General features: G+C 37.1%; 1 protein-coding gene and 1 long non-coding RNA gene across 4 annotated transcripts; one reads left to right on the top strand and one right to left on the bottom strand.

The window, feature by feature from the left end:
• Positions 1–28,821: 28,821 nt before the first annotated feature.
• Positions 28,822–34,845, bottom strand: LOC311089365. The gene is made up of 2 exons (XR_014607677.1): positions 34,511–34,845; positions 28,822–29,278 (listed from the first exon to the last, which is right to left on the bottom strand). It is a non-coding gene; the product is annotated as an uncharacterized lncRNA (long non-coding RNA).
• Positions 33,744–43,209, top strand: nr2f2 (nuclear receptor subfamily 2, group F, member 2). 3 transcript variants are annotated; one of them, XM_084124008.1, is made up of 3 exons: positions 33,744–34,109; positions 38,855–39,382; positions 41,241–43,209. In XM_084124008.1, the coding sequence occupies exons 1-3, from the start codon at positions 34,070–34,072 to the stop codon at positions 41,513–41,515; spliced, it is 843 nt and encodes a 280-aa protein (XP_083980134.1). In that variant the 5' UTR covers positions 33,744–34,069; the 3' UTR covers positions 41,516–43,209. The 3 variants fall into 3 exon arrangements, with proteins under 3 accessions (XP_083980134.1, XP_083980132.1, XP_083980133.1); XM_084124006.1 differs by lacking the exon at positions 33,744–34,109 and adding an exon at positions 36,576–37,846 and having other exon boundaries at positions 38,837–39,382; XM_084124007.1 differs by lacking the exon at positions 33,744–34,109 and adding an exon at positions 36,607–37,846.
• The last annotated feature ends 28,880 nt before the right edge of the window (positions 43,210–72,089 follow it).

The raw sequence follows: 72,089 nt of genomic DNA, 5'->3' as shown, positions 1-72,089 counted from the left end.
ATGGTTTTATTCAAGTCATATTATTTAATCTGAATAATTCAAAATGACAAAGTAGGTTACATCAACCTTATTGCTTAGATCAAGTAGAAATAGAGGTAAAAATTGCTGGTTACCTGGGTACTCTTGAATATAACATTGTTCAATTTTGTAAAAAGTAAGAAATTGTTACATTGTATCATTTCTATGGAATTTTTTGTTGTTGTTATTTTTCCTCTCCGTTTGTTAAATTATATATATATATATATATATATATATTTTTTTTTTTTTTTTTTTTGTCCAAAGCAGAAGCGTATACTTGGCTTGGCTGACATTATTATTATTATTATTATAATTTTATTGTAAGTGCTTTTTCAGTGTTTGAAATTTTTTAAAGGCACAGTTCACCCAAAAATGAAAAGTGTCATCATTAACTCATCCTCATGTCATTTCATACTTGTATGACATTCTTTCTTCTTTGGATCACAAAATAAGATATTTTGTCCACAAAATAAAGGTCAAAGTGTTCCAGTGGTGAGTGGTCCTCTACGTTCTTCAAAATATATATTGTGTGTGTGTTCTGCTGAGGACAAAAATGCACACAGGTTTGGAAGAATCCTGAAATCTCAAAAACTGCTTGCCAAACTCACAATCAAAGGACATTTTTCAAATCAGTAGCAAAATCTGACATGAACTGTACCATAAATGTTGTTTCTTGTCCTCAAACAGTTTTAAAAAAAAGCTTATTTTTCAGGCTAGACTAGCCAATGGGCATGTGCAGTCCTAAACGTGAGTCTCAGGTTTCTATGAGAACTGGAGATTCTAACAGCAGCTGCAGTGACTAAATGGCTTTACCAATCTGCGATTGGCTCTTTTATTTAGAAGACCCGATTTATTACACCATATTGCTCGTTGCAGTTTCTCCCATTTATAAGTTATAGGAGCACACCATCTTTGTATATTTAACATTTCACACTCTAGAACTACAACACCCATCATGCTTTATGCATACCCCTACACTGCACGCCCACCCTAAGTATACCACCTTTTCTCTCAGAATGGGGAAGGGAGAGGTATTTGTCAATAAAAAAGTAAAAAAATTGTGTTTTACTTATTTGAAACGATGCTATAATGTAATTGAATGCATAATGCATTACATGTTACTTAATACACAATTTGAATGTGCCATGCCCACACTGTTTAGATATTTCAATTCTTCTGTTTTTCTTGCGAACAGTGTTTTAGACACTGGTCATCCAGTGGTAAGCCAGGTCAGTAGGGATTTGTGCTGTGCGTGGCTGAAGCGTGCTTGCTCTGTCTCTCTGCCATTAGAACAGAGGGATAAAGTGATCAGCGCTTGTGTCACAGAGAGGGGGAGGAATGAGCATGGATGAATGGATAAACACAATTCTTTGGGTCAAGCTTGTGCTTATTGAGTGCAAGGCCTCAGCACGTGTGTCATCGAGACACTGGGATTACAGCTGCTGTGTTCTGAACTTTGCATTGCTGCAAACTGGATAATCCATCCGTGGACAGTTTGTTAACCGCAAGAGCCACTTTCTGGGTTCATCAGTGTTGGGAGCAGATTAGCGCTGGGTAGTGGATCTCATATGCCCTGGTCAGAGGCCATCCCTGAAGGGCTTAAGGGATTACGGCACAATGAATTTTCTCTCACACACTCATTCCAATCCCGGCTGATATTTAGTCAAACTAAGGCTTGGCTGGATGAAATATCGGAACCGCCCACAAAGCGTTATTTTGCAATTAACGAAGTGTTTCATGTCTCGAGCTGTAAAGATTGCTGTCAAGGCACTCATCCACAAACACAACAGTCTAGATCTCACTTTAAAAAAATGACGTTATTAAGGTTTTTCAGGCCTGCAGTGTGAACAAAATCCTAGATATCTCCTTCCAGCCGTCAGAGTCCCAGGACTGAGACTGATCTCCAGTGAGCGCAGTTGTCCAGTTGTACTCGGCCCGCTTTGATTACCTCCAGTAGCTTCCTCATTGCAAACGTATATGGTTGCGGGGTTTGGGGTCGTAGGCTAAGTCCCAGTTTAAAGACACCACAGGCCCGCTGCATCAACAGACAGGCCATTTGAGCGCAGGGCCTAGGATGAGATGTAATTTCCCATCTGCTTTATGGGCAGTTCTGATCCCTGGGCTCTTGTCAGCGAAGCCCTCAGTAAAGATATCATCAGTAATATAAGGAGGACTCTGGCAATACTCAGGGCCTTAAAAGGCACTTTTCTTTTGCTGGCTGCCTTGAATGGCTTAAGGAAAGGGAGAGCACAGGTCATGAGTAAACGGTTTGCAAACACTATATCGGATTGCAGACATTAAGTGGCTTAAAAGAGAGCTCAAACATTCAATTACAAATATGTGACTTCCGTCTGAAGTGCCTAAATTATTATCCTGAAATGCAGAGAAACAGTGCCTGACGTTCAGGTGATAATAAAATTCATCTTTTAGACAGATGAACCTCTTTAGTGCTCATCACCTTTTCAAACACTTCGACAGGAGTCCGTACTGAACATTCAAAACATGGAGCTCTGCATGCACTATAAACGTCTGTCGAGAATATATAGTCATTGTTTGAATCAAATCCATTTAAAAAACACCAAATCAAGTCCTAAGGCAGTAGTCGATGAAAATCCCTAGATTTGCAAAGCCTGTGCACCCTCTAATACTTTTTGAAAGGTTTACGAGTTGGAATATTTGGAAAGAGCTCCTGCGATTGTCGTCTGTATCCGTAGCTCGCTTTTGTGCAGGACTTTTTTTTTGTTTCGCTCATTAGGACCCAGCAGAACTTTGGCATGTATAATGACTTATAAGCACCATGTTAAGTGAAGTATGTACTAAACAGCATGGGTTCTTGCCTGGTGTGTAGTTGTGGGAGCTCTAATATGAAACATTAACTTGGCTCAACCGCAGCATCACAACACATGTTATTGTTTGTTGCCAAACGGCTCTTTAATTGAGAACAACAGTAAATCTGAGGTAGAGTAATTGGCAGACTAGTTGGGAACATGTGTTCGCATCCCATGATGTTGAAGTTTGCATGGTTAGTTTTGTTATTGCTGCTGATGCTTTTTGCGGTCAGAGTATTTCAATTCATTTGACAACTGCTGGAAGAAAAAGCCTCGATTCATGAATCCAAAGGAACAATCTGAATGAGTCTACAGCCATAATTTATTTTTATATTTTTCAGTTGCTCATAGTTTATTGGCTCATTATTGGGTAGTGATTGCTGCTTGACTCGCATTCGGAAAGTCGAGCGCACATGGTCGTTTTGGTTTAGCAGTTGTGTTTGCTTTCCTGGACCCAGGCCTCTTCCTGAGAGCCCTGACCAAGACAGATAAAACGGGGAACTGTCATAAGATTATTCCACAATGAGTAAATATGAGTTGTATTTGCACAGGTGACTTCATTTTCTGGCTTTCAGACGTCTTCCTGGAATTTGCCTCCATCCCGTTTCAGTTCATCTCATCTCACAAATCAGAGCCATGCATCCCTTTTCCTGCCTCTCTCACATTACATTTCCGCTGATTTTGGCCACTATCTCTTTTTCGCTTGTTTTCCTAAACCACCGACACTCCCCCTCCCTTCTCACTCTTGCGATGTTTCATTATTAGTTCTTCATAATCTCTTCTCCTTGGCCCTGATCTTGATCTTGTCCTCATTGGTTTCCCTATGTTTTTTTTTTTTTAACTCGCTGGTTTCATGGCTTTCATCCCTGCAACATCTCAAGGAGTTTATATTCCTCCTCCATATTCTCCAAAGAAAGTCATCTCTCTCTCTCTCTCTCTCTCTCTCTCTCTCTCTCTCTCTCTCTCTCTCTCTCTCTCTCTCTCTCTCTCTCCCTTCAGCCTTACTAGCCATTCTGCTTAGGAAACCCAGCTGTTTCCCTCTGTCCTCTGTCTCTTTCTCACTCTCCCTCTCGCTTTCTGGCTAGGTTTCAAATGGGAGGATTGCACTTAGAGCAATAAAAAATACTTTTGAGCTAGATGACTCTTTGTGTGAGTTGCATACCCAGATGTGTCTCCTCAGCCGTGATACATTTCTTGTGTAAAACATTCTCATTAGTTACTCAACACTCCTCATTCCAGGCCGACAAGGATTTCCTGATGACAGTTTCCCCGCCTGCCTACCCTCCAGCGAACCTACTACCATTCTCTTAGTCTTGATTTCTCCTCTCTCTCTCTCTTTGACTCTGACTTTCTGTCCCCTGCACCCCAACCATTGCGGCCCATCACACGACAGAAATTGAAGTTTGCTTTGGTCCACCGTATGCACGCAGCCAAGTCAATTTGGTTGGGAGCCTTAACGATAGAATTAGACTGTAATCCCCTTTAAGCTTCACTATGCTCTTGACATCATGGAAAGAGGTCTGCAAAGCCAATGTCATCATTTGATGTTGCTTAACTGTTTCGCTGACACTTTGGATACCAACTATATGATTTGCGCACAGTGAGGAGCAGAACGGGCAGAGCCTTTACTTTTCCATGCTCCATGAAAGGAAGAAAGTGGTGTAGCATCTGAATGGTTGAATTATGTTGCCTATTTTAGCTCATTATGTATTTAGCATTCATTTCAGTAAATATGCTTTTCAAATCACGACGCTTAAATATGAGCATGCAGGTCGAATGAATTATTTTATTTTTTTCTTGTTTTCCAGTAAAGCAGCACTCTATAAGATATTGTTTTATAAAATACTTGTTTTTAAAGATTGTGTATTTTGTTTTACTTCACTTACTTCACTTTTTTTTCACTTGTTTACTTTATAACCTGCCAGTGCATTAAGAAAACATCATATTAAAGATGTATTCTTTAATCTACGTCTTGCAGTAAATAAATCCTGTTTCAAGAAGTAGATATTCAATTTTTGAAGTTTACACAGCACATCTAAATAGCCCGTTGTACAGAATGTGTAAAAATCCCAAATAGTATTGAATCTGCACATCTGCATCTTGATCTTGCCCTTTGTCACACATTCTGCTCTTTTAATCCACTGTTCTAATGAATAATTTGTACCTGTTTAAACCTTAAACATTGATGTCTCTCAGTAAATATTGCATACTTTTTGTAATAAATCATAAATCACATGTTTTTCTATTATATGAAGGGGTAATGTTAGGGCTGTCCGCAGTACGTTTTGCAGTGCACAACTGCAAATTGTCCATATTTTTAATCCAAACTGTTTCTTCTTCTTCCTGAAGTCAAGGTATCAGCGAAACAATCCGATGACACCACTCAACTCCCGAAAGGGTATCCTGTCCTTCCATATGACATTGAACAAGTCCAGGACAAAGGTACGATACATCACAGATGGCCTGCCAACTATAAACTATGATCACATGACCCAATCCACCCCCACCTCAAATATTGTGTGTGTGTCCTCTGAACTTTGACAATCAGTTTAAAGTGTGGGCTGTTTTTGTTAGCGCGAGATAAGTCCAGTAAATTTCATCCACCACAAATCGCCACCCGTTGTAATACCCTGAAAGGCTCTGAGAAATGTGGTCCATTTCTGTGCAACAAATTTGGTTTTTCGTGTACTCCAGGGTTCACCAATCTCGGTCCTGGAGGGCCGCTGTCCCTGCAGAGTTTAGCTCCAACCAGCTCCAACACACCTGTTTGAAAGTTTCTAGTATGCCTAGTGAGACCTTGATTAGCTGGTTCAGGTGTGTTTAATTGGGGTTGGAGCTAAACTCTGCAGGACAGCGGCCCTCCAGGACCGAGATTGGTGAACCCTGGTGTACTCCATGACTCCATTGGATGTATTATTTATTAAATTACTTTATTTAGGAACTTCTTTAACATTTAAAATATGCCTTGAAAATGACAGCACCTCTTCGTTTTCTGTGCAATTCAGGTCACATGTTACATAACAATGAACAAATGAGCGAACCCCTCTGGATCTGCGTGTGAATGGTATCCACGTCTGACAGTGCGCTGGACTCTGCATAGAGGTCTCCGTACCCCACCGCCAGTGCAAGCTCCATTTCAGGAATGCAAATGCCTCTGGCTCTGACAGCCTGTGATTTATCTCCTCATCTATCCTTGCACACATCTGCCTTTGCCCTTGTGTCTGCCTGTTGCTCATTCCACCATCCCTTTCTCCCTCCCTCCCTCCCTCTCCCAGGAGGCCAGGGACTCCCCTGCCTGCCCTCGGAGTCGGCCCGGGGCAGCGTTACAGCCGTCGCTGACCCCGCCACACACCACTCCTCACCCGCCGTCCTGCCAGGGTCAGACGGGGGCAGTGGCGGGATAAGAGGTCCCTTCTCCCGGAGGAGAGCGGCTATGAACTGCCACAGCTCCGGTGTGAGTCTGCGAGCCACTGCAACCGCTAAGTGCTTTACAGTACAGCATGAAAACACAAGTGACCTAATAACCACACTCGCTCTCTGTCAACAAGGATTACGCTCTGCCTGGAGTAAGAGGAGGCTGCTGGCAGGCAGGCAGCGCTGTGTGTGTGTGCGTGTGTGTGGACAAACAGAGATGCAGGTTAGTTCTCCTCCTGACAGAGCTGCATGAGAGCATCACACGAGCTGCAGCAGGGCCGTCGAGCCTCCCAACGGAACGGTCTCAAAACTCCCCCGTCTAAAAGCTTTAAACAACTGCTTACAATTCCACAGCGTCTGCGCTTCTCCACTCTCAACAGGCAGTGCGAGCAAGGACGTCTGCGGGCTCTCCACTGTTTGTCTCATCTTCGTGGCCTCTGGCCCCACACGCAAACACACACACACACGCGTACGCGCGCATCTCGAAAACCGAGCCCCCCTACATCTCTCGCGCCACCCCACCCTGATTTCTCATTTACTAGTCCACACTTGTGCACAGGCTGCTGAGAAATGGACGCCTGGTGTGAGGTCAGGTGTGATTCATCACGCTGCGTCTGGGCGAAGAGTTGACATTCGTAAAGGCACTCGCTCTGCTGCCATTGTAATTGAGTCTCCTTGTCTTTTCTAGGACACCAGCAAATATAACTATGTCAGGACGCCTCACAGCTATATATTACCCAGCTCAGTGAGAGAGACAAAGGGCGAGTTATCATTTGGGCAGCAGCTAAAGAGAGGGAGGTAGACACATCTGGACAGCAAGGTGGGGTTTTCAGGGCTGGGGTCTGGGGCGGTGCTTTTATAAGAGGGGTCGGTGCGCCAAATCAACCTCAAATGTTACTTTGGGAACATTTTGAACAATGCATTTTTAGAAAGGCATATATCGGTCAACAAGTTGTTAAAATACATGTATTGTAAAAAAATGTTTTATGAATATATATATATATATATATATATATATATATATATATATATATATATATATATATGTGTGTGTTTTTTCAAATGTTATAAAACAAACATTCACAATTTTATTTTATTTATACATATTTATATTTATTGATATAAATAATGAAATTATAAATAATAGATGCACTAAAAGTTTTTTTTTTTTTCAATCAATTCCACATTGTTACAAACAAATATGTCAAATAAATACTGTTCTTTTGAGCTTTCTATTCTTCAAAGAATCCTGGAAAAAAAGTGTATCAAGGTTACCACAAAAATATTAAGCTGCACAAATGTTTTCAAGATTGATGATAATCAGAAATGTTTCTTGAGCAGCAAATCTGCATATTAGAATGATTTCTAAACACTGGAGTAATGAGGGTGAAAATTCAGCTTTGCCATCACAAGAATAAATTACATTTCAAAATATATTAAAATAGATAACATTTCACAATATTACTGTTTTTACTGTATTTCTGATCAAATAAATGCTGCCTCGATGAGCATAAGGTAAATATTAAAATACTTACCTACCCCAAACTTTTTCAACAATAGTATGAAAAAGAAACAAATGCAACAAAAACAAATACTTTTACTGTTGACATACAGAAAGACTATAGAGCCATACAAATTAATATGTATAATACTGATCAGATACTTTGGCCTTGAGAAAAAAAAAAAGTTTAGTTCATTGAAGACAAGAATTCCAAGGCACTCGAATGTTAGTGAAAAAAGTTAAAAAGCCTTTATTTCATTCCTGGCTTATTTTAAAAATTGGTGAGAAGTACACCTACGCGTTGCGGCTACATGCCTTCATCAAAAGTTTAGTTCATATTTTTTAGGAGAACAATCTGAGATGACTGAAAGGTTCCCATTTCATCTCATGTCAAATGTTTACATTTATGCATTTTATCCAAAGCATCTTACATTGCTTTCAAGTTTTACATTTGATCAGTTCATGCATCACATGTAAATCAAACCCATAACATCGGCATTACTGGTGTCTAGAAATGACCATGTTTTTAATGAGATCTCATTTGCGTTTTTTTTCTTCTTTCCTGTGTAAAACCATCAGTTATTATCTTTCTCTCATGGTATTTACATTTGTGCAGAATTTTTTCCTATTCAGCAGTTGACCCTCAGCTTGAATTTAAAAATACATTTTGTGCTGTTTTCACAAGCTTTCACTTGTCTTTTCTCTGCAAAAAATAAAAAAAATAAAAGTCTTGCTAGGTCAAGACCACAGCTTGGTCATGAGGTAGAAAAAAAGTAAGAAAGAAATCAGGCCTGTGTTGACATTCATGGGGCAAAGGGCCTGCGCACATTTGCAGAGGTCATCGGAAAGTAAACACCTATTAATGGTTACCTGCTTGACGAACAGATAAGCAGGTCAAGGTAATGATTAAGCCACAGCTTGCTGGGTTACAGGCCATGTGTGCACAAAAGCATGCTGGGCGATTGCAGGTCTGCGTTGGTGATAAAACACAAATATTAATCGTTATAGGACAACAGCCTTTGAGCTGTGATGTATCAGAGCATCGAGACACACACACACACACCTGTGAGAGCAGTGAAAAACACACTTGTCAACAGCCATTAGCACATTCATGCAGGTACTGTACTGTGGGTGGCTTGTTGACTGTACAGCGCAGGTTAGAGCGAGAGAGAAAGGAGAAAGGAGGAGGTGGGGGAGGGGGGGAGAGAGAGATATAGAGAAAGAACGAAAGAAAGAAAAGGGAAGAAAAAAAAAAAAACGCTCAAGTTCACAAGGTCATTTCCAGCCCAGGGATAAAGTAAACTGAGCGAAACTGCACAAGCTGCAACTTATCAGCCTGCCTGCATGCCAGAGCTTTCTCCTCTGTGTGTGTGTGTGTGTGTGTGTGTGTGTGTGTGTGTGTGTGTGTGTGTGTGTGTGTGTGTGTGTGTGTGTGTGTGTGTGTGTGTGTGTGTGTGTGTGTGTGTGTGTGTGTGCATTTCACAAAACAAAACAGAAGAAGATGATCGCTTTTGGTTCAAGTACTTGTATCTTCCTCCGCTCAAAAACTGTAATCATAAACTTTCTCATGATTCATGCTATTCACAGAAATCTCAAAAAAAAAAGAAAAGAAAAACTCGCTGCTGTCGTGGATATTCAAAAAAATTAATTAGAAAGTACACTCTTTGAACCTCTCTGTTTGGAATAAATATTAAAAACGTGACCGTGAAGGAAACAAATATTCACTTTATAGTTTTTAAATAAATTGTTATCTTGGTTTGGTGCATTCATCAAATTGTATGAGCTGGTCAAACATTTCCAGTGTATAGTGTTATCTTAATGAACAAAATCTTTGACTTAATGAAAGTGGATATTCAAGGCTACTTCAAGGCTTTTCGCTCAGTGGCAGGACACAGACAATTCTTTTTCTTTCACACCAAGAATTTCTTATTACTATTTTTTTTTTTTTGGTGGTCTGTTAGTGGGGTAAATCATAAGCATCATGAAAATGTGTTTTCATATAAATAAATTAATAGTTAAAATATGTTGAGTTCTTGCGTTGGTGTAACAGAGATATTTACACTCGAATCCTCCCTGTAAACACACCCCCTCCAAAAAAAGTCGTTTGACCTTTTTCCATCAATTACTTTGAGATGTGGGTGTGAGTTGTGGACGTGCAGAAATTCCAGACATAATCAAAGTAACAGCTTATAACACTGCCATTTCAACTAGAGCTTTTAATTTAGCAAAAAGTGCACTACTCCACTGCAATACGAAATCCTCAAGAGCTTAATTCAAAATATTTCTATAAATGGGTGGAATTTAATTGTTTGTTTACCCCCACTCCTTTCTGGAGGTCATTTATTGCTTTTAATTGGCCTCCTGTAATGTACTGTCACCACAATTTCTGTTAAAGCCGGGTTTTCTCAAGAGTGCTTTAAGTAAATCTCTGCTATTTGGTATCTATCGCTGTGCTAATTCCAAAGGTCAGGGGTAACCGCAGCAACTCCGGTCGTATTAATTAAGAAATGAGAGGATTTCACTGGTCATCATCCCTCAAGTGGCATATTATAATAGAAACCTCCCTTAAAACGATAGTAAAAACATACTTCGGCTGAAGTAAGGAAATATAAATGCCAGAAACCCTTGCATAAATAACTGGGAGTGGGAGAGCTGTCTATCTCACCCCGGAAAAAATGGCTGCTTAAAAAAACGGAGAGAAGGGAAGGGTCATCTGGTTTCCATTAGAAAGATAAAATGGTTCACTTGGAGCTTTTTACCAGCCTCTTTGTTTCTGGGAGGCGTCCATGCTTCTCTCTCCATCATCAGCCAGTTGACACAACATTAAAGGCTTCAAACGGCCAAGTCGGGCCCCTTAATCAAAAACTAATTGTAATAGATATTGGAGGAGTGCTAACACTCTGACCGCTCGGGCTGGTATCAGTGGGCCAAAGCTTGAGATACCATTAAACACAACACAGACCTGATAGCTGCCACAGGGTAGAAAGAAAAACCAGAAGCAGAGGGGGAAAGCCATGCTAAGTGCTACATGTGCTGTGAAACTACACTCCTTAAGATAGCTTCACCACTGTCCTGTCAAGCTGTGTTAGTTAGCAACAAAAAAGGAATTTCAAAACAAAACATGAAAGTGGTCCCATCGAGGCAGTCGGGAACAAGGCTGAAAGGCCAGGAGAAAATGTCAGTTTGGGCAAAACACCCGACCGGCCTTAGAGTCTTATCAGTCTCAGGAGAATCGCTGCCTCCAAAATATTTCTAGAGGATTCTCTGGAGGACGCACCCATGACACATTTCTCTTATTATTTTATGCCACATCATTTCTGTAAAAAAAATAATAAAAAAATCTTTGTCTGCTTATTCGTTTTATCTTGTGGCGCTTTCCTTAATAGATGTGTGTGTGTATATTTTGAAACAAAAAAAAAAAATCACTTTATTCTAGCGGCTCATATAGGTTAAAAGTATGTTTACATTAATTTTCCAGGTTAGGTATATCAATATCCAATGCACTTGAATATGGCTATAATAGCACACGTGCATGTACACAAATCAAGGCATAGTGTTATACATATATACACAAGTCATATAAGTGGTTTGAAAAGAGACCATATTAGACATATCAAAAGTCAAAGTCATTTTTAGCACATCTCATGGCAAGTCCTTCAGGAAACAACAGTGACATGGTTAGTAGAAAGTAAGTCTCAAAGACTAAAAAGACAATACAGACAATAGAACCAAAAGGCACTCCGAATAAATGCAGAACTGAAATAATATATACATATAGTTTAACAGCAGTGAGATATGATTGATTTATAAGTACTTTGATTGATTTCTATATATATATACACACATTTGGATATTATTCACATTAACTTTAGAGTTGACACGTTATCATGCATTGTGTATGCATGTACGTTCATGTGTCTGATTGAGAATTACTCCGTGACCTTAAACATTGGAAGTCAGTATGTGTTGCCAGATTTAATTAAACTAATTGATTCCTCTGCATTTTTATTAGCAATGGTCATTAGAATATCTAGACTTTCAGGCAGGCAAGACAGATAGGAACTTTAAGGAGCTTTTTCTCATGTGGGGCCTCTCTGACATGCTCCTGCTTAGCATATTGGAATCCCTGTCGAAATTCATGTCCGAGACTGGGGCGGGCTGTCTTGTCAGAATGATCCATAATGCAATTCACATCGCTAGCAGATGATTGAGTTAAGAATTAGGACTTCAGATACACTTGTCTTCCTCACACACCGCCTGACTTAGTGGCAAAGCCCATTCTTTAGCAGTAAGTCATGCAGTCTCATAATAAATCTGTCGTACTAGTGAAGAGCAACCATCAGGATTAGAATGATGTTAGTTGGCCGAGTACGGGCAAGCATAGTCTAAAGAGTTGATTCTCAGAGTGCATTAATAAGTTGATGGCATTATCTCGGTAAATTGCAATGACGATGATGGTGGAATATGCAGTGGGCCATACAAAGTGAAGCCATTAAAAAACTGATGTCTTTAGAAGCCTATAATCCCATTTTAAACGAGACATAGCTGCTGTTAATTCAGAGCTGCAGTATTCCCTCGGTCCTGTCAATCAGCTGTCATTACTAATAACCTAGCTTGGGGTCTCATAGTCTCTGTGTGTTTACAAATGACATTCTCACCCTGTCGCAGGGTCACCCGGAGTGACATTTCAATAGCTCAGAGTTAAAAGGCCAGTAAACCCCAAAATAAACACTTTCTAATTAGGTTGCTTTCTCACCTGACCATAGGACTGGAGTCTCACCCGATTATTGCTTTGTCATATCGAATTATCACATTGACTGCACATTGAATGAGTTTTGCTACTTGTTCCATTTCCTTAAGTAAGCCATGTTATGCCCTTTTACAAAGTCTTGATTTTGGTTTTGGGGTCTACTAGAATAGGATTTCATGTTTGAATGTAAAAAAAAAAAATGCACATAATGTACGCTCAGGGATGCATTTCCCGAAAGCATCGTTAGCCAACTATGGTCGCAAGTTCTGTCGTTATCAGCATAGTTCAACGAGTCGGTGTTTCCCAAAACCATAGTTCCAATGAACATTTGCAAGCAGCATCGCAAAGTTGTGTGGTTGGAACGACAGCTCTCGACCTGTGGTTAGAAGCATAGTTTCTTGTTTGCATGACATGTGGACATCCTTATCTTGAGCAAAATAAGCAAGCTGGCAATTCAGTACAATCTGTATCTTTTATTTAGAATACATACATATGTCATTTACGTCTTTTAGTTTGTCAAGAGATTTAAAGCACCATTTCTGAAGAGTGCGCATGTGCGTACATGCTCTAGTATGTAAGAACGAGCCTATGATTGAATCTGGAAATAACGCAAAAAAATTCTAAATAGTCCTCAGATGCCATGTCCGTAATTTATAGCAAAACATCTAGCATTAATTCGATCTCAAATAAATGAATTAAAAGAAGTTATTACTCCACCACCTGTGTGACATCATTAACCAACGTGGTTGAACGACCAATTTTTGACAATATGGTTTTGGGAAACAGTCGTGTCTAGTTACTTGATTTCTTCAACGATGCAACTACTATGGTAGTTAAGCAATGAGTTATGTGGTTGTACGGGAAACGCACCCCTGTTTAGTTTAGTTCAGTTGGTTATTTTGACATGTCTAATTATAGTTGTTTACTTAATTCAGTTTAGTTCATTGATTCTACATGAAGTATTTGAGTTGGTAACATGTTTCCATTGTGTGGAACCACTGTCCATAATGGAATTAAGTTCAGCTAAAGAGTTTTTTTTTTTAGGTATTTATGTTGGAATATTACAAAATTAAATTATTTGTTGTATGTAATGATGAAATCAGCTAAATTATAAGGTGGATTGAACCTTCGTAACATTCAACAATAAATGTGCACTGTTTTAGTATACATGCGCGCACACACACCTCGCTCTCAGCAGTAAAGCTCTTATATTATTCGCTTCTATCCCGCACCCAAATATATGCCTGAGTGTTGTAATTGTTTGGCAAATGCATACCGCTCTCACCCAACATCGCCAAGTCCTGGCTGCCTCACTCCCCTGTGGATAACAAATGGGCCTTTTCTCTCCGAATTTGAGGCTAAACGATGGTTTCGCTTAGAGAGCAAAGTGACTGTCCGTCTTCATAACAGTGCTCTCCATCAAAGAGCAATGAATCCCATCCCATCCGACTGGCCCTGATTAAACACAGGCAATGGATATCCCCCTTCAACCCCCTCCCCTTCTCTGCCAAGACGGAGCAAAGCCAGCCCTGCTATGTCAGCCCTAGCACCTGCAGCTATCAGCTTCTTTTTCTCTGCTAATAAAACACTCTTCACATCTGGAGCGGCAAGATGCCTGTTGCTGCTGCCGCTGCTCGTGCACACTTTCATTTAAATCGAATTATAGTTGTATTTAGAGGATGTCGATGTCGATGTGAAGAGTAGCTATGGGTGCGCTGCTCTTCAGTTTTATATTTATTTTAAATTACCATATCAACTTAAAAAGATTACATTTTTTTATATTTGATGAGAATCATACTAGCTGTCAAAAGTTTGAACACACTTTTTAGGATTACATTAAAGTCATCAAAACTATGAAATAATAAATCATTGAAACTTCATAGATAGCATGCTTCATCTTGAATGAGGTGCTTTGGATTTTTTACATATGTATTTACATAAAATACAGTAAAACAGTAATATTGTGATATATATAGGCTATATATATATATTATTTATTTATTTTTTAAAGATACTATTTAATTATTTTTTTAAATATAATTTATTCCTCAGCATCATTAGTCTTCAATGTCTGTCACATGATCCTTCAGAAATCATTCTAATATCATGATTTGGTGCTCAAGAAAAATGTCTTATTATTCTCAGTTATTAATATTTTTCTGGAAACCATGATAGTTATTTTCTGGATACTTTGATGAATGAATATACACACACACATATATATATATATATATATATATATATATATATATATATACATATGCACACACACATATATATGTATTTTATTTTATTTTTCCCTTTTTTTGTGTTTTGTAAACAAATTAATTCATAGGCTCAAAAGGTTTCAATAGATTAGTTTAAGTGTACAAACTTTTGACTGGTGAAGTAGCTTATATGTCATAGTATATGCTCTGTTGTTTTTTGCATACATTTGAAGAGGTAAAAAAAAAGAGGGACGGATTATATGAACCGTTTGAGTGATAAGTTTGAGCCAGTTCACTGACTTTTATGACTTGTCACCTGCTGTTCGCATGTTGATGTGTTTTCATGTTATGGTCTTGCTCCATGAAAACTTCTCATTTTCTTACAGCCAATGTCCAGAATGGCTGTCGGGCTGTATTTAAGCTGTCACAGGCATGCACTGACAAAGTAATGGTGTGTTAAATATATGCTCAAAGGCTTTTGCAAAAGTTGAATTATGTATAACTGAGAACAGCACACACCACAAAGTTGTACCTGTATCAATTTAATAACATATGTAGGCCTATGTTTAATGCATATATTATTTTAGACACATTTCATAATGTGATAAAATAGTGTAGAAATATTAACTCAAATTTAAAACATAGCCTTTTGAATTCAAGTGTAACACCCTCATGCACAACAGAACAATGTTCCCATGTGTTGGCGTAAGACCAAGAGTTTTCTGGAAAGTCAGCAAAGCAAGACAGACACTACAATCTTGATAGGCTTGTCTTGTTTTAGTGTTGGGTTTCCATCAATTTCAAGGGGGTAAAATCTTACACCACTGAGGCTGCAGGCACAAAGCATTGCAGAGCTATCACAGGATGGGAGCTTGAAGCTCTTAGGAACATTAGCCTGAAAGAAAACAAACGCGGGTCAACTGAATTAACCCAACTCCACACTGCCAACCAAGGAAAACTCCCAACAAAGAGCCTGTCATCTCTTACTGACAAGGACCAATCTGTACACATTGACCTGAAGTGTCCTGCAGACTACAGGAAACTCCCCTACATACAGAATTCTGAGCCGGAGATATAAAGTAGCATAGCAGTAGTGTTAGTTATTCATGCATGTTACTCATTTTCAGCATTGCAACTTGCTAGAGCATTATAAACAAGTGCACTTTGCAGACATTTTGACAGTAGTTTTGTTTAAAATATGGGTGAAGTTTTAAAATGATAAATGTTGTTCATTTTCAGCTAAAAGAAGATTGAGCAACAGGGTGCTTTGTAAACTTCCAAGACTATCAAAATATCCAACGCTATCTCACGACCAATACATATTCTTACGACCTCACTCAACCCCAGTGATGGGTAGGTTTAGGGGCGAGTTCAGGGTTAGGTCAATTCATACGAATTGGGCAACTCGATATATATACACGATTTAGCAAAAATCGTACGAGCGAGGTCGTATGAATTTGTTTGAATTAGCCACCTCATAAAATACATACGAATTGCCTTGAGATCGGGTTGAATTATCATGCCATCACATTTTGAAGGCAGTGCATACCATTTAATTTCTACAATTTACAGTTTAACTAAGCATGCACTTTTCTTAGAATTTAAACCAATCAGTGCATTGTGATGTTGCGTTTCTCTCTGTGTGTGCTACACATAGCATTACGGTAACAGCAGGACATTAGCTAATGTCTTTATCTCTTCTGTGAGGTCAAAAGGGCCTAATCTTGTATTATAGGATTTATAAAAGACAGAAGTGATCTAATTCGGCTGCTTGGATGACTGGCGGTAGTGAGCAGTTATTGTGTATGGTGTCAGTATGCTTTATTGTTAAAGCTGACCATGATTTATTGCAGGTAAAGAACAACAGGAAGTATGTATTTAAGCGTTTTTCTATTTGTTTTTACAATTCCAAAAACACACATTATTGGGGAGTACGCATCTGGCAGGATATGTTTCTGTAAACAGGTCCAAATCCATCTGCATTTCTCTGTACAACAAACACATCAAGCGCATACAGTACATTAAGCTACAATTATCTATAGCGAGTAGAAAATGAGTGATCAAACCAACTTGATTTAGCACATCGAAAACGTCCAACAGCTCGCATTTAATCTATTAGTCCCACTACGCCTAGTCCTCTATTTGTCCACACGCTGAGTTGCTTGGCAAACAGGTGTCCGTTATGAATGACTCTCCACCTCCCATTATGAAGAGGTACCTTTCCTAACAGCCCTGTATTAAAGTGTCATTATCTCCTCCACCCCTCTGTCTTGTGTGCCATGCACAAATGGAATCCAGGACTCCAGTCTTTTATATTTCCGTTTTTTCCCCCCTTCTGCTGGGTATAAATGTCAACGTCCTATTGTGCGAATTACAGGCATTCCCACATCAGTGCTGATTGTTCCATGTGTAGTGGTGGGAGCAGAATAGAGCGTTTGATTTCAGATAATGTAGAACCAGACAAAATGCCACTGGATTTGGCAGGGCCCCTATTGTCCAAGTTGGCAGACTGAGCCAGAGACCTGAATCTGAGACAAGACTGCGCTGGGGACCGCAGAAAAAGAACGCCTCGGTGGTGTGGATTTCACTGACTGTTATAATACAATTTGTCAGGTTTTATGATGTCACTGACAGCTGGAATTCATCCCCTTAACCTTTTCAGGTTGTCTGCTTTATGCCATGCAAAGCCATAATTTGTCCCCTAGCATCACATTATTTACTAAGTCAAAGTCCCTTTAGTGGCAAAATGTGAAATATTCATGGTCTAGTCAGCGTGTGGCATTATGTTAAGATGCACATAAACAAAAATCGTTGCCTCCTATGACACATTGCTCCGCCCCTAAAGTAATGACATCGTACTTGTGCATTTCTATTGAGTGACATACCATGGCTGATGTAAACTGTAACATTGTTTTTGGCTAATTTAACCCTGTCTTCTTCTCTTTATTTTGCCTTTTCTGTTCAGCCTTTTGTTCTTTTCATCTTTCTGTGTTTTATTTTACTGGATGGAATTTAATTATTATATTTTATATAAATATTACAATTGCTTTCATAAACGTCATATTTTTAGTTTGCATGCACATTGTCATTTGTTCAATGTCTTAAAGAAAAAAAACTGGACATTTATTCAGAAATATTCCAGATGTTTCATAATTTTTCATTTCATTATTAGATTTTTTTTTTTAACAAAACAAAACAATTGTAATAAATGAATATGTTTTTACCCATGTCTCCAACTATATTTTCCATCCAGTCTTTTGTAATATCCCTTTAACAAAATCCAGTTCTTTGTTGACGTCATCTTCCAGGAAGTGACTTCATTTTGGATGGAAAGCAACAATCCAAAACGATTGAAACACCAGTGAGTATTAGCAATGAATTGAATCAATTTTGTGGAATGAGTTGGTTTATATATATATATATGGTTTATATTATATATATATATATATATATATATATATATATATATATATATATATATATATATATATATAGATATAGATATAGATATATATAGATATAGATATATATATATATAGATATAGATATAGATATTCCAATGATTTTATGGTAAACTTTTATTAAAAAACAAACAAACAAACAAAAAAACATTCAGGCATATTCATAAAAAGTATTTAATATATTTGTAAAAGTGTAGCAGATATATCATATATACTGGATTTAAAAGAATTTATATATTTTGATTGTTATTGTAGAGTTTATTACTTAAAGGCAAATCAAACCATAACAATTGTTTTAGAATGCCATGAGGTGTCGCGTGCGCCAAGTGGTCTGCATACCAACAGTAACAGTGACCTGATGATGGCGGGCCACAGAGGTAACAACAGTTCATACAGTTCATTGTAAGGTCATACTCCTCCTATCCCTTTTCTTTTCAAGTACTAGATGTAGTTCCCACAAGCCTAGCACCAAATATGCTTCATAATGTGTGTTTTCATACATCTGGCCCAATAAGTTGTTGGATAATTGATATATTGATTGGTTGTGTCATCATGTGTTGGTATAGAAGCTGTCATGTGGATGGCAGAACAATCCACGGGCCCCATTGTTCATTCATCAGCGCCCCTGATCGGGCCCATGTCTTGGTTAGCTGCAGGCCAGCCAGATAAGAATCAGTAGATGATTGGGCGCACACATTCTTAACATGGCTGACCCGTGACATCTTGGGGGCAGTCGGAGAGTCTGTCATTATGCGTACAATGCACGGCTTTCTTCCTTCTTATCTTTGCCGATGACATTGAGAGTTTTCGCATTAACTCATTAACGACAAGACTCATCATTACAGGGATCAAGTAGAGGGAGAGGGAGGGACAGGGTGTGTCTCTGAGTGGGTGACACTTGGCATGGAGGAATGTGGGTTCAGTCCAATCCTTCTTTTCACTCTCTCTCTGCCTTTGATATGAGCGTTAGTGATTGAGGGATGGGCTAGGCTTAGAAAGGCTACAAGTGACCTTTTTTTTTTTTTGTAGTGCACAAGCCAATGCTGAATAAATGAAACTTAAACACGGACTCACAGTTGCTAACTACCACCTCTTGCCCCATCTGGAGAAAATGTTAGTCTGGATGACATGTAAGTTCAGAGAATGATCTCTTAAGCTCCAAAGGTCCTTCACTTGAGGGCTTTTTGCTGCCAGGAGCTTATGAAGGCCAGAGTGTTTGGCCTTTGCTCATAGCTAAGAGTGCCAAGGCCTGACTCTTGTGGTTTGCCTCTGTCAAACACGGCATTGCAGAGTGTGGCTCTGTGGAAAAACTCAGCCATGCCGTCTTGTTTCTTGATCCATTAACGCTTTCAACATAGTTATATAGAGGAGAAGAAAAAAAAAACCTGGGGATGGGGGAGACGAAAAAAACTGTCTGGGAAAGATTGATAGCTTTGCTCTGTGGTTCAATTGTAAATTATAATGCAAGTCCCTCTGGGATACAGGGGCTCTATTTGTGATTAAGAAAAAGGGCTTCATAACTGAGAGATAGAGAAAAAGTTTGCTCCCTCTTACACACAGGCAATTAGCTTGATGAAATGGCCCTCACTGTTTTGTGCCCTGGATATGTAAACTGATATTATAATAATGGGGCTGACTGCTTGTGCTGTTATTTTCACCTTGAGTCGAACAGGAGGAGGCGTGCGTTATGGTGTACACAAAGCATTGTCTTGTATAACACCACAAACCTGGACCCCTGGAGAGCCCAGAACCGCAGATACGATGCAAAGCGAGGTGACATGAGAAACAAAACAGACTCATAAGTGATGAAGGTACAGGAGTGAGCTTAGCAAGCTTGTTGCCAGCATGATAAAGAACTTTTATATGCCTCATAGAAATAATGGTGAAGTGAGCTTGGAGTCTTGGCACTGTACCTACCCACAGCAGGAGTCTCACCTTCCTCAATTCTTCTGCTTTCTCATGCAAGGCAGGGAGACATTAAAAGTTATGATCTGTTTTTATATGGCAATGTGATTTTTATCAGGTTTTTTTTTTTTTCATGCCTCTTCACACCTGTCTCCACTTGTTTGCATTTGAAGCAATCTAAAGTGTTTGAGAGCCTTATTTGGTTTGACTTTGGCCTAAATAATGAACTGCCATCTGTAACTTATGCTTCTTTCACTAAGCCTTCGCCTGAAATGTGCTGACATCTGCAAAATAAAACCACACTTTATCCATTTCGGTTCCAGTTCTGATTCTTCTTAACAAATTTAATGTTTCAATAAACAATATTTGGAAAAAAAGACACTGGCGATTCCATTACTAAATTGTAAGATATTTTACTCACAAATACAATGAGAACAATTTTTATAAAAGCCGTTACAGTTTTTTTTTTTTTTAGGCTGCTTATATACAGTCCAACAACTTGCCTTAACTAATACACAACAATAGTAATCAAGCAAAAGAAAAGTAACATATTTGATTAAGCCATATTATTAAAATAGGTTACTACTGACAAAATACATAATGCGTTTTATGCTTTTAATTCACTAAACCGGCTCATTAGAGACATTCGTTTGTTAGTCAACCCACACGCCTCGCGCTGAAAGCTATTGATAAAGATATTAATTTGGGATTCGTACTACACTAGTTGTGCTGAATGCTTGTTATTCACTAAAAAGAGCCGTCTCATAAGAGTCCGTCAACTCTTGTCGTGCCGTCTGTTTCGCGCTGTACATTCAGGTGTTGTGTTGTGGATGCGCCCCATGTCACATTATCAGCAAAAGAACACAGTATTTCTAGTATTTTTTAAACGGAGCCGGTTCTAAACCACTACTAAAGAACTTTTTCTTCTAATTGTTTTTATGTCATAAATCATTTGTAATGTGACCACCTCATTTTTCGCTGGAATACCCTGGGCCCCTATAAACAGAGGTAAGATGAGAACTGATCGTCACTGGAAGGTTTAGCTCCCGTGTCTCAAATCGATTCCACAGGCATAAGGAAGGGGCAGTACAGCGCACTATTGTTTTGAGGAAACGTGCAGTGAAGCGGAATTCTGTGGCAGTGTGAGTGTAACATAAGTGCATTGCTAACACATGGCTGTATTCCTAGAGATGTCAGAGGGGATCTGCTTTCATGAAAGGGAGTGAGAGAGAAGGATCTAATGTGGAAGTAATTACATGTGAGAGAGTCACTGTGATGGAATGCAATACAATGTTTTCCATTTGCAGGTCAATGCCCAAAGTTACATAGTGTTGTAGATATGCTAGCACCAGCCTCTTGTTTTATCACATTTTTAAGTGTGAGTCTGCACGTTTGTTCTAAGAGAGGGGGAAAAGAACCTGGATTCTATCATATATTTATGGATTTTGATATACAAGTGTAAATATTTTGAAACTTATTAATTGTCTTCATGTATCACATTAAAAAATAATGGTACTTGAGTGTTAGCCGTGAATGCAATATCAACCCGCTAGCCAATATTTAACTTTTATACTTCACAAGTTGATTATATTAGTCGCTGACACCTGAGTTCATTATTCGAGGAAGCTGACAAAGTATAAACAGACCTGATTCATGCAAAATGCAAACACACCCAGCTAATAAGGTCATATTTGACTGTTTACCTTGGGAGATATTGCTGACGTCCCAGGTGTTCATTATGTAGAGTGAAATTTCATTAGTATCAATCCTACCTGCAATTCAAGTCAGGGCTTACGTGCAGTTAGGGGAGTTGGCAAGTTCAGCAATTGTCTGACACGGGTATAGGAATGGTACAAATCTGAGCACTTTGGTAGCATGATGCTACACATGGGAAAGAAGAAAGAAAGAAAAAACTAGAAAAAAGGAGAGAAACATGGTGTAGCAGCCGCACCCATGTCAGCTGTGTTTCCACTGCTTATGTTTCATTCATAAAGAAAAGTCTAGACTGACCTAGGCCAAACGGACACCCTATACTCAATTATCCAATGCTCTCAAAAAAGAATGAAACAGGAAAAGCTTCAGACATAAGTTACATAAGGGATTATAATTTTTTTGTGTCTGCACAATTTACACAAAAGGTATGTAATCTGGCCCTCCTCATGCGTCCCCTGGTGTCCACGGATCCAGGTAGAAGTGTCAGGCATGCTGTGGGACAGATTAGCCGGTGCATGACCTGATGTGTTAGGACTTCCAAGAGCAGTAATGAGTGCCGCCGATCTGTGAGTGTTTTGGGTCAGACTGCAATGTCTAAACTGATCATTCCAGTCTAATGAGCTTTGGTGACTTTGATGTAATGGTCCAGCTGATTCAGTGCGCTAGCTGCACCGCGCAGATTAAGGTCACGTCGTGTTTCGGAATGTTGCTAAACAGTGCAATAGGTCTTTTTTTGAGGCATCTTCCTTGTAAGCTTGGACCCTGTTTGTGGGGTTAGATCTGTTGGAGTATTTGATGTGACAGCTCTGTGACCATTTACTGGTGTTCAAGAGGAGATTAAATTCCCTCAAACTCACTTAAAGGTAGGTTAGGCAATTTCAGAGAGGCTAGCAATAGCAAGCTTGCTTTGAAAGCATGAGATCTCCTTCCCTTCAGAGCGTCTCCAAAGCCACACACAGAGTCTGCAAAGCGTCACGAGATGAGAGACAGCGTTAAACTACCTCATTTCTCAAAGCACATAACATTAATGAACATAAACAACGTACAGAGCTCTGACTTGGGGTAGTTCTGGGTAAAGATGGCACCCCTCCTGACCATGGATGACACAAAATCTCATCTCAGCAGTTTTGACTTTTAATTTGTGAGATTTAGTCAGCCAAAACAGTTTTGAGGTTAACTGATCTAATTTTGTTTCTCTGGAATAGTGAATTATGACACTGTATTATGTTGAATATCAAAGTTTTGTGTGTTTCATAGCAGTTATAGTTTTTAATTTGAAGTAATTGCCAGAATTGGCACAGAAGGCCCCAAGTAGCATGTTATTACTAGTGTTATTTTAAAATTCAATAATAATTATTATTCAGTATGCCACGAATTAAAACCTATTAGGTTAGTTGAGTGAAATCATTCAATTTGCATTCATAGTGTTGCTATTATGACATCATCATTTTAGCTTTCAGATAAATCTCTTTTACCGGGATTGTGCTTTGTCTGTCATCGGTTATTCAATTAGTCAACTAAATTGTCAAAATTACTTTTTTTATAGAATAGTACGTATATGTTTATGTATGTATGTATGTATATGTATATATATATATATATATATATATATATATATATATATATATATACATATACATATATATGCAAATATCTATTTATTTCCTATAATAACACAATGCATCATCCTGCACATGCTAAACTTCTATCAAAATATGTTATAGATTAAAAGTAAATGCACATTGTTCATAAGGGGGGCATCTTCCCCCATGTTACCCTACCACCTGACTGCTGCAGATTCATTCACAGATTCACTGTTGACATAGAAACACATAAATCTGAGCCTGAGGACGTGAACAGCTTCAGGTAGAACGTCACAGGTTGCCATCTCATATTTACGGTTACAAAATGTGTGAACGCAGCATGAGCTCGTTGTTTTGGTTCAGGAGGAACTGTAAAAGGTGTCTGCTGTTTGTTTGTGGCACTCAGTTACTGTCTGTCTACAACTCTGCATAGCATAAAACGCACTGATGACGTGTGATGTCTGCGCGGAGGTATACGAATACATATGTTGACAGGCAGATAGGACTTCCTATCATTGCAATTTTTGTTTTTTATATTAAACGACTTTTATTATTGATGCTATCAGGATGTAAAGAGAGTTTCAACCAGTATATAAAAAAGTGTTTTATAAAAGAATTGCCTACCCTACCTTTAATATTCCTCCAGTGGTGTGTGTCACTGTGGTTTTACGTTGAACGTTCTGAATAGGGAAGTCAACTTTTTTTGGCATGATATTTTCTTTATACAGTTATTATTTCTCTTATCATTAAACTTTTTTGAAATGATCAGCAACTGTCAACTGATTAGCCAGAATTTGTCCAATTTGTGCCCCCCCCCCCCCCCCCCCCCCAATCAGCCCACAGTATATTGTAATATGTTATTCCAAATGATCCCCTATTTTCATTCTGCCCTTTTGTTAAAGATTATGTTCTTAAGTTAATTTGTCCAACTCACTGGCTTAGAAAGCCTTTTATCAGTAACTAAAATGTTTTTATATCCCGTAGTTCCATAGTATCATGAGGCATTTAAAAGATATAGGAATCCCATGGAACCATAAAAGTTACTCTTTGTGCAGGAAGTCCACACTGCAGGGCCTTTTGAGGTGAACCACAGATTTAATTTTCTGAAACCAAAGCGAAATATATTAAATTATGTGCTACAACATTCAACTGTTGCCTGGAGAGCTATCATTTATCCTTGTAAAGATTTACCGCTCGCTATCGCTGTCTGTGGACTGACGTAGTGCATTGTATCTCATGGAAATCATGGTTGATATTCCTGTGCGTTTATGAATATAATGCTACAGGCGTAACTTGGGTTACATTACGACTGGATAAATGTTATAATGCTTACTGACAAGCATTTTAGCTGAACGATAGTTTTGTTTTCAAGCTGTGAAAAACAGCAGAAAAGCAGGTTTGTTTTTCTGTGCAGTATTTTAACCAGTAATACAGCAGTGTTTCCTTGACATGTTGTAAGCATTGACCCAGTGCCCTCTCTCTCTGACATTCACACCTCTTACTCTTGCTGAATGGAATGCAGATGCTTTTGTTTGCAACTTACCATATGAGCAGAGACTCGTAGTGAAGTCGCAACTCTGACTTTTTCTTAAGTTCTGTCGAAAAGACTTCCCCAGATGAGGTGAAAAGTGTCTCCTTAAAAAGAACCCTCAATGTATAATAACCTCAAAAGGTAGGAACATCTGGCAGAAGATGCAGAAATTTGATGCAGAAAACATTTATATTGTTTATTGCACTTCTCCTCACCCTGATTCAGGCACTTACCATTTGTTTAAACCTCATGTATTATGGCATTGAAAGGTGTGTACATATACATGGACCTTTTGAACTAAGGTCAAAGGCTGTGGTTGATATCATTAATATCTAAATGGGCATCTAAAAACACCATTATTGAATGTTACATACAACATCAGAAATGTATTTCCTGGACCATTCTATGGATATCACCCTCCCTCCCTAGAGTGACATTAGAACAAGTTTGTTCATGTTGAAACTCTAACTACTGCACAGAATAAAAACACTGATAGCCTACTAAAGTGTTAAATTCGGTTATCTGCCATGAGGAACTAGAACTGAGCTCTGTACTCTGTAAGATACTCTTTAATAATTAGCTATTGTGATAAGTTTGCCTTTTTTTTCCCTTAAGACACTTCACTTATTAAAAGAAAAGTATATACCTATCACAAAGTCCACAAATATTTCCCCTTAAAATGAAAACGCAATCATTTCACAGCTCATTAATCTGACTTCTGTCATTAAACCTCAGAATTAACATTGTAACATTTTTTTGTTGTCAACTGTCTAACAAAATGAACTAGTGTGCTGTATTTTACGCCTGTTTCTTCAGGGCGAGAGGAAGCAAGGTTGTTCTTGGTTGTTGGGACCAAACAGCCCTTAATGGAGGTGACAAAACAAACGTCCTCAGAGAAAACTTCAAGAGCCAGTTACATGAGTACTTCAGGGCCTGCAGCTGAAGTTTACCCGGACACCGCTTCTTTCAGGGGCCTCGCATAAACATTACACTCTCTGTCTGGGTAATTGATCCCAAATCTTGTTTGACAACGTTTTTTCACTGCAGACACTTCACATGCTTCCTGAACATAGCTGAGCTTTTTTGGCCGTGTTGCAAATACCACAACAACTCAGCACTCATTAAATCTTGTGTTGAGTGTTCTCTGCCTTACAACTGCCAGTGTGTGTGTGTGTGTGTGTGTGTGTGTGTGTGGTTAGTTCATTTTTCGCACTTGCTCCATTCGCTGTCTCCCTTATGTGTTACTAATGTGTTACTAAATACATATAAACAACCCCCCCCCCACACACACACATATATGTGTGTATATATATATAATGTGTGTGTGTGTGTGTGTGTGCGTGAAGATTAATAAATGCTTCAGAAGTGTTTTTGATTTTGTTTTCATTATGTGAACTAATGTAGTTGATCAATGTTAACATATGACACCTTATTGTAAAGTGTTACTTAATACACACACGATATATGTGTATATATATGTGTGTGTGTGTGTGTGTTTAGTAACACTTTACAATAAGGTGTCATATGTTAACATTGATCAACTACATTAGTTCACATAATGAAAACAAAATCAAAAACACTTCTGAAGCATTTATTAATCTTAATGTTAATGTCAGCATTTACTACTACATTATATATATATATATATATATATATATATATATATATATATATATATATAACAAGTTGTATCTGTTATTGCTACTTGATGGACTTGAGATAATGTAGTAACAATCAATAGTTATATTTTTATGAACTAACAATATATACAGTGCTAGGTAGTAACTGATTACATGTAATCTGGATTACGGATCAGATTCCAAAAATCTAGTACTTGTAATTAGATTATATTATATTTTGAAATGCTCATAATCGGGTTACTTTTTAATGACTTACGTGATTACATATTATCCACACAATAGGAGTCAATTATTCATAATTTATTGATTCTCCCTAATTTTTTTTTACTTTTAAAATTTCTTTTCTAAAAAAAAAAAGTGTCAACTTTTCACTTTGACTGTAGTCACTATATAGAATGGCCATGTAAATATCATGTAAATAAATTTGTGATGCTTCTAAATTTGGGGACAAAATTACCTCTCAATTTACACCATGTATGAGATGATTATTAATGCAAGTTCCTAAACACTGCTGATATATAGCTGTGAAACAAACATAGTGTGCATCATATCCAGTGACCTTCACTAATTATTGATCTGGACAAAAGTCTGAACAATAATATTTCAAACCTGGAAAACTCATGTTTATTATTGTTTGTTTATATAATGCAGTGTTTCCCTTTTTTTCTTTTTTGACCTAAAATATTTACTTGGAGACCCCTGTGATTTTAAGTTCTTTTTTCAATAATTTAGTAACGTTTGCATGTCACATTGATAGGGGAACAATCATTAGCTTTTTATCAACTCACAATCCCCCTGCAGTTCTTTAATGCATTTCATGTAATTGATAACAAAGAATGGAAATGTTTTCTTTTTCTATGTTTGTTTATACACACACACGCACACACACACACACACACGCACATATCAATAAGGTACAAAATAATCCCAGTTACATCTAGAGATAAACGAGTTAGGTCAAAAGTAATCTAGAAGTAATCAAAAAGTAGTCAGAATACAATACCTAAAATGAGTATTCTAGATGACATTACTAACTATAATTTTCATCATGTAATCAGTAACAGATTACAATTTGCAAATAATCTGCCTAGCACACTTGCCTGTATTCTATATAAAGCGACAGGATTTGCATCGAGTTAGTCAGTGTTTGATATTTAGCATAGATTAATTATTGGCCATTTTTTCCTCAGCATTATCTTTAAATATTTCTTAAATAAATAGCCTATTATTAGTTTGTGTGTGTGTGTCTGTGTGTGTATGTGGATAAATTAGTTTTGTAATTTAATGGCCAAATTGAAAATTCTATTTCTTGGCCCCACTGTATGTTGAAAAGTGTGAATGATCAGTGTTGTATCTGCTGTTGTTTTTTTAACCTTAAAGACTAAATTATTTGCATGACCTCGATCAGATGAGTGACAGGATCCTCTGTGATGTCAATAACATTTTTCATGCAGTTTTTGTTTGTTTTTAAAGTCTTCTTTAGCATTGTGAAAGTGGCACTAGCAGTTCAGCCATTTGGTTCACTGTGCCATTGCGCACATTATTTGCTCTAATGGTCACACAATTAAACTGTGAGACTCCGTTTTGGTAAAAGATTACATAAGTATATGTGTCTAAATTAAAGGCTGTGCACAAGCTTTCTCTCAAAGACCTCCATGTGAAGACTTTAGGCTTTAATAGTCTTTAAAAAAAACTCCTTTCCTTTCCTCCTTTCATTTAAAGACAGAAACTTCTCATAACATATTTTGCAAAGGCAAACTTAAATCTTTACCCATGTCTCAGTAGTCCACATTAGAAAACAAGCTGCTTTCAATTACAGACAGCAAGTATACACTCTGAATCTCTTTCTCTCTCCCTCCTTCTGTCTTTTCCATCTCTTTTCTTCTTTGATTACTTTTGAAAACATTTATATTCCTTAATAACTTGGGTTTAGTCTAGTGGCCAGTGATTAAATCCAGACTGGTATAGTAAATGCAGAAGAGTGCGTGTGGAAAATAATATCTATCCATAATTATTCACAACAGCTTAGAAATGGAAACTTGGTAATTTTTGCAATAAAAATGTCAGTTACAGCTCCACATTTAATGAAGATTTAGAGCTGTACTACAACCAATGTTTTTTTGTTTTTTTTTCATTTTTCACTAAACCTTAATATTTTAATTTGGAATGCTGTAGACTTCATAAGAAAGGTATGAAGACAAATCTCTCATAGCTAAAAACATACCCATAGAACAACTATGAACTTATTTAATAATAACAAACAACATGCATACAGGACCCATGTTTATTTTCTTGAGCTTTTGGCAGAAATGATTGTACAGTTGATAAACATTTCTACTAATTTCATCAAGAATTTTTTTCATTCATCATTCTTGTTCAGTTGCATTATTAATCATACATCATTACAGTATGTGCAGAATTACAATACGTACATAGTTGATTTCGAGCAGTTGGTTGTCAGCTGACCAATGATCCTTCTGCCTATAAAAGAATACAGGTTAGTTGCTCCAGTAGCTCAAACGCATTCATTAAGGCCTACCTTCCCTGCTTTGTCATTGTGGAATCTTTGCGTGAAGTTCCTCCTCCCATCATGCATTTGGTGTTGATGTCACCACTCGGCATTCTTCAGTTTCTTCAGTTCACAGTGGCCGTGTCCTCTGGCCCCGTCGCAGTCCTGCGGAGGTCTGAGACAATGCACAGCTAGTCTGCCAGAACGGCGTATTCTACCTAGAGTTTCGGACAGTTGATCATAAGTCATCAATAGCAAAACATTTGTTTTACAACATATTGTTTTTTCTTGTATTTCAGTGAGCACATATAAGGCTACTTGTATTTTTACACCTATATTTATCATCTTGTTGTATTTATTCATGGTATGTGACTGTAAAGTGTAACAAAGGAACTATTTAATTTCAATGTAAAAATAAACAATATATTAACATGCTTATATAAATGTGAGTCTATATTATTTGCATCACACTTTTTTTATTACACAGGGTTTTTGACTTTGATATGATGTGGAAAATGGAAGTTTGGCATTCAGTCTAAGAAGAGATTATTGAAGCAAATTAAGCGTTCGCCGTTTAAATTGACACTGTAATCCATCATTGGAGAATCGAACTTTGCGCTCTATCATGATTCTGCTGGCTTCTTAGATTGGCCCTTAGGGCAAACAGAAATAGACAGGGAGAAGGTAACCTGCACCTATTGAATGAATCAATCACACACACACACACACACGCTTACAACTAGGTGTTTTTGATAAAAATGTAATTGTCAATAATGTGATTAAATGTATATATCCACTAAATGAAGCTATTTTTTTTATTTTTTATAAAATTGGTCAAATCTTACCATTAGATGTTAATCTCCATTATAGATATTACAGCCTCCCATTTGAATCTGTGAACCCTCCAATAATGCCTTAATCTTGATATTTAGTCATGACTTGTAAAACCAAAGACTCTCTGAGAAATATTTGTATATATTTCTCAGTAGATTGATAAAGTAACAACAATTAAATGTTTGTGTTAATGGCACATTGCCATACCATGCATACAACAACCCACCCAACGGAATAAAAATAGCAATAATCACTTCAAAATCTTCATAATCATATACGGCCTGTTAAAGATTGGCTGGATATGGCAAACAATCTGCATAATCCCCTGTCAAATACTGCGAGTGCATTATATCAGATTAATGACAGAAGAGCAAAACTTAGTTTTGAATTATATTTTACACTAAAAGTGTATGACCCTTTACCTATACATTATGGTTACATTATGCCTCTTTTATATTGCTGCAATACCTGTGGAATCTCTGACTCTGAGTCATATGAGTATCCGAGGCAGTCTGGTACTATACTAAACTATAAGAAATAATAAAAGGACATTGAACGATTTCCCACGTTACATTTTGAAGACTAGACTATATGGGCGTAGGCTATACTTCCATAATATCTTTTTTCATGGACTCTGGCAACAATTGGTCCATATTCTGGTCTTAAAGAGTCAAATACATAGGGAGAACTTGTTGTCCTGTGAAGAAGCATTAAGTCCTCTGAATTCCCATGGCAATGGTGTTGTTTTAAGACTGAAGGTAATGCTGAACAAATTACACCATATTTGGGCAGAGAGCCAGGCTTCTGTAGAGAATAAAACCATAATCCTATTCAATTTGCCCGTAACCGATATGAGATTTTCTTCAATGAGTTGGAAGAATATGTCAAGGGGAGTTTTTTTTTTTTTTTTTTTAGATCTTTTTAAATGACAAACAATAAAAATGGCAGGATTGCGTGAGAAAATACTTCAAAAGTTTTCTGTATTATTTTGGATTAATGTATTGAGAATAATCAGATTTTAAACATGATGACGTGTCTTTCTCCCTTTTTAGTAGTAAAACTACAGGTGGAACTGAGCAGTGAACTAGTGCCAGCAGGAATAATCTGTATTTGCTTAATTAAATATTAGAAACATATTTATGAAAAAATAAAATAAAAATCATACTATCTGTCAAGTCTTTTTCTGTTACTGTCTTGGTGAGGCTGGTGTATTAAAAGAGCTTTCTATTTATGTTGCTTCTACTTAAATTGTTTACAATAAAATAAAACAAATAAAATGTTCAGTAGCTTTATGAATATTTTTTTATTACCCTCTTGTTTAAATTAGCCTGCTAATAGCTTAATATAATTAGAAATATTATTACAAATTTCAAAGCAAGAAATGTAGGTATGCAAACATTGTATTACAAGTGTAATCAGTCTGAAAATAAGTGGATGGTGCTTTCTTTACATCTAATAAAATAAATAAAACCAGCTAATTTGCAATCGCTAATGTAGGCCTATTTGCCAAAATAATTGTGATTGCTAATTACTGCGAAATATCAGAAAACGCTTCACCGTCACAACAGATGTGCCATAGACTGCAACCACACCAGCTGACAGGTCTATTACTTGCTCGTTTGAACACGTTTTAAACCGCAGCCTCTGATCCGGTGGTTTTCAATCCTTCATAAGTGAGACGTACAAAATATGCAGTGCTATGGGTTCCCATGCAGGACCACAGTGATCTGATCAACCCAAACACAAGCATGCAAAGGGTATTCAGAATAGCGATCATATTAATAATAATAATTAAAAACAATAAAAAAAAAATTTTTTTTTAAACTCAATTATTAAGACTGGTGTTACGTCTTGGTGTAATCTTGTAGACTAAATATGTCAGCTCTTCATTAGGATGATGCATCCAATTAGGCTACCTATAGCCTAATATATGAATTTGTGAGATGCGATTGTACTTTTTGTTACGTTTTCCGTAATAATTAGCTATTTCAGAAGGTAAATTATATTTATGCATATCTGACTTCTGATCATCCGCCTTAATCAGTCTCCTCACGTTGATTAGCCTGGTTAACCTTTGCTCCGTACTGGGTCCGCAAGGGTTAATCAGGCCGGGATCTCAGTGACCCGAGGGTCAGATTCCCTCTATCTCATGCTTGAAGGATACGCTGGAGGGAGCGATAAGATTAGGGTGAACTTTCCTCTTCCAAACCATCAAAGCGCAATAGACACCTGCGCCTAAACCTGCGCTCGCAACGCTTTTGAGAATTGCCATGTCGTGTCCGTGACTTAATATGAGTAGAATAAATGTCGCTCACTGTGTGTTAAATAAAATCTGGAAAAAAAGTAAGAAAGAAAAAACGTTGAAAAAGGTAGCCTATTTTAATGTTCGGTATAACATTTTATATTTTATTGAATAAAATCAAATAAATGTTTCTTTTAAGGAGTAATATGTAGGGTAGTCGACTGACGACTAAGAGATTTGCTGCGGTTTGTATGGCTTTGCTTATTCAATGTCTATCGATTTAATCACGTATAACTCCTCTTACAGCAGTCACATCTTACACACTCCTGTCCCATTGTGCGTACTTTACTTTACAAACAATAATAAAGTGATTTGCCCCTTTCTTCGCGTCCCAGCCATGGAAAATCGTTAAAGATCCTGCTATTTGTGTGTGATCAGTAAATATTTAGTGTAGTGTCTCGTCCTAATCGATGGAGGTCCCGATGGGGGAGCGCTATTGTGTGTGTGGACGCTTGCTGAGCTCTGTGTGTGAGGACTCTTTCTTCTGCAGTGCGTTTTACAATGATAAATGTGCCAGGACGACTTTGGTTGCACTTTAGTGATCAACATCAAGTTGCTTGAAAACGGTTGAAGTTCCTTCAGCACATACAGATATATTTTGATGCGCAAAGTGATTCATTTCTGCTCGGTTGCTAGTGGCTTTTGCATTTATTTTGTGTTCTTTCAAAGGTGAAAAAAATGTAAAACTTAAACTTTAAAAAACTTTGTTTTTGGTATTTTAATACGGTACGTCATTTAATTAGATAGTTATAAGGTGTCAAATGTAAGTCCTCCGTATTAAAACTGGATAATATAATTCAATGTGTCTTTACGGCGTTATAGCCTTTACGTGCAAATGCTTAGCCATAGCTTTAAATCACTGAGATGTGCATTCATCCATCCATCCATCCATCCATTCATTCATTCATTCATTCATTCATTCATCATCTATCCATCTATCTATCTATCTATCTATCTATCTATCTATCTATCTATCTATCTATCTATCTATCTATCTATCTATCTATCTATCTATCTATCTATCGTTCGATTATCCATTCAATAGGTGACTTGACTCTCCATTGTGTATATTTCTTAGCAGAATAGACAATTAAAGCGCCCTGCACACATAGCAACTCTTAAAACCTATCAGCCATGGACTGGATTTCTTTACTTGAACCATAATTGTCTAATCATAATCGTCATAATTGAATGCAGTCTATAAGATGTCTGACGACTGCAGAGTATAGTAGTGTTACACCAGTGGCCTAAGTATCAAACCCTTATTGACATGATGTTTTTATGTGCATTCTTGTAGACTTATAATTGTGTCTATTCATGAACTTAATGCCATATTAAAACAATATTTACATAAGGGAAAAGGTTTATTGCGTCAGTTATTGAAATTCATTGATCTAATAAAGTCCTCACGTTGGACTTAACCATTGAAAAGACGACAAAGGCATATCACTGTTACTAGTTTGCACATAAACAGACAGGTGTCTCTCCTGACTTCACCCCCTCCCTCTCTCTATCACACAGCCCACACAAAGCAGCTGCACTAAGGAGGCTTTTTACCTTCTGTGGAAAAGAAAAAGACGCACAAGAGCATATTCTGTCTTTTTTTCTTTTCTTTTCTTTAAAAAAAAAAAAAAAATCTCTATCTTCAAAGTCATCAACACGACTCTATTAGGATATGTATTAAATACTGAAATGTGATTCAAGCGCCGCAGAAAAGTTAGATTTTTCTTGTCGGTTTATCTTTTTTCCCTCCATAAAGTTTTAGTAATCATTCAAATAAACAGAGAGCCGCTTTTTTTCTGTATAAATCCGTCAGTGGAGCGTTAATTCGCACAGAAAGAGAAGACTAAGTATATTTTTCATTTAGGAGAGGATGCATCACGGGGAAGAAGAATCAACATCATATGCATTTGGTATGTTGATTGTTGGGAATCAAATCTCACTCAGCATGTACATATCAACTGGAATATGTTAAAGTGAACCTGCTGCTTCTTGTGTTGTGAATTCATTCGCAATATTCATTAAAATTATTTTCAAATGGACATTGTGTCTACAGCAAACGCATCCTTGAGCGGAACTCTTTCTCCGTTTATTACCTATATAGGCTAATCATCGCAAGTTTGTACATATTATTATTATTTTTTCTGTCTTTTTGGTCTTTGTTTATAATTTTGCTGCTATTTAAGAAGTGATGCTGATGTATTGCATGCATGTCTGTCTGTGCGTCCTTACTAGTCGTATTCTTGCTTTGAAAAAGAAAATGATAAGCATACGAGACGTCCGCAAGATAAAGTGTGAAAATATGAACACTCACCTTGATCTTGGGGTAAAATCCACTTTGCATCGGTACGCTATAATTTACTTCTGCGGTAGCCTATTGCTTTCGGCTGTCTTGTTCACATACTGGCTTTTGAATGGTCGGAGATGAGGCACGGTGCTCACTTTTGATCGTTTCAATAAACTGGTCAAAATTACCCGAAACGCTGCGATACTCCCGTGCGTGAACAACACTGTGGAGAAAATGTGCGGTAGAGACTTACAAACGCACCTCTGCAACGTCCAAGTCAATTAGAAGGAAATCTCAAAAGCATTAATCAGATTAAAATAGGCGCATGTTACTCTGGTGTATGTGATTACCGATGTAGTTTCCATTTAAGATGGCTCTTCCACCTTAAAGAGCGATTCAGGCAGAAATAATCCAAACGCTAGGGGGCGCCCATATACTGTTGTACGTCCACCAGTCTTCTTCAGCATTTTTCCTCCGAGGCAGCATATGCAGTGATTTAGCACTGTACGTTTTTCAGTGGACCCAACTCTGACAACCCCTGATGATAGAGAAGGTAGACTTCAACAAGCGAGCTTTAAAAAAGTGCTCTGACTTATAACCCGAGGAGCGAAAAGGGAGACCCCTCATCTGACCACCCGAGGCTCCCTGCGAACATCTATGGCAATTAACATAAGACTTCTGGGCTTCTGCTTTCTCAATGAGCAGCATTCTTATCTTATGTTTGCATGCTTTTTTTAACGTTTTGAGTGTTTTTTAAACCCGGTTATCAATTGGAGGAAGCTATGGGATATTTTATTAACTCCAATAAGATATCTGTAGCCAATGAGGCCCTAAAAGCACAGTGATCCTTACATTTTCTTTTGTTGTATGAGAATAGCCTACATTGAATGCTGCATCTCTGCATAAATAACTTAGCTATTGAGAGCCGTGTGGCTTGCGATATACATAGGCTATACATCATTGCATTATAATGATAAGTTACGACTAATATTCATTAGGCTACTTTATTGCTAGTAGTCATGATGAAATACATGGGGTATGTGACAATTAATGCTAGTTTCCGTAAGTATACTGTAAATTGTGTAGCTAACAATATAAACGTCAATAATCATCATCTTTTTTTTTCTTTTCGTTTTTCTTCTTTTTTCTTTTGGAACTATATGCACGTAAAGTCAGTCGACTTGCATATAAGACTTAAAGATAATATAATAGCCTTGAAGTATTACGCCAATATAACTGGTCTTTTGGACTATAGGCTAATTAATGGATCGGTATATAAAATAAACGCAATGTAAATAGCCTATGTGAGGTCTTCATATTCAGATAAAATTAAGCAAACAGAATATTCACAGAAATACAGCTTGCACCAATTCTGACTCTTGTTGACTGTTAATTCATTTAGTATTTTTTTTTTTTCTGTCTTTGTGTTTCTTACAAAGTAGTGTTTCGCATAGCCTATCTTTAACATATCTTGATTACAGTGCGAACTTGCATCAATAGCCTCTCGCGTACATTGCTTGTTCCCTCGTGGACTGTCTCTGTTTTAAATGTATTTGTCAGTGCATTATTGACTTGATAAATTATATGCAGTTTCATGATTTATAACGAGGCGTTAATGCGGATAAATGGGATCTGACTAAATGCGGCCAGTCTATAGAATAAATGTAACAAAAATGCATATTTTTTGTTAAATGAGTACAACAGAAATATTATTATTCCGGAGATATTTAATATCATTCAGTGGCCAGATAAGAGAAAATGTAGCCTTTTTTTTTTTTTTTTTTTTTTTTTGAATTAGCCATAATATTGATTTTGTAAAGACTTGGACCTCTGTAGTATGGAAAGTGATTTTAACAGATATTCCAATTTTATTTGAAATAAATCTATTGAACACACTGCGATGATTTTGCAACGAACTGTGTTCTACTCTCTTTAGGACCAAGCGGCTCCTCGACCCTTATGCCTGGCTTTGGCAAAGAACCAAGTAGCACAAGTGCCGACTAGCCAATGGGGTTCAGGGGGAGGTCCGTGAGCTCTGACCAGTCAAACACAGTCACTTTCCATATATGGCAACTCATCACCATGGTAACGTGTGCTAAGTTGCAGCAGTCGTGTCAAAGTTCACTATATAGAGAGCTCAGTGAGCTGATCAGAGAGAAAGCATTCTGCCAGCCCAGCGCCTACAAATCGCAGTCACTTCCTAACCTCCCCCTTTTTAACATATTTGATCACTTTGATTCTCTGTTCTCTCTCTTATTATTTTTACGCGCATGAAGGAGGTTCTATAGGTTGTGATCTTTTTGTTATATTATCAGTCCTGCTTGCCGGAGAGTTGACTTCATATTTGACTCGAGCATTGGCTGCAACTGCGCGCGGCTGCTAGCGCTACCTCATCTGAAGAAAAGGAAGAAGCAGCAATATTTTTTGGCCAGTTGTTGGTTTTTCTTCAAGACTTCACGCTGGAACTTCTCGCGCTTCGCAAGTATCTTTGAAAGCTGCGTGTTTCTGTGCGTGCGAACGTCGCTACACGCGTGAAGTTATCTGTTCTGCTCTGTTCATATCTTCTTCCGCCGTGTTTATTTTCCATTTTATCCTTGATGGGTTTACTGGATGGATGACTGCAAGTGCCCCTGGACTTGGCCTCTAAGAGCAAGGCTCGGCTCGTCTTTGCTTCAGTTTTAACCACATGTCAGGTAACGCTATTTCAGTCGAGAAATAGACTGCTGTTTGCCGTCGGTACGCAACTTTGAACGGACATTCAGACTCTAACCGACCGCGCCGATCCTGAATTATTTATTTTATCTTCCTAAGTGATAAAGGCACCGTGCTTCGTTACTGTTTTTTTAAACAAAGCATTCCGAAACCAAAAACGGGGAACAAAAAGTTTTTGTTAACGTTGACTGATAGATATGGCAATGGTAGTGTGGAGAGGCTCCCAGGACGATGTGGCCGAGACCCAGGGCACCCTCTCATCGCAAGCCCAAGGAGGACTATCCCTTCCGACCCCTCAACCAGGCCAGCTGGGTCTAACGGCCTCTCAGGTTGCCCCTCCGACCCCTCAGACACCCGTTCAAGGACCCCCGAACAACAACACACAGTCCACCCCGACGAACCAGACGACGCAGTCGGAAAAGCAGCAGCCACAGCATATAGAGTGCGTGGTTTGCGGGGACAAATCCAGCGGCAAACACTATGGCCAGTTCACTTGCGAGGGGTGTAAAAGCTTTTTCAAACGGAGCGTACGAAGGAACCTCACTTACACATGCCGTGCCAACAGGAATTGTCCCATTGACCAGCACCATCGCAATCAGTGTCAGTACTGCCGCCTCAAAAAATGCCTCAAAGTTGGCATGAGACGGGAAGGTATTCGGAATTTTGTTGTTTTACTGCTGTCTTTGTCTTTTGTATTTAGCTGTATTAAATGCATGCAATCTGCGTCCCCCTTGTATTTTGTCCCCGACTCTTCTCTCTCGGTCTGCCCGACCACAGCACGCGAAGGAACCGCCTATAGCGCTCGAGACTGAGCGTTATCACGGCGCCCTTAATGCTCGAATAATGAACAGCCTCTATTTCGCATTTTACATGTTCGCAACGTTAAATTGATTATCACTTTAATTCGCCGACGAAAATATGGTCATTCGTGTTGATTTTTAATAATATCACTGCAAATATGCCGTGCAGTTATGGCGAGGGAGTATGGAGAGGCAGCGTCAAAATCACACACACACTCACGCACACACACACACACACACACACACACACTAGGCTAGGGTCTCCAGATAGACCACAATCGACATCGCTCATCTCCAGGAGAAAAGTAAATAATAATCACTACTGCGCTTTTATAGTATTTATTCGAATAATCGTTCCGCCAAGCACCCAGTTCGCTCGCAGATTCTCAATAGATGGCAGAACTGACTATGTCGCTAGCTAAATAGGTTAAGGGTTAGCATTCATGCCTTTCTTTGTGCATGTATTCACTGGGCTCATGTTGTGAAACGTAAACACAAATTAATGTACTAAAATGAATAATTTGCCAAAATATATTTTTCTATTATTTTAAACATAGGGTTTGACTATAATTATTTTGTGTACAGTGGACGGTGCAGAACATTATTGTAAGCATATCAATAGCCTAGTCTTTAAATAGTTTCACTTAACGGTAAAATCATGAAGGCCACTTTGTTAGTTTAAAAGTTCTGCACGTGTCAAGTGACATAGTAGTCTAATTGATTACATTATTGCTATTGGTGTAGTTCCCTAAATTGTGTGATAACAACACACCACAATTGAACTAAAAACAAGGTCAAGCTGTATTTTGTTGTTGTAGAATTCAAGCATCAATATCTACAGTTTCTCTTTTTACTGCAGCCGTGCAAAGGGGACGGATGCCACCCACACAGCCACACCATGGTCAGTTCGCCTTGACAAATGGGGACCCACTGCACTGCCATTCCTACTTATCCGGATATATCTCTCTACTACTACGAGCGGAGCCCTACCCAACTTCTCGGTATGGCAGTCAATGCATGCAGCCCAACAACATCATGGGCATCGAGAACATTTGTGAACTGGCAGCCAGGATGCTGTTTAGTGCGGTAGAGTGGGCCAGGAATATTCCCTTCTTCCCAGACCTCCAGATTACCGACCAGGTTGCCCTTTTGAGGTTGACCTGGAGTGAGTTGTTTGTGCTCAACGCTGCTCAATGCTCCATGCCGCTCCATGTGGCTCCACTTCTGGCGGCGGCTGGGCTCCATGCCTCCCCCATGTCTGCGGACAGAGTGGTCGCCTTTATGGACCACATTAGGATCTTCCAAGAACAAGTAGAAAAGCTCAAAGCTTTGCACGTTGACTCTGCTGAATACAGCTGTTTAAAGGCCATCGTTTTATTCACTTCAGGTAAGTTTTAATTTTCAAAACATCTGTTTTTAATCATCTATTTTATTGTGTTTGTACAGTAAAGATAATGGAGTCTTTTAATTAAAATCTAGAAAGTATATACACGTGCTAGTTTCAGCCTATTTATCTGATAGCATTAAGTATTGAAATGTGCACGTCATAATATATACGTATGTGTACATTTTTAGAGCTCTCTGATTAAAAAAAAATCAGTTAACAAGTAAAAATATTTAATCTTATACTAAAACGTTTTAAAAGCATCGACGTATCGTCAATAGAACACTGCAGTTTTATTTAACACTTGAAGAATTTCTTTTATTTTTAAGAATTAAATGGTGACAGAATTAATATCTTGTGACAGCCAAAATATTAATATTAATATTATTTTTAAATATGCATTAAAAAATATATTTATACGCGTTAAAAATAATAGAAGATACAGCCTGGCCTATAGCGCCTATTACGTAGGCTAGTTTTGATAAAAACAAATGTAAATACAAATAATGTCAGAAAATGAGCACTATCGACTTACAAAGTCTAAATTGTAGCTTTAATCATAATTTGTTGTAGTTTCACAATACATCAACATAATATGATATTGAAGAGCAATCAATTATTTCTATTTATTTGCAATGACAGATATTAAGGATGTCATCTCGAAGGGAGGGGGTGAGGCTGTAGGAAAGGGAAGAAAGGCCTAATGCTCCGTTTACACACATCACAGCCCAGCTTCACACTGGAGCCGATCGTTTAAATTGATAGATATATTCACGTTTCGATAAACACCAAAGTTTTGTTTAATCGTCTTTTATTGTGGAGGGGCGACAGGACATTTCTGTGCGTTGTTAAAAGCTCACAGTTCTTCCTTGTTTTGTTAGGATGATCTAGGGATCCAAGACACATGCTGGACTCGTTCCAGAACTGGGTCATGACCCCGACTTCCTTTCTTTATTTGTGTATCAGAGAGCTAAAGCGAAAAAGTTTTACAGATTTAATGGCGAATATATTCTTTCGGAAATTTATGACTGGGAAAGGTTTAGTACCAGTTGCACAATAAATAGGCTATTGCCACAGTATGCAAATACGCTGTTTTGATTTCTTTACAGACAATGTTCCCTACAACAATAAAATATAAATGAATCAAAACCTAAAATAAAAATGATCAACGGAACTGTTCCTAACATGCTATTTTTAAAAGTTGATGTCATGTAGGGCAGCGTTTTGCAATCGCTTTATTGACTTACAGTCTTCTACCACCTCTTGTGGATAGCTTGCTCTTCGAGTTTGTTGTCGTTCTTTAAAAACAACTTTCAGTATTGTCTAAAAGTTCAGGACTTAAGGTTTCGCAGCGTCTATAAATGTTCTAAAATAAGGCAGATATTATAGGCTACGCTAGCACTTAGACTTTTAATTTCTTAACATTATTATTATTATTATTATTTTACATTGCCCTTCTGTGTTCCTTTTTGCCATATTAGTATGACCCACATGCTGCTAAATTGTCCTTTTTATGGGGATTGCATGCATCAAGATGCAAAAGGTTTTAAAAATGTTGTTACTCGTACAATGGAATGCACACTCAATTAGGTCTATTTTTTATTTAAAAAAAATAATAATAATAAAAAAAATAAAGACGAACAGCACAACTCCAGGGTTTGAATGTATATCTAGTAAACTAAAGTTAGCTCGAATGGCACATGTGATTTTTGATATGATGTGTATTGTGCTGTACGTAATAGCGTACTTAAATAAATAGTAGCCTATGTGTTACTGTAGAACAACTTGCCGTTTTGTAAATGAACTGTCCAGGTGTGCTGTTAATGTAATACACATTTGATTATCTCTCCATTCCTTATAGATGCTTGTGGCCTGTCAGATGTGGCCCATGTGGAAAGTTTGCAAGAGAAGTCCCAGTGCGCTCTGGAGGAGTACGTTCGGAGCCAGTATCCCAACCAGCCAACTCGATTTGGGAAGTTATTACTGCGCTTGCCCTCTCTCCGTACAGTCTCGTCTTCGGTCATAGAGCAATTATTTTTCGTCCGATTGGTAGGTAAAACCCCAATTGAAACCCTCATCAGGGATATGTTGCTGTCGGGGAGCAGTTTTAACTGGCCTTACATGTCGATTCAGTAGGCAGAAGGAGTGATCAAAGGGGCTGTGACTACAATAGTTAGCGCTTCTTTTGTAGAAGGAAACGGCTGTTACACGAGTTTACTTTCACGAAGAAAGACTTTCATACAATGACTGTGAATTTTAAAATTGAGACATTCAGTGAAGCCTCGAAATCCAGAGATTGCTCCCTGTGTCATTCTGAACAGTTGGTTCTAATGTTTTTTTTTTGTTTGTTTGTTTGTTTGTTTGTTGTTTTTGTAAAAAAAGAAAAAAAAAAGAAATAAAAAAAATACAAAAATGAAGAAATAAATAACCCACTAAAATTAATACTAAAGAAAAAAGACGAAAGAAAATAATTCAAGGATTTTCATCATCCTTTCTGGACAGCAAAACTAAAAAGTGCATTTAAGCGACAATTTGGAAAGATTAAGGAAGAAGAAAAAAAGTTCTTTTTCTAAATTGCTATATTGTCCTGTGTCCATGTATCTATAGCTGTTTTTGTAATTTTTTGTTTTGTTTTTGTTTCTCCTTTCTGGTTCCAAACCGGCCTATGTGATTCTGTAGTATGCAGTTGTTTATTTTTAATTTTTAATTTTTTTTTTTTTTTTGCTGTTTTTCTAATAACCATGGCTTCTTCTAAAACAGTTCAGAATGTAAAGACGTTCTTCGAGAATTAAAACTAAATCCACAGCAATATAGGCTATGCTTAATGCTGCAAGCGCACTTACTCTATTGATGTCCCTTAATGAGCAAGAGTAGGGATTATTTTCATAATCAACTCAAACTTATATCCACAAAATGCCAGAGCACTAGTAATGCATCATTTCATACCACTCTTCTGCCTGATATAGACATCCCCCAAATCATAATCTCCCGAAATGGATGCCGGAGCAAAACTATCATTTAGTTATATGCGCCATAAAAGTGTTTGCAAAATGTCACCGGTTATTTTTGTTGTTGAAAGTTTTGACCTGTCTTTTTTTTTTTCTATTTGGATTCGGGAATGGTCGACAGCCTGTAATTCAAATAGTAGAACAAAGTGTTTTTGCAGTTAAGGAGACCCCCACTTAATATTTTCAAATGTATTAAGTTGCGCACATGCGAATTCTCGCTAACGTGTTTTGCCACAGTAAACTGTATTTTGAACGTGGGGGAGATGATGGGTCATCATACTTTTAATGATAAAGCAGCAGTATTAATAAGACGTCCCTATAAATGTCCCTCAACACTGAAAGCATTAAAGTGCCTGTACAGCGCAAATGTGTTATTAACGGTTACTGAAGTCTATACACCATGGGGAACACGCTTAGAATTTACAAAGTCTTATAATTGTTCATTTCACTTGAGGGAAAAAAACACAAGTAGAGGCAGTATTCTTGTAAATATAGGTCAATTAATTTCAAGGACTTTTTCTTTATACAACGTATATGTGATTAAGAATAAAACTGTGGTTGCCAATTTTTTCGGTAATACAAATGTCTTCAAATGAGTGACAGACTTAGCTAGTAGCACTGAAAGTTCTGGTTGTAATGTACATACATATTAAGACAAATGTTTTTTTTTTTTTTCTTCCTTTCTTTTTCATGTATTTAGACTGTGAATGCATGGCCACAGGTCGCTAACCTATTTTATCTTTGATATATATATATATAAATGTAAATGTTTTTGACTGTATAGATATAATCTGTGCATTCAGTACACTAGCCCTTGTATTTAAAAAGACAAAAAAAAAAAAAAAAAAAAAAAAAACGTTCGACGATAGGTTGACACTTAACAGGGTGAGCTGGTTTGGAAAGGGGTGGCTATTTTGACTTGGTGTTCTGCTCCTTTTCGGTCTGTAACAGATGCCTTGTGTGTGTATGTGTGAAAGCTTGCAATTTCGTCCTTGTTTTGAGGCTTTTCTTCAACACACAAGACACCATGTTGTGATTGGATAAAAAGGGATCATATTGTGTAGTTGATTGAACAGTTATTTGGGCTGTTCTCTGCCACATATGGACCAGTGAATGATACATGATTGTAATTATGAACAGTTTAAACTGACCCACGTTTTTATATAAATATATAAAATATATTACTGCAGGGTATTGATAACGTATAGATACTTTTTTATTATTATTGATTATTATTAATTGCAAGTGATATACGTGAGTGTGTGTGGAAGTTTATAGTTGAAAACAATTCTTGTTTGTTTGTGTTAGCTTATTGTAAACAAGCATTCTGCTGTAAATTTGTTCTTGGTATTAAATTATAATTTATGAATTTGAAATCAAAAGGCTTTCATTGTTGTGTTATTCATGACTAGCGGACAAATCTGTCTCTTCTATCGGACAGTGAAATCATGCTCTGTCTCAAACTGCTTGGGTTTACGGGTGTGTGTTTCAGAAAGAGTGTGTGCGTGCGTGCGTGCGTGTGTGTGTGTGTGTGAGAGAGAGAGAGAGAGAGAGAGAGAGAGAGAAAGAGGGTTGGGGGTGCGAGGGTAACTCCGAGGTTTGGCATGGGAAATTGTCCAGGTTACGTCTACATTTGGCTATGTAAATACACGTGCAAAGTGCTGCAGCTTCAAGTGTGAAATATCGCTTTGATTTGCCCTCTAACACTTTACTTTTTACACATCACCATTCATCCATCTTTGATTAAAAAAAAGAAGGAAATTTCAAGTATCATGTCATCCCTACTTACCAGGTATAGATTTTGTGTATATGCGCAGATGTTCTTGCTCATTGCCTTGTTGGGTATCACTTTCAATCTAAATACATAAAATCTTCTCAGAGCAGGTACTGGCACGTCGGAACTGAAGTCGCGATGAAATGCAACATTGGACGTTCAATACATGTCAAATGAAATGCCATCTTGTTGTAAGCTTGACAAATGACAAAATGCAGCCCACTGTTTGTTCTACCTCGAAAGCAGTATTTTATATGTCACATTTAGGGCTATCTGATAGAGGACACCAAGCGTGTGAAGCTATCCTGTAAACTGCGCCTTCAACTTGGTGTCCTATTAGTTGAGTCAATATGGCGTCTTGCAATCCAACGCAAGCTATACGGCTCCCCGGAGCAAAGCGGTGTCTTGTAATTGAAACCACATTGCTGGGAGAAAAGGCCCCTCAATCGACACCAAGGGCCCAAAAAAAAGCTAAACAGCAACCGTGTTAAAAGTTTTTGTCAGGAGTCCAAGAGTCCTAAAATTCAGAGATATACTTAATATTTTCATAGCCAGTGTAATTAAAACTTACTTTTCTTTTTTTAGCCCAATTTAACTAGACCATTGCGAACTCGTTAGTTTATCCTTAAAATACAATGAATTTGCAGGCTTCGTTGTACAAATTCTACTTCTTGGGTATTGCTTTGAGAAAATAAAAAGTAACATCCTGACCCAAAGACGCCAAGTTTTGATATTAGATCAGACAAACTGAGGATAGGCTAAAGTAACTTATGATGGCTGAGAAATAATGGTAATCAGACCACTACCACCATTGATTTATTTGTTTCCCCCAACTGTGTAATAATAATAAAAACAAAAATATCATCAATGATAATAATAACAATAACAGCGTAGCTATATTAAATTATATAACGCTATTTATATTCCATGTAAATTCTATTTATTTATTTATTTATTTATTTATTTATTTAGCTACTTTATCAGTAAAGATTCAGAGTTCCCTTAAACTCGGGAGGGCAAGAGTTATAGCCTAGCGTAATCCTGGTAAGTTTATTTGTTGCGGGGCTATTGGTAAAGGCCTGTTTAGATGACCGGAAATGATTGATGGTTGTTTGTTATTGTTTTAAACGTGGTCCAGGATGTGTGTTTGATGAGAGCGCTAATGCATGTAGCAGAGGAAGGCTTGTAATTATGACACAGTGATGAGACCTATTAACTACTCCAGATACTATTAGTAGTTGGCATTACATGCTTTAAAAAAAACAAACTAATTCCAGTATGTAAGTCTGTGCAACAAATTCCACCGTACACTAGATCTTGTGTTGTATATTTTGTCAAAGAGGAATTGACAGTTTGTTCGCTTTAAATGCTCGTTTTGCTTTGATAGGCTTACCAGAGCAGGTTAGTAGTAATTTGGATCATGGCTTCACAGGCTTGATTTTAGTTGACAGAGCGTGTGTTGAGGGTGAACTCTATAATTTGCACTTCTGTTCTTTTATTAGCGTCGGACAACGAACTAATGAGGTCTCCCTCAGTACAATGTCACTTTTATTTATTTCTTCATGGAAAAAGTACTATGGGATATGGCTGGCCAATCGAGCCAACAACAAATGATTCCTAACCGCTTCGCCGTTGATTCTATAACATTTCTATTATGTCTATAAACATACATTTTAAACTAAAAGAGTAAAACACGTCGACATTCTTCCAGGCACTGTAAAAAATATATTGTTGGTTTAACTTTTTATTTTATTTAAAAAAGTAAGTTACCTGGTTGCCTTAACATTTTGAGTTCAATGAAATAAAAAATGTGAGTTAACACAATGAAGGAGATTGGTTTAATCAACAGAAACTCAAAATATTATGTTATCTGAACCACATTAATTATTTAAGTTGATTTGACAAAAGAAAAACGGAAACATGACTTTATTGTTTCATAAAGTGATTATTGTTTGATGATGTAGGCTCTGAGGAATCGTTACCACCTACTCAACCCGGCCATGATGGATTGAAATCGTCGGTTACCGTCGTCCATTATCGTCTGCATTTCTAAAATAATTAAATATATACTCATTTTAAAAGCTAGCGCATAATTATCTGGCTTAACAGTGGTACGGTTCCTAATAACACTGTTTGTCTTGGAGGTTTTCAACTTAATTTCAAAATCAAGTTAACGATGACCTCTCAGACCTCGCCTAAGCCTTACTATGACTTCAAGCTAAGTGTATGTGGTTTCGACGATCTGTTAGACTCCTTAGCAAGTCATCATAGCGTTGAGATAGGCTATCATATGCTCGCTTGTGTTGTTCTTATGATGAGCTCGACGAAGGAAGAGCCAGCAATTGGTTTCCATAGCGACCCCCAAAGAGCAGCGATAATAAGCAAAGCATAGACCCCCACTCCCTTCGAAAAATTTAACGTCTGTGTTGTTCTTTCACCTCACTGGAGTATCAGCATATTTCTATTTCATTATTTTTATTGACCCTCCTTAGATTTGGTCGTGAATATAGAGGTGACCTGTCCATAATTTTAGCTCTCAGATTTATATAAATAGGAGGAAAAACCCTTAGAGTTTTGGCTTTTCAAATAATGAGGTACTTTAGGGAACTTTTGTTTGACGTCATCTATATTTTTTGCTGCAAATTGCCTGGAATGTTCTGTAACGGGGCTATTAAAAATAAATCTAACAATAATCGAATGTGGCCTATAGTCTGGAATAAAAGCGATATTTAGTTCTATTTTTTTTTTTTTTTTAACTTAACGCTTGTATATTCTTCACATTAATAACCATTATTTATTTTAACTAAACCGCCATATGCATAATTGGGTCTATAGGCCTATGTCTTGTCTTTACCTTTTGATTTTTTTAAGCTAAAATGGAGCAATACAAATATTACTCAAAACTTAAGGCTCGATTGCCATATCTATATTTCCATTTCTTTTTTTTTCTTTTTTTCTTTTTTCTTTTTTTCTTTTTTTTTTGCCTCTCGGTCTGTCTGTGTTATGTTGAATAAAGTGCTTTAAAATAGACTTGCTGCTCTCGGCTCGGTGGGTTTCTCTCTAAATGTTAGAAAATTGTGCCATCTACCCGCTATTCACAGAACTGTCACTTCCAGGACCTCCCGAGACCTTGAGCCAACTTTAACACAAAGGGAGAGACTGAGGGGGTTGGTGAGATGCTTCGAAGTGTAGTCTGTTCACTCGGAGTTAAAACAAGCATTAAATCAATAACATTACAGATTTTATGTTTGATCAATTATTTTAGAATAACTTGCAATGTACCAAAGTTAGGGGAGGGATTGCATCACTACATAGACTACAAACAATTTGACATCATTTTTATTTGAAAACATTTTATTTATTTATTTTTGCACGAAAATTTCTGCTCCATTTATACAATATTAAGTCATATCCTTGAGGGTTAAGAATGCTTGACTAATTTTATTCTTACCAAGATCACAATATAACCTAATGAACTAACGCAAAGAAATTAAAAGTATAAAACAACACAATAACGCGGATACAATAACTGTTAGTGTCACTAATGGCGTTTTATCAGACATAGGCCTTATATTCATTAATTAAACCACAAGCCTATGGTAAAGTTTTTTTTTCTTCTTCTTCTCTTCTATCAGTTTGTTGGGAACAGAAGAGCAGATCACATACTGATCTTTAGTACAGTTTCAAATGGACGGGTTAATTCTAGATTAATTCATTAGCATTCCCAGTGCACGGGTTCCTCTCAGACATCTGTCTATACCACAAGTGTTTACAATGACTTTCATTCACTGTTTCTTGAGGAAACACGCGGATCCTGGGCGTTCTGCATACTCTCATGCGCTAAACATTCAGTAGATTTTTAGATGAACAGTGTGTATGAACCTCACAATATTTCGTCCCCGATTAAGCACCCTCGTAAGTGAAATAGGCCCTCGAAAGGGACAACAGATATTAACATTAAAGTTTAAAAAAGTAATAACTGCACCAATGCACGTCTTATATGGACACACATCTTAAATTTGATTGTATACATATAGCCTATATTTAGGCTATGTTTTAGTTTTTTTCCCTTTTTAAACAAAAAATAGGCTACCGTTTTTGTGTTTACAATGTAGGCTATATTTATTTGGCCTGGCCTATAACTTGACTGGCATCTTGAAACGAATGGCTCCTTTCATTTAGAATCCAAGATTTAGGCTATCCTTTGTTTAAAGCGCCCATTTTTAGCAACGCTCCAAGTCGATGACATCCTATTATTTATTTCCGACTATGAAATGCCTGAATTTAAAGACTTAGACATCAGGATAAAAAGGAAAACATTACGGATCAACGTCAAGAAAAGTTGATACCTGTGTAAAGCGGCCTTCTAGTACTAACTGTATAAACGCTGGTGAACTCGGTCAGTCTCTCAGTCAGTGAACTCTGAGCGTGTGAGAGGAACCAATAGGGAGTGTGTGAGAGAGAGAGAGAGAGAGAGAGAGAGGGGGAGAGAGAGGCAAAACTGAGAATAGTAGTAGTATCATCTAAACTAATACACAGGACTTGGATTTTGGCTTGACTAGTAACTGCAAAACTGTTTCTTACATTGGTAACAAATAATTGATATTAATCATTTTTTAAAGGAAATTACGTTTTATAGTTAGTATTAATTAATACAATGTATTGTTTTGAACGCTATAATAGATAAACGCATTTCGTATGGTTATATGTTTAAACACATTTTCTGCAACATCTCATTTGCTGATGAATGCACGTTTTTGTAGGAGCGTTCGAGAATTGCAGAATGATTTGTTAAATGTTCGATTAGGGTCAGTTTATAAGAATGCTGTCTTAACATTAGTCATTGTTCACTGGCTATGGTTATGAAGGCGTTTTAGGGGTAACAAAACAGCAACAACAATAGTAATAATATTAATAATGCTAATAATAATAATAGCTAATAATACAAATTATTATTATTGGTGGTGGTGTGTTTGATGATGTTATGAGAATTGTTTTATTATTGAGACTATATTTCAGTGTGTTACTTTTGTTTTGTAATATTTAGGGTCTCAGTATTATTAACCCTCGGAACACACAAATAACAAGTGTAAATTATTGTTGCCTATAATAGGCTGTATTAAGATCTTTGCATCTACTGAACAGACACCAGTTTACAAAAATAATTCTCCCTTAGTTTCTGACAACAAATGCTCTTTAAAAAACAGATGAAAGGCGTTTGTGATCAGACAAAGCGTGAATTCATCATATAATAAAATGTACTAGTTTACAGCTGATGTGACGTTATGATTTTATTTATTATTATTTAAAAAAAAAAAAAAAAATCTTCTTATAAACATGAGTAACAGATAAACGGGATCATACAACGCCTCTCACGGTAACTCAACCGTTCAAATATATTTCTAAAATACGGTGCAACACGGTGCAAATATCAAATCCTCTCAACGATACAGCAGTGTAAAAAGACACCGAGCGACGAAGGCCTTGGATATCTTTGTCCTCGACTCCTGGCTGGTATTCTTTCTTCTCGATCTCTCCGTCAAGAACCATGACACTCTTTTTCTGAAATAAGTAGCCTACAGTTTGAAAATCAAATGCACTCTACAGTGAGCCCGAAAAGTTGGGTTTTTTTATCACTTGGTTATTATTATTAATTTCCTTTTAAGATATTTGTTTTTCAATACATTAGACATTTGTTGTGATTGTGATCTCACCTTTGAATAGTTAATATATAGGCTAATATACATTACACATAGCCTATAGGCTATACAAACAATCCCCTGTCCCATGTCGAATTTTGTGCGGCTTGCGACTCGAGTTTGAGATGTACACCTAAACATCTGAACACTGAGTGCACACTGATAGCCTACTTAGAAAGACACCCGCGCCATCGCTTTCATGATAGCGGGCGATGTCAGTTCTGGAGACACATGCTCCCTGTTTCTTTTTTCAAGATCATTAGCGGCCCCCTCCAGCTACAATCCTTGCATGGATTGAACAATAAGACACGGGTGCATTAAATTCTCAAGCACTGCTGCCAGTCATGCTGAGAGAGGTAAGCATGTTGTCGACTTCAGTATGGATGCTTTAAGAAAGAAAACAAAGCTCTAGTGTAGGAAAATATAAGTGCACATAAGGAAAAAGAAGTAATAATTAACACTAATATGTATTAATTTAGAGAGCAAAATAGGAAAATCTGAAAAGTGGCATTGGAACTGCGTTTCGTTTTGCTGTGCACATCAAAAGCACAAGCAACAGACATCTCTCGTTTATTCAGAAATCTTTTTCACTCAGGCTGCTGTTTCACATTTAAAAGCAAGATGGCGCTATTTTGTTCATCTGTCAAATGACAGGCTACTACCCACTGGCTTTGTCAGACATGTCGAAGTTATCAGACGTTGTCTTTTTCATTGGTTTATGTTTATATATTACACAATTTATCAAAACTGTATCTTACTGCTTCTTAATATCAAGTAAAATATCATGAATTATTCTTGAATTATTTTGTGAGCATTCGTTTAAGTTTGAGTTTGAAAACTAAGATCATCGTGTACCATGAATAAAAAGAAACTGTATTTGTTAGATATTCTGTAATTTGTTATCTGTAATTGATTATCACTCCATTTAATTTTAGAAATAAAACTGTACTTAAATGAAATACTGTAAATCTATATGCTTCGTTAAAGACCATTTCTATACTTAAAGGTTCATTTGCCTTCCTTTCCAATTCATGTACTTGTATTTATTTATTAGTTTACTGCAAATATATATTATATTTTTATATTTTTTGTTGACGTTGTTCGTTATGCTTCTGCAGTTTCCCATGTGTTTGCAAATTCAAATAACTTGATGTGTATTGTTGCATGTCTCCTTATCTTTTTGCTTTTGAAAAATACAATGATTTGTGGGATTTAGGAGATGAAATGCATGCTGTTTATTATAGTGATATAATAAACAGAATCATAAGTGACAATTGGATGACTCCGATTTTATTGGGAATTTGGTAAAAGCATTTTTTTCTGGTAGAAACATTTCTTGCACTAGATAATAATTCAAAAAGACAGACGAATAAAGAAATGTAACGCTACAAAGCGTTATAAATGTACAGTTGATTCCCTATAAAAATGCCCTATTATAATAAATGTATTAATATAATTATTATTATTATTATTATTAGTAGTAGTAGTAGTAGTAGTATTTATAGTAGGCTATATCTGGTAATACTTTGTTATACGTAAAAAAAAAAAATGGTTTAAATATTTTAATTTCCAATTTCTAATAGCCTATGTTTCCCTTTTTTCCCCCTCGTCTATAAATTCAGTAATGTAAATTTACAAGTAAATAAAATTACAAGTCAATTTAAGTATAAATTTCCTGAATACCCACATATCGTCCACGCGGTTTGTTTTAGGTACAAATGTACACAATTTACAAGAAAGCAGATTTCTAAATATGATTAACCTCCACGATCGACCCACTGAACTCTTTTTTCTCCTCTTAGCTGTCTTCTATTCTCCACTCCATGTCGACTGACAACTTCCAAGTCTCATAAAATTTGAGAACGAATGCAAAAACGAATGCATTTTTATTAGCGAATTTTTATTAGACTTTTTTTTTTATTAGCAACATATATAGGCCTATTTTAATTTTCATTGTCGACAACAATCCTAAAATGTTTTCTGGAGTTTAATTATTTTATTATTATCATTAGTAGGAGTAGTAGTAGAAGTAGTAGTATTACTTTAATGTAACTGAGCCATTTCTAAAATATATCCTTCTTTTTTAGTGTTGTATAGGCCTATATACAAAATTATAGCCTATACCAGGTGTTACTTCAGAAATTAATTATTTCAGAAAGTATTTTGCAATAACATGTTATAATAATAATAATAATAATAATAATAATAATAATAACAATAATAACAATAACAATAATAATAATAATAATAATAATAATAATTATTATTATTATTATTATTATTATTTATACACCCAGTAGCCTATATCAGACGAGCTTTATTATGCTGCCATTACACTCAATAACACAATAGGATCTGGGTCTGGCTTTTGCGGTCTGTCTTGCGAATTGTATCCCGAATGTGCAGTCTTCAATCACGTCCCCATGTCTTGGCCAGTTCTCTGAACTTTATCACTAAATGTAAACAAGTTGTCAGTTTGGAAATAATCTTCTTTACTTTTTTTCTATAAGAATGAAAATTCAATCTCCCAAGCTTAGATTAGGCAGATGAGATTTTTTTTTCAGTCCTTGTCACTCGTTGGGCCAGACTTCGGAGGACAATAATGTGGCAATTGTGGATGCTATGTGACCCATAAAATTTGAGGGTTGCTATTCTGGCTTTGGTATATAATTATGCAAAACACTTTGTATAAAGACTTGCCATCCGATCTAATGATAGGGACTACAGTCTCATTTCAAAAGAGGGAGGGTCCCACAACATATTCACACTTAAAAACAGGGAGGAAAACTAAAGGTATACTACAAACTAACAGTAATACTCAAGTCATTGTGCACTTCGTTTATATGAATGTAGAAATGAAACTGTTTCATTAATGGCAACAATAGAAGAAACGAAAAACATATTATTTTAAATTAATTAACAGAAGCACTAAACATTTAACACACCAAAAACTGTTAAATCAAAAAAACAGAAGGCTGGCTAAAATTGCTTACAGTCGGTTGCAAAAGTATTAAGTCATATTTTGCTGTCAAATTAAAAGTGCAACTACATAGTAAAATATAAAAAATAACATATTTTTAATTATATATAATATACTTATAATATAGGCTACTCAAGTTCAACCACAATTCTAACATGACCTTTATTTGCGTAAATGATTCGCTCCTGTCTCAGCTAGCAGAAATACGTTATGAAGCAGAACTGAAGTGTATCGTTATGGGAGCTGTCAGACCCAAGGGTGCTGAACTAAGTTTCGTTAGAATTTCCAGGGATTTATCTCCCCAACACGGAAATACCAGGAAATACTTTTCTTGTTGATGAAAGTCGAGACGCCAAAGACTAATTGTAATAAAATAAATAGGCTAATTATGATTTGGTGAATGAAAATAGCCCAAGATAAAAGTTGTAAAAGTTGATGGCATGCAATGTAGATTATTATAATGGCCCCTGCATGCGAATCCTCACTATAATGACTATTCCAAACAATTGTTGCATTTGTGGACCACCTGGGTTGAGGTCTAAGCATTGTAAAATAGCTATTTTTGATTGTATTCTTATGCAACATGCAATATGTGACTGGAGCAGATTTGAATTTGCCATTGGAGGAAAAAGAGGCGCTCATGTACTCAATTTGTATTTATTTAAAAATGAAACTTTATCACTTTTTTGTGAGACCGTAATATTTTAAGTACATTTATTGTAGCCTACTTATTTAGTTATATTCATCAAAGTGTTTTGGAACTTACACACTTACACACTACCTTGGAAGTGTCGTTTTAAGGCTAAATTTCCCCAACTTTTTTTAATTCTCAGAAATAGTATTTGTTTGGCAAATATCAAAATACATCAGCACTTTTGTCCACTTTTGTTCCTCAGCTCCTTTTTTGAAGAGAACCCTCCTTTTAAATTGCAATTAATTTACTAAAGATTATACGCAATATTGCTTATATGACGATGCTTGGGATAGGGCGGGAATTTTTTGAAAGTTACGTGGTATAACTATTTAAAGCTTTGAACTCAACCCAGTAAACTGTTCATATTTGGTAATGAAAACAAAGCAAGAAGTAATTATTATTAGTTTTATTATAAATAATTATAATTTGTGCTCTCTATATGGCGTTTTATGTGTATGCACATTTAAACGCTTGTGCTGACCAACAGAGGTGTGAATCTGAGAGCTTTTCTACCAAATGAAGTGGCGGCAGAGAGAGAAATAAAGAGATGTGCAGCTGTCAGGGGTCAGGCGAGCTGAGATTGCTTCCAGAGATCCTTTGAAAAAATCACACGTTTGAAGGCTTAGTGCTGTGCTGCCTTCGCATTTCAAGCTCAGATCAGTGAAATAAAGGAGAGAAAAAGAGAGGGAGAGAGAGAGAGAGGCAGAGTGAGAGAATAAGACAGATATCCGCTAAAGAATTCATGATGAACAGAGGATTGGTCTGGACAGAGACATTTTGGGAGACGAGAGAGAATCCGTGTTTTGCTCAGTAGAGAACAGAGATGATCATTTTTAATATTACAAGCGATGTGCCTATAACACAATTAAAGGAGAGCTGGTTAATTATGCTGAGCCTCAGTGAGTCTGTGTGGGTGTTTGAAGAGTGTGAAAAGTATAGAGCACAAAAATAAGCTCTGAATGCTATCTAATTAACTAAAATGACGAAATGATTTATCACATGCACTTATACGCAACACTGGACAGCTCGTGTTAGTGAATTTGTGCACACCCTTCCAAAAAGTGCATACTTGCCTGATGTTTTTTTTTTTTAAATATATAATTCTGTATCAGTTATTGTTTGCCCTAGGACAATCAAATAAAGGGCAGCCGTCAAAAAAGATGTGCTGTAATTTGAGCCGTAAGTTACATGGAAATCAAATATAGTCTGGTTATGATTGATAACTGGCCTACAGATTACACGGAGGTATTTTGACTATCATTATACCGGAATTACAAAGCAGAGAAGGAACAGAGCAGATCTGCCATTTATAACTCGATATCGTTCATATAGTAAGTGAAAATTCAGTCCAAGGAAGCCAAAGAAACGAATTAACCCCCTAGGTTTGATTTATGAACCTCTTCTTCTTGTATATAAGCCATTTTGCAATCTACAGAGAGAGAGGGGGGGAAAAAACAAATGGAAGTATTTTGTTTTCACTGTCATTTTTCACACAAAAAATAAAAAATAAAAATAAATAAAATTGAAGGTATGGTGGACATGATTAACATACAAAATAATAATAGGATTAATAATAATAATAATAATTATTATTATTATTATTAATATTGTAAATTATTATTTATTTATTTCGCTGAACCATTAAATAACCCCAAAACACCTGAAATGGTTAGATATTAAATATTTCGAAAAAGTGCGGGAGAAAAAATAGGCAACTTGCGCAAGTGTCATTTTTAGCCGCTTAGTGCTGTGAATTAAACTTGTAATGCAGTTCGTTGGTTTTATCCTTTAACATTGATTTTAGAAAATGTTTTTCTTTCTCCCGTGTGAATAGCCTACATGATAAACAGGGTAAGATTGAAAAATGATCCATTGACGCCATGCTCTTATTTTTATGGTCAACGTTTCGTCCTCAATGACTTCGTGACACCTTCTCGCATATGTTCGTTGCACAACATGCCACTAGCTTTGCTCCTCGGGCTGTGCCATTGGTTGACAAGTCTATTAAGGGGATGACAGGCGTAGAAGCCCATTTACACCATAGGTCTCCTACCCAGACCTATGCTGACACATGTGAAGATGTAGACATAGACCTTGACCCCTGTCAAAGCTCTTGTGCACGACTTACTTTTGATATTTTGATAACATCAGAGAGCCTTCTGCAGGGCCAGCCTGAGCATGTCTACATCTTTTGTGCCCATGTTGAATGGGTGGCTATGTTCCAGTGTTCTTTAAGATGTCGTCCAGATCACTTCTAACACACATCAGTGTACTTTGAATGATGTGATATGGACACCTCTTGTTATTGTAGATGACAATACTGATATGAATATTCACTCCTGAGTAGGAATTTCTTTCTTTTCATTTTCCCACACAACCTCCCCCTTCTCAGCCTCAAGCAGCATATCTCCCATTAAACCAGTGACAGGTGCCATTATTTTATGTTTTGCATGTTTTTGATCGGTCCTGTGGCTGGTTGGAGGTGTGGAACATGTAAACCCCCATAGATTTATAATCATTACGGTCTTTGGACATCCACATATTCATGCTTACAGCTTCACTTTTTTTTATTTTATCAAGGGTCCTTGACAAGAAGAAAAGACTGAGAGTATAAGTTATTCATGGCTACTTTTTCCTGCTTTTGTAAAATAATAGTTATCGGGAGACATTATTTATAAGCAAAGCAGGTGATAATGGACAGCAGCTGAAACTGACAGGTAGCTGGTATGGAATAAGAAGTGACAAAATGACATTAGGCAAACATAAAAAAAAAAAAAAAAAAAAATTTGTTGTCTAGGCATGTTCTTAAATTATTTCAACATAGATTTATATCAAAACGTTGCTAATAGACATCATATTAAATTTTGTCATCATTCCTTTCTTCTGTTAAACACCAAAAAATATATTTTGAATAATGTTAGTAACCATTGACTTTCATAGTAGGAAGTAGACTATGGAAGTCAATGGTTACCGTCAACTGTCTGGTTACCAACATTCTTCAAAATATCTTCTTTTGTGTTCAACAGAAGAGAGAAACTCATACAGGTTTGGAACAACATGAGGGTGAGTAAATGATGACAACATTTTCATTTTTGGGTGAACTATCCCTTTATCCTGTGCTCCTCACTGTGATAATCATCTAGAAGAATACTTCAAAAAATAAAAAAAAATAAAAAAAAAATTCAAAAGACTGCCAAGTGATATGCCATTTGATTGAGCACCATATAACACATTAAAGTTCCTTATGACTTTCTTTATCCTGGGGAAGACAAAATATATTTAAAAAAATTAAAAAAATAAGAAATGTTTTCCTTGTCCATACAATGAAAGTTGAAGGGGTTCAATGTATTTTTGGACCAAAAACACATATACAAACAGTTGAAACATTCTGCAAAGTATCTTCTTTTGCATTCTACAGAAGCAAGTGAGAATGATCATTTTTAGCTGAACTATCTCTTTAAGGTCTAATGAAACAAATGTAACAATGATTACTTGGACAAGCCTATATATATATATATATATATATATATATATATATATATATATATATATATATATATATATATATATATATATATATATATATATTTAGGTGACCTAAAGGCATCCAGAAAAGTAACTTGCAGGATAAATTTATATAGAAAGAACTTTGCAACCATTTAATTAGGGAATTACTCTGTACCCTGAAATGGAATGAGACGCCTCAGTCTTTCTCGGGACTGTCTGGAGTTGTTCCATCAGCCCAAACACGGAGACCCCTTGCAGACAGTATGTGTTGTGCAGCTCTGATCTGGGCTATGACAGGGTACTCTAACAATATTAGTCTGTCAAACATGCTGGCCGAGCTGCCACTTTCAATTTGCCCGTGACCTCTTGGCCAAAAAATGGGGGAAAAGTGGCAGAATGCAAGACTGAAAGCTGGTATTATTTGTCTGACAGCTTCACTCATCTGGAAGTAATGCAAAATGCAATTCATATTTACACTCTATGACCTTGTGCTAGAGGAACAGAGCTATCTACATGAAGACCAATGAAGCAGAGGGGAGCGGAGTGCAGATCATTCCTCAAAAGAAATTTGTCAAAATGTTCCTTTCCTTATCATTATCACGAGCTGAAGTTATGCACAAGGGCTATGACTGATGTGCCGGGTTGCTAACAATTAGGTCAATGCTGTCATTACAGTGGCAGCAAAAGGAACTGACAGACCGTCTGGAACACCAGGATAACATGGACTTCAACTGCAACTCCAACAAACATTAACTGTCCACCAAAAGTAAAAGTGAAGAATGGAAATCTGTTTTTAAATGGAATAATCTTTCTTGTGAGGTTTGTGTGTTTCACATTAGTGCATGTCTATGCATTTTTTTTTCAAGCTTACAGAGATCATTTCACTATAGTTTGCTTTATGTTTCCTTCACGTGCAATCGGAAATTTCCTACTTCCCACTTCTGAAGTCGTGATTACGTCGAATGCTCGTCACATTCAAGTGCTTTGTTGTCGGAAAGAACAGGAATCATGGAGGACACCAGGTTTATTCTTGCCTGTTTATTGGGAAAATCGTATTAAAGCCAAAATGATATTTAGCATCCCATTCATTGACAACCATAGCATAAACATTCACCTTGCTGACAATTCTGGAATTTCGGTCAAATACAGGCTATTTTCGCTGTGTATAAAACATACAATATGCTTCATATGATTATTCATAAATGTAAATGCATTACTTTAATGACAAGGCGATGTAACTGTTGTGGGAAAAACTAATAAAGAATAGTGGAAAATGGTCATGGTTTTCATGGTCCAGCACATTTCAAGGTTGGTATTTCTTTCATTTCAAATATCTGTTGTGTGTGTGTGTTTTGTTTTTTGTTTTTTTTAACTCAGACTTAATAGAATATATGGTAAGAAGAAATTAAAAAAGCCTATATTTACTTGTTTAAATCCACAGGCCTTGTCCCCTGCCTGCCCTTATAATCCCCTGGCATGTGTCTGTGACATCACATGGCTACTGGCTCCAAGTTCCCGTCCCCCTGCAACTGTCGTTAACTCTTCGAACAAATGAAAAATGACTGGGAGACTCATTGGCTCCCACCAATGACCTTGGGTATTATTAGAATGACCTCTCTTTGGCTTGACCAAAAAACCTTTTGATATCATTGCTGGAAGTGCACGAAATGATGGCCTCACTGCCGTTGGGAAAAGCAGAGCCATTCGTGGAGGGGGAAGGGAAGAAAAGACCGGCTGAGCGGTTGGTGTTGTAAAAGTATATCTCTTTCTCCAGTTGCCGCCGCATAAATACTTAATTAGGGGACACAACCTGAGTTATTGTGCTCACCATCATCTTGACCCTCTTTAACGACGACAAGCAATATTTTGGTTTTACATTGCAGTGGGATAAGAGGAAATGTTACAGAGCAAAAGCACTGCCGTTGATCTGGATTTGTGTCACAGCTTCGACAGTAGCCTACTTTGCCTGTATAGTGGTCAAGTGCAGTAGGGGGAGGCGGTGCGTCTGTACAGAGGTTCGATCTAAAGGAGATGTGGTTGTATTGGGATGGCAGTGTCAAGGAAAAGAACACAGAGCAGCCGATTCAAGAAGCCAGAGCCCATGTTTTACAGCCTCTGTGTGGCGCAGGTCCAGGAGAAATCACTGCAGGTCATTGACGGTGGGTGGAAGTCCTGCCCACACAGAAGCACATGCACAGATGTTTTACAGCGTTGTGATACAGCGGACATATCAAAACGGGTGTGTGTGTGCTGGTGGTGCTCGGGTAAGAAAAAAGGATTAGGTGTGAGAAGTGCCAATGATTATCTGAAGCCTACACTTTATAGGATCAAGCTTATTCTTTTCTTTCTAACCAAAACGTTAGTAAAAATATATATTACTAATGTCCGTCAAATCGATTAATCGCAATTAATCACATCCAAAAATAAAAGTTTGTGTTTACATAATATATATATATATATCTGTGTGTGTGTGTGTGTGTGTGTGTGTGTGTGCTGTGTTAATTATTTTGTATATATAAATACACACACATGCATGTATATATAGAATAAAAAAGTTATTTATAGGCTATTTAAAATATGTATACTTAGATATTATATAAATTATGTATAAGTATATATGCAGTACATACATGCAAATATTTCTTAAACATATACATTTATGTGTGTGTATTATTTTATTTTTTTAAATGATACACAGTACACACACACATATTATGTAAACACCAAATTTTATTTTTGGATGCGATTAATCGCGATTATTCATTGTCCAGCACTAATACACACACACACACACACACACACACACACACACACATTTTTGCAATATACATACAGACATATATTAAACTCAAACTTTTATGTTAGATGCGCAATTAATCGCGATCAATCGATTTGACAGCCAGAAAGAAAGAAAGAAAGGATATTATGAATCAGATGGTGTTGATAGTAGGGGGTCCTACAACTGTAATGGCATTATTTCTTTTTTAAGTGCTTGGGATATTTCAATCACAGGCGGGGTGCAATTTATTCTCTTCAAGTCTTTGAAAGACATGGGCAATATGTCAAGAGCATGATAATCGTAAAACAAACTGATTATTGTAAGCCTATATAACTACAGGTTAGGGCATAAGCTACTTCCTCTTTTTGAAAATTAAAATTATGCATCTGATTATTATTACATAGACTTTTATGTAGGCCTATAGCAAATATTGTTAACTGCTTCTAATGTGGAAGCAAAGGCAATGTGTGATGATTTTGTCTGTGAGGAGAAATGGAAGAATTCAGGGAGAAAGAGAAGGACTGATATGAGGTTGTCCCTTGTCCCCTCTTCTGTCATTTGGAAATAAATCTGATGCCCTTTGGACTTTAACTCCGTACAAAAAGGGCAGTTTATTACAGGCTATGACGAGCAGACGAGAGACAGGAGCATTGGGAAAATGACAAGTGGAATGAGAAACGCTGGATGTTTAGGAGGGAGACCGGAGAGGGCTGGAGATTACTTCAAATGATAGCTATAAGCGTGGGATTCTTTGATGTAATCAGTTCTCTAAGTCCAAGGGCTTTCCATCATCACAATCTTGAGGCGCAGATTGGGAGATGTTGGGGCCCCTATACATGAGCTATCGCGCCTAGGAACTCGATTTTAGAAGCCCATCACTCCTCAATTCTTATATCGATCAAAATGAGATATCCCAGCAGAATATGTTATGCTCACAGGATTTATTACTCATTTCAAACGCAATTATGAAAACGAAGTCAATAGGGGCTACGAGTCCGTTTTGAGAATCAAGGCACTTAAAATGACAAGTAATTCGACATTACAGAAAAACAAGTAGCCAAATTGTTAAGTCACAATAATTAAAAAGTCACATTTCATTTAGGCTATATAAATATTTCTTCGTAAAAAGGACAATATTCAGTCACATTTTTTATATATGTATGTATATATATATATATATATATATATATATATATATAGGCCTATATATATATATATATATATATATATATATATATATATATATATATGTATGTATTTTACAATAATAACAGATTCGAGTGATACAAAATTATAGGCTATATATAAATATGCATTTTAACATGTAGCCTAGGTAATAATTATTGTTGCCATTGCTACTACAATTATTGGCATCCAGTAAACATTTGTTCCATTTGGGTACACACGATGAAATAGCCTATGTTGTTTCTCCCTCAATATGATACCGTTAGACATTTTGTTTTACCTCAGCGTACAGAATCTTACTGTAACATTTCCCAGTGTCATGATGAGTGCAGCATTCATTTGATTTGAATGTGCTTTTATTTCACGTGTTCATCACATGATCATCGCAGTGTAATAGTCATTTAAGCAGGTCACGCGCTGTCAGACAGGTGTTGTCCTCATGGAGTGCACTGCATGTGGACTAAACGGGATACATTACCTGTAGAAGAATTCACTACGATATTTTACATTAAAGTTTCGATCTAAAATAAACAACTTGTCAGATCGTCGATGTTCAGAATTTATTGTTTTCATTTCATGCATTCGAGACGTCGTTTCCCACCCATGCAACACCCTTAAAAATGTTGATCTTCATCAAGAAAACTCTTATTATCAAACATCTTTGGCCTGCATTGATTTTTTGGAGAATTAAAATGTTTTTACATGTCAAGTTCATCGGATTCATTTCCAGGTTCTTTATAGCCTACATAGGCTACATAGGCTAGTTTTCTAAATTATTATTACTAATAATAAAAGGCCCAACAGAAAACAAGAAATAAGATAATAAAAAGTTCACTGTAGAACTCAAAAAAGTTCTCATGACGTCTGATGTATTTTTTTGGTTCTAACTGGGACCTTTCCTCCTCCCCTCATCAAAGTTCATCGGATTTATCGGTTCTCTAGTTATTTATGTGAACATTTTTTAAAATATGCAATTTAAACATTCTTGTTTCTCTAAAACCAGCTCTCAAATTAAAGACCAGACACATGATTTATATTTGTGGGTGGCTCGTGAAGCCGTCGGACTAAGTTTAAAGGGCAAAATGATCAGATTGGGCTGCATGTATGTTTTCCCACCTCTTTACCTCCCTCTCTCCTTTCTTCATGCTTCCCAATTTGTCCTTTATTGAACCTTTGTCTTCATTGCATCTGCTCGCAGTTAATTAAAATTTGAAGGGGTCACTGTTCTGACTTCAGGCTGCTTGCCGCCCTCCTTCCAGCAGCTTTCACATGAGCAAACTTCACAGGTGTAACACTGTGGCTAACAGCTGTTCAGGGACACTTACAGCACCTTTAAGTACAAGAGAGGAACACTAATGCTTCCCTTCTCTCTGCCAACAATTCAGACTGCCCTCAACCTCTGCCAGCATGACTGAGTGCACTCTCCATCTCACTGTTCTTCATGGCTTCTCTTGCTCATATAAAACGCGGGATGTTGGGATGCACAAGCTAAGAAGGGAAAGGAAAATAGTTCAAATAGGCCAATATAATTTTCAAAATCGAACACAATAGTCTTGTACTAAAAAAGAAACTCGTTTAACAGTTTTCACCACTACAACGGCGTTTCCTATTACTAACAGGATAATAAATAGACCATTAACAGCATTTTCATCAGCGACATTGGCGCAAACATTGAAACACATTTTATTTACTTCCGTACGTCTGTTTTTATTTTTTATTTTTTACCAAGTCTCTGAGTTGTCTGAAACAAAGTAGTTTAAAAATCCACCACTTGTCTCTAAACTGTGTAAATTAATATCAATAAAGAGAGCCTATTCCACCGACACCAATGGACCGTTTAAATTGTGAGCATCAATTTAGATTGACAATCAACTTACTTTTTCAAAATATTCTTGATCTCTCATCAACGTTCCCCATCCTCTTTTTAGTGATAAACAGCAAATATAGAAATGTTAGACCATATCGATTGTTTTAATGATTAATGATAGTAGTAAAAATATTGTTTTGATAGATTAATGCTTAACAACAATAAAGTTAGCCTATTGCATGTTTTGTTATAACTTAAATCAGCATAGATAATTTTGTCAATATTATAAACAGACCAAAAATGACTAAATGCCTGAGCTGAGGATGACGCTGCCTTGTATAAATTTCGTTCAAACACTTTTGTAATGTTAGTAGCCATTAACAGTCTCTTTAACATTGCAGACAAGCGAGTCTGTGTGAGTTGACTGACGCAGCGCTTAGTAAATCAACCCCGATTTCTTTTTTATTATTAATTTATGTTTTAAGCAAACGACAACCATACCAGGCCATGATTATGTTCTTCAAATCCTTACCTGTCTGAAACGTGAGATAATTAATGAAATATACTGTAGGCTAATTAAGACGACTTTATCTGATGTTTTGGTCATAGAAAAGCAAAGCTTGAATAATCTAATTTCAAATGCAACTATATGTTTTCATTATATAAATCATAATCATCATCACCACCACCACCACCACCATCATCTCGGCTATCAACATCATCACATTATCATAATTATAATCACAGCTTGTCTGGTCTTAATCTATGTTGAAGATTGCCTCCTTAGACTCATTTCTTGTCATTAACTCTTTGTTTACCACATTTTATTACCTAATCAGAAGTCATTCATTTATATACTCCACAGCATTTTACATGAGAGCAAATATTCACCATACAGGACACACAAAGATGTAGAGAGGGAGTCTTTAAAGTGCCCTGAAAATGATGGTGTGCCACTGCCACTGCCATGCCAAAACCATAGTAATTGAATCATCTCTCCAATTCTGTTTGATTGAGCAGTCAGAAATTGGTCTGGATAACAGAGGCAGCTTTGAAAGCAGTGATGGATACTATTGTCCAATTTTGACCCTCTATTAACACAGCTTCTCAGCATCTGGATCTTTTCACCCCCTCCCACCACCAAGGCAGAAAAGCCAAGCAATTTCTGTCAACACACTGCTCTTATCCTTTCTCGACCCATGCTTTACCCCACCATCACAGGAAGGAAAAGGGATGTAACATCCTTTCCCCTCTCATCTGTCCTGCAAATGATTATTTCCCCTCAATGGATATTCTGATTTCCCATTTTGTAACGGAATCATTATAAACCCAGATATATTCCTTTGTGTATTCCTTTATTATTTATTCATTATTAGAAAAAAGAAGCATATTTTAAAATGGGTAAAAATAAAAGAAAACAGAAAAACTTGTTTCCTTATCCATGACCACCAAACAAATGTTCTTTGCATCGTTTAATTGGAGATGAAAGCTCTGTAAAGAGAATGAGTGGGGAGGGGGGAAAAAAGAGAAGGATGACCTTCTGGGTGACAGACATAGGTTGGAGGGTGGCATTTTATTGTGAGCCTCTCACTGAAAAGGAAGAAAAGGAGAGGACCAGTCAATTTAACGCAAGGACCAAGAGAGCAAGAGGGTTGCTAAGAGACGGGAGATGCTGCACAACTTCCATCGGGAGGCAGGCTCTGACCTTATGCAAATGCGCTCCCCAAATCTTTTGTGGCAAAGGCAGCAAATTCCCCTTGCTGTGTCACCAATACCTGGCATCAAGCCTTCCCTTTCAGGCCATTCTCTCGCCAGAGAAAAGAGACCGGCACAGTTGAAAAAGAAAATGATGAGCCTCTCTGACAGACAGTAAGAAAACATGCTTTTGTGATATTCCGCTGTTGGTTTTAATGTGGGAATAGGGTGTGCATGGGAAATTTACAATACTTGCGTTCTGCACATTAGGCGCGCCGCATATGAAGCTTTCACAATGAACACATGCCTCCAAATGTCAGCTAGCCCCTAAGCCCCAGTAAGCGACATGTCCAAGGCTAAAAGCACCCACTCCCATTACATTCTCAAATTGCATCTCTTCAAGCTCTCTAAAAGCTCTATGAAGGCACATTAATGTATCTAAGCAATCAGACATGTGCCAGGCTTAGGCAGGCATGCAATAATTTGTGGCATGTTATTAGATCATATCAGAGAAGAGAAAGGGGGAGTATGCAGAGTATTCATATAATTACCAGTATATGGAACGAGAGTGGATGTCTGCCTCGTAGTCGCTTCAGAATTATATGAATGCGTAATGCGCTTTAGTCTGGGACTATAAAATAAATAGGATTTTTCTCTTTAGGCAGAGATTCCATTTCCATATGAAACACTGAGCTCAGCAACAACTAAAATAAAGGTTGGAAATGAAAAAAGACATTTCGAGCCAGTAACTGTCCAACTAGTATACAATAGCTATTCAATCAGTCTATAGCTGAATTCAGCAGCTAATATAAAAGGCCATTTCCCATCTTTATTTTCTTGCTTAAATGAATATTCCAGGTTCAATACAAGTTCATCTCAATTGACAGCATTTGTAGCATAATGCTAATTACCATGAAAAATAATTTAGACTCTCTCATTTTTTTTTCTTTAAAAGAATTTCAATGTAAGGGTGAGCAAATGGGGCCAATTTTTTAAGGATTTTACAGCAGAAATGTGAAGATTATTATTTTATAAGTATTACTGAGCTGTAAAGTTGTTCTCGTCATTTTTGTGGCTGTTTCAGGGGTTATGGTGACAAAGTTATTAGATAGAACTTTACAGAGACAAGCTTTCTAAGTAATTTTAACATTTACAGTCTGGCCCCATTCACCTCCACTGCCTCACTGTATCCTGATAAAAAAATAAAAATAAAGAAAAGAAGAGAAAAGTACAAATTAATTTTTGTGGTGCTGTTGATTGAACTTAACTTTATAATAAATATTCCTGTAATTTATTTCTTTACATCAGCTAATTATTATTGTAAACAATAGGTGGTGAGGTTGGATGATTTATGCTATTCATAAGCTAATTCAATTAATAAGCATCAGATGTAATTAGCAAGAGACTGCTGATTATCTTGCTATGACACAAACACACTAACATGCAATGCATCAGTTTCTGCCCTCAGGCCGACAACACTCTCTTTCCCTTCGTGTCTCTCTGCCTTTTCTCTATTGCGTTCTTGCTATCTCCTCACAATCTCCACTGGGCTTTGTTACATCAGTCTTCATAATCTGTTTGAGCGGTAGCATGGAGGTTCAGGGGTTACCTCTGACACTTGTCTCTCCAACAGGCAAACAAGCAACACCACATCTACCTGCTAAGACCTTTGCAAACCAACAAGGCCCCAGAGACGCCTCAAGACAGCTGACAACGAGGGGAGACTGAGCTTGAGAAACATCTTCGCAAGGAAAGGCTGATGCTGTACTGCATGTTATTTTTTAAGATTCAACGTTCACATCACAGCTAATATATGAGACACAAGACTATAAAAGCATAGAATGAGATCCATGTACAAAGGAAGAGAGAGAGAGAGTGAAAGAGGAACAAGCGAAAGAAAAACAGAGAAGAGATTGGAGGAGCGCTTGTAAAATAATGACAGCCAGAGGGGGCAGAGGGGTTACAACCCTTTGAGAAGGCTGTATCGGGTTGTATCAGGTTATCTGAAGTGGTCACTGATAATGCCTTTCACACATGCTTCGTTTGATACCTTTTGCAGGCTGAGAGAGTGGCTTAATCAATACCTGCAGTGGATCAGTGCTCTGGGGTTACTATACGGCCTGCCCACCACCGGCTCAGCAACATTCAAGAGCCAGCTAATTGAGCTTTGTCATTTCACCAGGTCAACCTGAAAATAGCACATCCATTCATCAACCTTTATCTGTGGCGGAGACCTATCTTTCCACAGCTGTTCTCCCTGCATCTGCCTCTTTTACCGTGATGTCTCATCGATCTCATCATACATCACTCCCGCCATCAAAGGAATTATTGGGCAGAATCTTCAAATCACTTCTCCGACTCCAGTGTCAAATCATCCTGTAATGATGTGTGTGTGTGTGCACGCATGTGTGAACTGTGAAGCATTCATACATTAGCTTTGCATATCAACATTAAATAACATGTCAGTCCTCTACAGCACAGCTCCACTTGATTGAATAATCCAGGCTGAAAGCACACCAGTAAATGAAATATAGCTACTGTGAGTATATCTTCTTTAGTTCGATTGTCCATGATCAGAGTAATCCATATTTTCAATTTACACAGCTATATATTTTTATTTTACCTCTTGGCATTTTGGGTGTATGGAGGCGGATCGTCTGAAGTTTACTCCATCAGCACTCCTCACAGTGGGTAAGGAGGTGTAATAGCGCTTCTCTGATTCCACAATGATATCATATAATCTAGTGCATTCACTTACACTGTCATATTTATTTAACCTGCTGAGGGGACAGAGCAGTGTCCCTGCTGCTAGGAGCTCACACATTACACACTGCCGTTGTATTGCCATTGATTACCCCCAGCCCGTTGCTTACAGACCATAATTTAACACAGCAGGCACAGGACTTAATACTTTGAATTCAAACATCATCTATACTTCAAGAGACACAAAAACAATTGACACTTGGAAAAAAAGTGCAGCACCTCTCTTAATGGAATCTGAGGCTGGTTGCTCCCCTCCTTTCTTGCTTCATGCCTTATTTCCCATTTCATCCAAGCTTGCACCGCCCCGCTTCTGTAAAGCAAACAAGGTTTCTGTGGGAGGTTTTCATATTTTTGTAAAGCTCTGATTCTAGTGATATGCTCAGTGATGCCAATACATAATTGTCAGTTAGGAGCAAATGTTAAAAAGCGGTCATGCTTGTACTGACACCTGCCTCAAGGAGCTAATGATAATAACCCAGAGATCAGCAACAATCACATGGTAGGTGAAATAGATGGTGCTAACATTTGCTACAATTTACATTTGTAATTGATGAATAATTAATTTATTTTTATCAAGAGATGCAAACACTCTTCCATAAATTATTATTAAGGTGAAATGTATCAGTGCAATTCTGAGCTGTGGTCTGTAGGGAAGCACTGAGTGACAAGCTTCCCCCAATGTGTTGTATTGCTGGAATGAAAAATGACCCGCAATATTATTTATGCACGTATACTTTTTTTTTCTTTTTCTAAGGATTCAAATGATCTTACACAAACATCAACACAGTCACCTTTCATTATTTTGCTTATCATTTCTTGCAAACTGTCTGACTGATATGAAATTCTATAAAGGGTGCATTTGGGATCAACTCTCTTTTCATTTTCGGTTCAATCCCAGATGCCAATGTTTTGTTGATCATTAACAGGCTCGCTATCAGTGAGATAAAAACACAAGAGAGTACAAAATTTGCCACTTAAGTTCAGTTGCTGCATATCAATGTCCATGAAAAGGAGCCTGGGTCATGTTTGACCACTGGCAGCAGCTATTTGCTTTTCACTATCGCCAGTGGGAGTAATGTGTTGGCAAGAGTGTGTTTCATTCTGAAAACACAGCCAAGGGCATTGTGGATAACCTCTGACACAGCTAGTCAAAGGAAAGAGAAAGGCTTGACATAGCAAGCAGCTTGAAATTATACAAATATTTGAAAGGTGAGCTGCACTTGCAGAATGGCATGCAAAGGCATTTTAGCACGTAGAACTGGAGCTTCTGCAAGCTAAATTGTTTTTATCATCTTTGGTGTATTTATGTCACTTTTTAATGTGAGCGTACTTAGCTTAGGGGTTCGTGTAATGTATAGCAGTTATTGACACATCATAATATCCAGAGGCTGATGTGGTCCAGTGTCCATACACTCTGAAAGGGAAATCTGTGATTAATCGTCCCCTTTTTTAATTAGCTCATGGAAAGATCACACAAAATGCTGCAGAATGTTCAAATGGGGGCCCCTCCATGTGGTGCCCACAAACTCAGGCAACGATCAAACTTGCATGTTTGAAACAAAGTGATTTGAAGTCAAGCTAGCCCTGCTATGTGGATCCTTTTTTTTTTCCTAAAGCCGAAATGAGCATCAGTGGAGATTAATATGCATTAATTAAATTGACTGCGTTGCCTTTAATGAGGAGGAAAGGATTTGATGTTAATGCTGGTGATCTCGTAGAGGCTTCAATCCACTTAATTAACTGTTTTCTCAACAAACCAAAATAATCAATGAAAAAGATATTTCATTACTACTAACTTATTAGCACCAGTCTCAAAGCCACATGCTATTAAAATAATATAGTCTTCAGAAGAAGGTTCATTTATTGATGGGAAATAAGTTTATTAGTCTTCTTATCCCACCAAGCTGTCCTTCTAGTAGTCCTAAAGATTGCTACTGACCTTCTTTTCTGTTAGTGATTAACGTGAAAGGCTTTTCATAATTTCATAGTCATATGGCCTTATATGATTGCATTACAGTGAAGAATTTAATCAAAAATGGTGGATACAAGTCCAGTCTACCTATTAAAGGTAAACACAAAGGGCTTAAAGACAAACACAAACAAATGTATGAATTTGAGGTATGCAGATAAAGAAAATGACAGTATATCATTTTTTATTTATTGGTGGCACAGCAAATGAGTGCATCCTAACGGCTATTTTAATAAAGCATCAACATTGATGGTAAATGAGTCATGTGTTGATTCAGTAGCTCTAGGATTCTATTCGAATGATTCAATCCAGTAACTCGTAGGTTCGTAGGTACTCTCTTGAGTAGGTACTTATTTTGAATAAGTAACTACTTCGCTGCCACTAAAAAAGTATGTTCTATATAGTATGAATGTGTGTAGTATGAATTCACCATGTTGACATTATCACATGACCTACCACCGTCAGGTACATCGCTTCACTGCCATTCCGAAAACCTCTCCCTTGGCCTCATGGGATAGTATCTCGCTGGAAGTATAGGTCATCCGGGGACTTTTTGCCTATTTTTTTTATATTTAGCTACTGTGAATTCAGACACACTTCTTTTGTCTCATGTTTTTGCCTACTAGTAGGGAAGTATTAAATTTCATATGCCAGTGTTTTAAATTATTTGTTTATGAATTGACTGCACAGATTGTGCAGCACTTGTGGTGTGACAACTCAGAAATATTAAGTTACATGTTTTGCCCACCAACAAACTGTTCTTAAATTCACCTGATATGCAGCACACCAGCATTCACACTTAAGTTTGAAAACAGCTGATTTAGTATACCCTTTATTCCCTGATGTTATTACACCTGTCACCAGTAATTAAAAAGTAACCGTTTACTACGAATAGTTTTCTAAAGCAACATTTAATTCTTAGTTACAGTGTTAGGCCTATTGTATCTTGGCTACCTTATTTTTCAGGTAAGCGCCGGGCGCAATTTGTATTTTTATTGTGTCTGGCTTCCAGTGTCATTCGCTTCCAGTTATTTTTAGCTGTAGATTACAAAACAGCTTGTTATGCAGCTTCAAACTAGTATTTATTACCATATTATTTTTAATGTATTGTCTTTTTACTACACTTTGATTCTCGTTATTTCTCTAACGGCTAATCGGAAGTCTCGCACTTTCACACAGGAAACACCTTACTTCCGCATTGAAAAACATATCTATGATTGAAAAATAAGGTGGCTAGCCTACACGTTTCACTAGTGGCAGATTGTTCGGGATGACTCTAGAAAGCGCCCGCTGCCCCGGCGTTCATTCACATGACAAATTCTCCCGAAACTAAATATGATTCCATGCCGTCAAACCAGCTGTTGACTTTGTTACCCATCATGCCAACTATCTTATTCTACTGTTTAGGTCTTGAACTTGATGATTGAAAATTCTTAAGGATTCTAGAGATCTCCTTGATTAACATTCATTCTGGTAATTCTTGCGGTTTGTCATTCTGTGTAGGCCATTCTTATAGGCTAGTTATTTATTTTATTTTTAATGAAATTTACTATTCTTCTTTTGTTTGTTTTTTTTGCTCTCTGTTAGCATACCCATCACCTTAGTATTATTAAAGGGTTAGTTCAGCCAAAAATGAAAATTCTGTCATTAATATGTGTTCCAAAGCCTTATGGGTTTGGAATGAGGGCGAGTAATTAATTACATATTTTCATTTTTGGGTGAACAATCCCTTTAACATTATCCAATAACAAAGCACAAAACTATTGTAGTCTAGTTCAGTTTCTCTTAAAGTGGAATATTTTGCCATGCCCGTTCTCTCACACACACAAACAATATTGGACAATGACGTAGGCCTACGTGTTCACTGTTGCTGCTGTGAACGCCCTTTATTTTATGGTGGATATTAGGCTATTAACGCAACGTTAGTGTAAACGGGCATTTAGTTATCGTTCTTGATATGATTATTCATGGCATATTCTTGCTATAGCTACATTTTGCAGCACAAGCATCTTATTCAAGCGCACAATTCCATACCAATATTGACGAATATCTGCAAACTAATTTGTTCTTACAAATATGAGGGAGAAATGTAAACAAGCTGTTGATATAGTTTACAGCAGCACATCACACGGTGGATGGCAGTGCTTATACTTGCCTGTTCGCCTCCAGTCTGTGCTTAATCATGCACGACCAGTGACCTGTTTATATTCATGAGTAAATGGTTATGATTATAGTAACTGTTGGGGATGCATGAAGTTCCAGAGCTGACTTTCAACAGGAACTAGCTGCACTGAAACTAATGACTAAATTAGTTTCAGGCATGTAGTCCAGGTGAGCATAATTACAGAGATAAATGGGCCAGGTAAGTGACAGTGGCTTATGGCGTACTGCCATGGGACAGGGCATTTGTTGTGGAAGTCCCAGTGTAGCTATGGCCCATATACTCTAGGAGCACAAGTGCTTCCTCTGAGATAAGCAGAGAAGGTAATTATGAAAAGTCTGGACCACACCGATGGACCTTGTCACCTTATCCTGCTTGGGGCTACTTGCCATCACATACATTCATCATAAGGATAACGGGCTGCTTTTTTATTTATTTATTTTTCAGATTAAAGGCTCCTCTTTACTATATTCTCAACTTTTATTTTTCTCATAGACAAACTTTTAAAACGGCTTTAAAATATCATTTTTAAAGGAAAACCAATACACAAGTAAATCATTATAGTTGTCATGAACTGTAATAGCATGTATGATTTTCCCTTTAAACCATTATATTGTTGTTTTGCATGTTACCTTTAGAATACAATAGTAAAAAGAACCAACAGAACCTTTTTGATTCAGCTGTACATA

This window comes from Abramis brama (assembly GCF_963993115.1).
Source record: "Abramis brama genome assembly, chromosome: 9".
Taxonomy (NCBI): Eukaryota; Metazoa; Chordata; class Actinopteri; order Cypriniformes; family Leuciscidae; genus Abramis; species Abramis brama.
Note: the sequence above shows the minus strand (reverse complement) of the source record. Positions and strands in the feature narration are given on the sequence as shown.

Coding starts and splice junctions, on each gene's coding strand:
- nr2f2 (XM_084124006.1), top strand. CDS start 37,393: ATGGCAATGGTAGTGTGGAGAGGCTCCCAGGACGATGTGGCCGAGACC. Junction 37,847..38,836: donor AGTTGGCATGAGACGGGAAG/GTATTCGGAATT, acceptor CAATATCTACAG/TTTCTCTTTTTACTGCAGCC. Junction 39,383..41,240: donor CATCGTTTTATTCACTTCAG/GTAAGTTTTAAT, acceptor CATTCCTTATAG/ATGCTTGTGGCCTGTCAGAT.